The following is a 72089-nucleotide window of genomic DNA, read 5'->3' as shown; positions in this document are numbered from 1 at the left end:
CTACTATCCATGCATATCAATCACACCATACATACAAGATTAGGGTTTTATTTGAACTCACAATCAAGGACACAACAATTAACATGCAATACTATCAAACTAGTTATCAATCATCATCAATTAAATCAAGAATCACATGAATATCATAATACCAAGAAATCAGCCATAAAGGTTTACAATTAACCCAATAAAACTAACAATTAAACATAGAGGATACATAGAATAGTTGTGTATACCTTCCTAGCACCTTAATCTTCAATCAAACTTGAAAGATCTTGATTGTGTGTGTGTGTATATTAATCGATCTCAAGGAAATAAAGGGAGGGGATGGCTGCCGATTTTTGTAGGGGAATAGGTAGGAGGTTAGGGTTTAGGTTTACCATGTATTTATAAAGGAATATGTTACACTTTGGCCCCTCAACTCCTAAGTATTACTTTTTCTAGAACATTCTATCATAACTTGCACATTAAGTTAACATTAAGTATTACTTTTTCTAGAACATTCTATCATAACTTGCACATTAAATTAACATGACAATAATATTATCACATAACACATAATCCTAACACATAATTATCACATAATTAGTGTTTTAGTGTTTTTCTTTTATTCATCAATCGTTTGCGTTTCGGTGCAAATCCCGAAAGACTACTACACATGTAGTAAGTGTTAAGCGTCATTTAAACCCTAGTTTAAATGTAATGAGGTTTGCGTTTAGATTCAATAATCTAAAGTTTGAATTGACGGAGTTGCGTTAACGGAGTTAACCTGAAATTGACGATTGTCACATCATTCCCATGTTAAAGAATTTTCGTCCCGAAAATTTGAGTCAAGTCGTGATGAGTGTCTGAAAAAGTAAGAAAAATTTTCAGTTTGTCATATCATCCCCTAGTAGAAAGAAATTTCGTCCCGAAATTTAATTCATACCTCCGGTGATTTCTGACGGTTTGCCGGGTTTCGCGGTTTTCTATGTTTGGTCAGCCCTTCAAAAAGGTGAGGATACTTTTTCATCATTTGATTCTCGCGTTCCCACGTGAACTCCGGTCCACGTCTCGAGTTCCAATGAACTTTAACAATTGGAATTTTGCTGTGCTTGAGCGTTTTGGTTTCCCAATCCAAAACCTCAACTGGTTCTTCAACGAAGCGTAACTGTTCATCAACTTGTAGTTCCTCCAAAGGGACTACTTGAGTTTCATTGGATAGGCATGTGAAAAACATTGTGTACACTACTGAGTTCTGCTGGTAAGTCCAGTCGGTACGCCACTGGACCAACGCGTTCCGTTATCCGATAAGGACCAACATATCGTGGGTTGAGTTTGTTTCGCTTTCCAAAGCGAACCACACCTTTCCAAGGTGAGACTTTGAGTAACACTCGATCGTTTACTTGAAATTCGAGAGGTTTTCGGCGCTTGTCAGCGTAACTCATTTGGCGATCACGTGCTGCTGCCATGCGGTTTCGGATTTGAACAATCTTTTCCGAAGTTTCGAGTACCAGTTCTGGACCAGTGATTTGGCTGTCACCCACCTCTGCCCAGCAGAGCGGTGATCGACACTTCCGTCCGTCTAGTGCTTCAAACGGTGCTACGTTAATACTTGCGTGGTAGCTGTTATTATACGAAAACTCTACCAAAGGTAAGTGGGGTTCCCAACTTTTTCCGAAATCCAACACGCATGCACGCAACATGTCCTCCTGGGTCTGAATAGTCCGTTCACTTTGCCCATCCGTCTGAGGATGGTATGCTGTACTCATATCGAGACGGGTGCCCAGTGCGCTTTGCAGCGACTTCCAAAAGTGCGAGGTGAAACGAGAATCTCGATCGGAAATGATCGAGACAGGCACTCCGTGTCTAGTCACCACTTCTTTCATGTATACGCGAGTTAGTCTTTCCATTTTGTCCGTTTCCTTAATTGCTAGGAAGTGTGCCGATTTAGTCAACCGGTCAACGATCACCCAGATGGTATCGCATCCCGTCGGTGTCTTAGGCAAACCCGTAATAAAGTCCATTGAGATGTGCTCCCATTTCTACATTGGGAGTTCCGGTTGTTGCAGTAGACCAGATGGTTTCTGGTATTCTATCTTGACTCTGGCACAAGTCAAGCATTTGCTCACGTAGGTGGCAATGTCGGCTTTCATGTTCGGCCACCTGTAAAGTGCCTTTAAATCATGATACATTTTATCTGAGCCAGGGTGGATAGAATATCGGGACTTATGAGCTTCGTCCATCACTAGAGTTCTCAACTCTCCGTATCGTGGAACCCAAATCCGGTTCTCAAAATATCGGACCCCGTTCGATTTGGTTTCAAGTTGTTTGTCCATGCCCCGCATGAGTTCTGATGGAAGATTATCATCTTTCAATGCTTCAAGTTGTGCATCGCGAATCTGGTCGGGTAAGCTAGCATGAATTGTGAGTTGCAATGCTCGTACTCGTCTGGGTTTATCGGTTTCTTTTCTACTGAGTGCGTCGGCCACTACATTGGCCTTGCCAGGGTGGTACTTGATGGCACAATCATAATCCTTAAGCAACTCGACCCAACGACGCTGTCGCATGTTCAGCTCCCTTTGATCGAAGATATGCTGGAGACTCTTGTGGTCGGTGTATATGGTAAACTTGGTACCGTACAAGTAATGCCTCCATATCTTTAGGGCAAATACCACAGCTCCGAGTTCCAAATCATGAGTCGTGTAGTTCTTCTCGTGAATCCGTAGTTGTCGAGAGGCATAGGCTATAACCTTCTCGAGTTAGATCAGCACACAACCGAGACCTTGTATAGATGCGTCACAGTGTACCTCAAAATTTTCCGTTCCCTCGGGGAGGGCTAAAATAGGGGCGCTACAAAGCTTGGTTTTCAACAGTTGAAAAGCGGATTCTTGCGCGTCACCCCAGTTGTACTTAGTGCCTTTTGTGAGTCAAAGCAGTGAGGGGTTGAGCAATCTTTGAAAATCCCTCGATGAAACGCTGGTAGTAGCCGGCCAGTCCTAGGAATTGCCGCACCTCAGTCGGAGTCTTAGGTGCTTCCCAGTTTTTGATGGCCTCTACCTTACCGGGATCGACATGGATACCATTCTCGTTGATCACATGTCCTAAAAAGTGAACCTCGCGAAGCCAAAATTCACATTTCGAGAGTTTAGCATACAGTTGTTCCTTCTTCAGTAGTTCCAGAATTATCCTTAAGTGCTCTTCGTGGTCAGTCTCGTTCTTGGAATAGACGAGAATATCATCGATGAAAACAATCACGAACTTGTCGAGGTACGCCTTGCATACTCGATTCATGAGATCCATAAATACGGCTGGTGCGTTGGTTAGGCCAAAAGGCATAACTGAAAACTCGTAGTGACCATACCGTGTTCTGAAAGCCGTCTTTGAAATATCATCTTCGCGCACTCTCAGCTGGTGGTAACCGGATCGTAGATCGATCTTCGAGTAGTAACTCGATCCCTGAAGCTGGTCAAACAAATCATCAATTCGGGGTAAAGGATAACGGTTCTTGACCGTCACCTTGTTAAATTCCCGGTAGTCGATGCACATTCGGAAAGTCCCGTCTTTTTTTCGGACAAACAAGACAGGGGCTCCCCATGGCGATGAGCTAGGTCGGATAAAACCTTTATCCAACAAATCTTGCAACTGAGTGGACAACTCCTGAAGTTCCGCCGGTGCGAGTCGATACGGGGCTCGTGCTATGGGTGCTGCACCGGGTGTCAACTCGATCTGAAATTCGACTTGACGAATAGGAGGGAGTCCAGGTAAATCCTCCGGGAAAACTTCCGGTATGTCTTCAATTCGTTTCTCCTCCGCGGGTTTCTCAACAATCTGCGCCAAAATTGCCGGATGACCCTTTCGTAAATACTTCGGTGCCTTCATAAGGGTAATGACGCTGGTGGTCATGCCGCTTCTCTCGCCTCGGACCGAAATGATCTCGCCAGAAGGGGTGGTAATATGGACTATCTTATCATGGCATATAATCTCCGCTCGGTTCTCGGATAACCAGTCCATGCCGACAACGACATCGAAACTACTAAGCGTAAAAGGAATAAGGTCGATGTCAAAGACATGACCTGACAGTTTCAACTTACATCCCGCAAGTATATGAGTTGTTACTACAGTTTTACCGTTAGCTAATTCAACAGGAAACTTAGCGTCTCTAGACTCGGCACATAATACCTATGCACGTAACATGTTTCGTGTTTCGTTTGTGAATCGTGTGTGACTTAAACAAGTAAAATTGTGATACGATACATGAGTGAGCAATTACTTTCGTGTCACGTACTAATAATGTATATCACTAGCAATTATTCCCGTAAGGGCATTTTGGTCAACAAACAAAGACTAACTAACCATTATTCCCCATAAGGGCAATTTGGTCAATTCATGGCAATCAACTAACAACTATTCCCCGCAAGGGTATTTTGGTCAAAATACAACAATTTTATAAAAACTATCATATTTCATGCATTCCTATACAACTCAGCAGCTAGTTTCGTTATGACAGAATTTCTACTTGAAAGATTGCACTAGTTCACCGATCATAACGTCTCAATTAATTCACCAAAAATCACCACAGAAGCATACATATCTTAGGTTTCCAGAACATATTTCATCTTATTTTTATTCCACATATTTTTCTTATAATGACCAAAACATTACAGCAAACTCATATCAGTCAGATTCATGCGCAACAGAATGTTATTTACAATTCCCGTTAAACGAAAAATCCAATAAATGCAAGACCACTTGGGTTTGGTTCCTAACTCAGTGAGTCAACCTCCAGAAGTGGAACCAACCCAATTGGTCTCGTAGTTCATGAGATATAACATTTACAACATAACCTAACAGCAGGTCTAACAGCTCAGCTTTGCATCATGTTTTTGTAAAATCATAAAAGTATACTTCCACTTATCCAAAAATTACGAATTTATACTTCATAGAAACTAGACTCAACCTAGTTTACTGCAGTACCCACAATCTCAATCAATTTTCACGTTTACACTTCGTTACAGTCAGTTAAACATCGTATATACGTTCTGTCCAGAATCTGTTCACATCAAAACTCATCATAATAACAATCTATGAACTATCATGCATCCATATAACCCTCTAGACACTATAACTACTATCCATGCATATCAATCACACCATACATACAAGATTAGGGTTTTATTTGAACTCACAATCAAGGACACAACAATTAACATGCAATACTATCAAACTAGTTATCAATCATCATCAATTAAATCAAGAATCACATGAATATCATAATACCAAGAAATCAGCCATAAAGGTTTACAATTAACCCAATAAAACTAACAATTAAACATAGAGGATACATAGAATAGTTGTGTATACCTTCCTAGCACCTTAATCTTCAATCAAACTTGAAAGATCTTGATTGTGTGTGTGTGTATATTAATCGATCTCAAGGAAATAAAGGGAGGGGATGGCTGCCGATTTTTGTAGGGGAATAGGTAGGAGGTTAGGGTTTAGGTTTACCATGTATTTATAAAGGAATATGTTACACTTTGGCCCCTCAACTCCTAAGTATTACTTTTTCTAGAACATTCTATCATAACTTGCACATTAAGTTAACATTAAGTATTACTTTTTCTAGAACATTCTATCATAACTTGCACATTAAATTAACATGACAATAATATTATCACATAACACATAATCCTAACACATAATTATCACATAATTAGTGTTTTAGTGTTTTTCGTTTATTCATCAATCGTTTGCGTTTCGGTGCAAATCCCGAAAGACTACTACACATGTAGTAAGTGTTAAGCGTCATTTAAACCCTAGTTTAAATGTAATGAGGTTTGCGTTTAGATTCAATAATCTAAAGTTTGAATTGACGGAGTTGCGTTAACGGAGTTAACCTGAAATTGACGATTGTCACAGGTTCCGTGTACGACGCGCTGAACCCTAATAATAAATCAAAAAATCTAATAATAACAACAAAATATAAATCAAAAAATACTTATAACGTCTCATAATCGAAAATTAGCAAACACGAACAAAAAATAACAGCAAACACCTATAAAAATAAACCTAATAATAACAAATTGGTTTTAACTGTTTTCATGCTAAGAATAAAATGTATTTGATCATGTTTTTAAAATAGTATTTACTAATATTACTCAATATCTTAATCACAATTACATAAATATGATATGATGCTCAGAATCGAACTCGTTAAAGCTCGGCTCAATTCGAGCTTTCGGGAAGCTTATCTTAAAAGGCCACACGAATGGTTCTGCTCGTTTACACCCCCATACGATCTTTTACGGGTTCAACTCAAAGCTACAATATTTTAGCAATATATAACGCGATAAAAATATAACAATATCAAAGAACTTTAATTATGTATCTGAAAAAGTATCCAACAGCAGGATCTAAAACTTGAGCTACCGATTATTTCAAACTTAAAATACCCAAATACAAAACAGGTAAACATGAACTGGTGCTCGTTCTATTTCAACATGATCATTGTAGAGAAGTGAAAACTAGAAAAGCGACTACTTTGGTGCAGGCGGTGCAGAATGAAGCCGTGCGTTTCGAGCTCTGTCGGCCTTTTCCAAGTAGTCTTGATGTGATTGATGTTTTGTACCTTCTATTAGCACGTATCAGTTAGATCCATCAGAAAATAAACGTTTCAATCACCCATAAAAGAAAACGTCAAAACTAGTTTTCACATTTATTTACAGCTAAGGCTGTAAATAAACCAGAATGAACGAACCCAACAGGGCTTTGGTCGTGTTCGTTTTTTTAACTCAAACCACATGAATGAACAGACATGAACACCTACTTATTTGCCTATGTTGTTAATTAAGAAAATGAAGTTGTTCATGTTATGCTTTTTAATTAATACATTAAGCACAAACGAACGCACACATATAGCAGAGCACTATGTACAGGCGTTTGTGTGTTTCTCATAGATTGTTACTCTCTGGTACAAACAAACGCACATTCACAAACGTAAAAAAACATTGTGTTATCTTCATTCATTTTATTAATGAACAAAAAAAAGTCCGTTCATATATGTCTGTAAACTTCAGTAAAAACGTCAACAAACGGTTCATTGAACGTTCGTTAGTACAACACTATATACAAATTAATATTCCCAGCCACAGCATGCTATACCATGGTTATCAAAAGCGCTAGGCGCAAAAAAAGTGAGGGCCTAAGAAAAAAAAGCACACTTAAATAAAAAAAAATTAAGTATATTATGTATTAAAAAAATAATACTATTCTTCACACAAAATAAAATAAACAAAAGCTATTATATAGCATTTAATTTCATCTAATTAGTACCAAAAGTTATAAGAGTCAAGATTCAAACGCTATTCCAAAACTTGAATAACAAAATGTTCAAAGTAAAGTACCAAGAGTTCAAATACTAAAATGTTCAAAACATGAAAACCAAAAGTTAAAAAAGTAATAGTAAAGGACTGAAGGTTCAAATGAGCATTGTTCTTGATACGTCATCAATACCAATAGAGGCGTCGTCAACGTCAAGAAACGAAGGCCTAGGAACTAGAAACGCATATACTGGGCCTAGGCGCAAGAAGCAAGGGCTTTTAATAACTATGTGCTATACAACTCTTACCAGCATTTTATGAAAGCTTTGCAGTCATAATCATAAGAATATATAATCAAAAGATTCAAAATCAATTAATAACCGGAACATAAGTTAATTTTTACTAGCCCTAATAAGTGTCGTAAAAATCTCTAGTCAGGCGGTGGGGTGGAGACTAGTGATTAATCAGATCGGACTTTAATGTATAATTTTCAGTTTTACATATACACGCACATATGAAAGCTTTGCGGTCATAATCATAAGAATATATAATCAAAATCAATTAATAACTTGAGCACACAAGTTAATTTTTACTAGCCCTAATCAGTGTTGTAAAAATTGCTAGTCGGGCAGTGGGGTGGGGACTAGCGAGATTAATCGGATCGAGCTTTAATGTATAATTTTCAGTTTTACGTATACACGCATACACATTTTTATATGTAATTTTCAGTTTTACACATATAAAAAACACATTTTGGTCGGAAATTGGTTGGGATCTCGCTGGAAACCGCTGATTTTTGCTGGAATCTCGCCGAAAACCGCTGATTTTTGTCGGAATCTCATAAAAAACAAACTGATTATGTCCGATTAATCCTGATTTTGGCCGGATTTGATCATTGACCCATTAATTGGCCTGCTAGCAAGTTAACTTTTACTAGCCCTAATCAGTGTTGTAAAAATCGCTAGTCGGGACTCTGGCGGTGAGATGAGGACTAGCGATTAATCGGATTGGAATTTAATGTATAATTTTCAGTTTTACATATACCCGCACACATTTTTATATGTAACTTTCATTTTTATACATACACAAACACATTTTGACCGGAAATTGGTTGGAATATTGCCGGAAACCGCTGATTTTTGCTGGAATCTCACCGGAAACCGCCGATTTTGGTCAAAACCTCATCAGAAAAAACCGATTCCGGATTTGACCATTGAGCCGATTAATTGGCCGACTAGCCCAAAATTAATCAGTTAAGTGGGGACCCACGATTAATCAACCCTAGTCGGGATTTTTGGGCCCTAATATATAAAGTTTGATAAAAAAGTATATAAAAAAATAAATAAATAAATAAATAAGAAACCTAAATTGGATGAAATAAATAAATAAATAAATTAAAGTACCTCGGTTCATGAGGTACCATGGTACGCCGAAGATGGCGCCGATGATGACCATACCGGCCATCACATGCTTCTTCTCGCCGCTGTAAAGATAGTGCTCCATTTTTGCCCTAAATCCATTGCTTTCCATTTTATTTTCTTCACGATGCAAATAATAAACCCTTCATTGTGAGAGATGCAAATAAACCCTTTTAACGTGTTTTTTTCTAGTTAATAGATAATAATTTCATTTCAAAAAGTTAGTGATCCATCTTTTTTCATAGTGACTGTTTTCATTGGACATTTGCAGGGATGTCACTTTTAGCCGAAATCTGAAACCCAACTCGAAAAAACTCGTAATCGAACCCGAACTAACCCGATCCAAAAAACCTGAAACCGAGAAAAGACTAACCCGAACCCAAACCAAAGCAGTTCGGGTTGTTTCTCGAGTTTGATTTATAAGTTCCGGGTCAACCCGAATAAACTTTAAGTTTTGAAATTAAATATATTTTTAGGTATAATAGGCTAAGACTTAGCCACTAAAGTTATCAGAATCTAGTCATTATCGACTGGTATCATTTCAACTATTATGGATCAATTGTTTATTGTTAATTTATGTTTTCCATCTATTACTAATAGAAACCGTAATCGAACAACCAAATCACGTCAGGCTGAAGACGATTATGGTTTGAGTTAATTTTACGCTTTTGACTTGTGCTTTATCAAGTTATGTTGGTTTATTATTTGATTATTTGCGTTACAAATAAAGAAGAATATGTTGTTTTAATTTTAGCATTGTAGTTTTTATTTTTTATTTTGTTTGTTTTCTAGAATTCTCAAAACCCGATTAACCCAACCCGAAAAAACCCTAACCTGAATCACCCGAACCCGAAAAACCCGTGAGAGATTTGGGTTGGATTTTGGGTCAAGATTTAGAACTTTGAAACCCGAGCCCAACTCGAAAAACCCGAAACCCGAAAAATGAACCCGAAGAACACCCCTAGACATCTGTTTAAAAAAAGAAACGTAACTCAAACTAATGTTTTAAGGCTTTTGGTCGAAATTAGGATGTGAGTCGGTTGATATAAATGTAAAACTTACTCGAAACGGTGTTTTAAACAACTTGATTTTTGTTAGTTGAAAGTTTAAACACATGAATTGAAGACTATTTCAAGGTAAGTTTTACATCAATTGACTCGTATTCTCATTTTGATTAAAAGCCTTAAAACATCAGTTTGAAATTTGAAAAAAAAAAACTTAACGAAGTTAAGTTTTTTATTTATTTATTGAAAGTTCAGTGAAAATAGTTAGTGTGGAAGAATGAGAAAAACAAATCTCTCGCACGTAGCCAAGTATGTGTTTGCATAGGAGAGAGATTGAAAGGATGATAGAGCAACAAATCTCTCGCATGTAGCCAAGTACGCGCTCGCATAGAAGAGAGATAGAGTTTGTGAGTGGGGACGGGTATGGGTCGTGGCTGCTTTGCGTGTTGCGTAACATCAATCGAAAGAGCGTGTATGCGAATATGGCACCGGGCAGGAAGGAAGGGTACCTTGCGACAATGAAAGCCTTAGTTGTTTGTCTTTGTGATTCGTTCAACATTAAAGTAATCAGGTGGTGCTTGGGTGAACTTTTGCAACTTGCTTATTTGCTTTTAAAAAACTTCATTTTGAAGCTTTTGAAAGAGTTTTGCCAAATACATTTTGCTTTTCAAAAAGCAAATTCGCAAATTTTAAGAGTCCACCCAAACACTCATTTTATAGAATAGTAATCAAGTTTCAAAAATGTTCCAATTAGTCACTCATACAATTTTTTTTAAATCGGGTCGATAAATCGTCAAAACAAGCATTATCTGATTTTTTTTAGTGTCTACAAAGTAATGAGATGTGGTGATCGGAATTCGCAATATATTTAGTTGTATTTCAAAAAAAAATAGATATTGCGTTAAAAATAAAAAATAAAACCGACGTTACCACTCCACATCAACATCAAAAAATTGAAAAAAAGATTTTGCTCATTGAAACAAAGATAAAAAAAACATGTTAAAACTTGTAGTTTAATCTAACTAATATATTAAAGCAATACATGTTTCACATGGCTTTTAAATATACCATCCACATAGAATGCCAACTAATCAATTTCCATTTATACATATTTCACCTAATTAACTAATTTTTTATTTACCATTCATTCAATTTAATATTTTTTATGTTAAATGATATAACAATTAATGAATTTATTACTATTTAATATTTATTAATTAACTCAATTAAACCAATTAGTACTTTCTTATAATTATATTGTTAACGATTTCTAATAATATAATTATAATTGTTACTAAATTATTTGGCACTATGGATTTTTTTAAATAATTATAATTGTTTTATATGCTTGATTTTACTTTTAACTTGTATCAAATATGTAAATATTTTTTATTAACATTATATCATTTTTTAGCCCGTGTAATACACAGGTTATTAACCTAGTAAAATATGAAAGTTAAATGACTTAATTAAAAAACACTTCTTAAACTTAGGGGGTGTTTGGGATTCCTTATTTTCATCAACTTATAACTTATAAACTATTTAAAAAGTTAATAGGGTGTATAAGGTGTTTGACAAACCATAAGGCCTTATGGATTTTAACTTATGAATAAGACAAAATGAAGGGGTTTTGAAAAGCTAGGAATATGCAACTCATTAATTTAATGGATTTGATTTATCTATTAACCCTCAAAACTCAAAACCCATTACACTCCTTTTAAAAAGAATGTTATTTTTAGTCATTTTAGTTTTTCATAACACATAAGCTAATCTAAACAGTTTTTTAGAAAATCTTCTTTAAAAAATTCATAAGCTAATAAGTTTTTTAACAAAAAAATATTTTTCACTTAAGTAAACAAGGGTTAGGTTATAATAGGAAGTATAGTTTTTGTAGGAAAGATAAGAAGTAATATTGGTCATTGATTTTGAACATGGAGGGTTGAGATTAGTTCAGAGGGAAATCAAGTGTGAACATAAGGGAAAGAGTATAAAAAGAATAACACATTTGTTTACTTTCTTTCTTCACATGCAAGGGACATGTCAAATTCCCCCATCATTTTAAAATGTCCATAATTTTTTTTACTACGTTTTTATTGAAAAACAAATTCACCATAATAACGAGTGTCTTTTTATCTTTAATATGGGTACCAATTGTAATATAAAAATTAAAAAAAAATAATGGGTTTTTTACGTATTGTGTTTTACAAAATTGTGGTATACAATTGTATTTATCATTGTGTTTTTTTTTCTCATAATGTTTTTTTCCATTGTGTTTTTTACATTGTGCCATACAATTGTGTTTTTATTATTGTGTTTTTTTTTTCATTGTGTTTTTTACACTGTGCTTTTTAAATTGTTTTTTCATAGTGTTTTCCATTGTGTTTTTTCGGACTTTTCCGGCGAGGTTGTGGCGGTGGGTGACGGATGTGGTGGCGGTGGGCGGTGGAGTGGTGTTGGATGTAGGAGATGAGTGAAGATATAAGTGGGTTTTATGTAAGTGGGTTTTGAGATTAAAGTAAGTGGGTTTTGATATAAAAGTGTTAAGATAAAAATACCCTTCTTCCAAACCTTCTTAGAAAAATCAAACTTATAATTTGAACTTAACCCAAGTAAACAATCCAAACACACCGTGACCGAATTAAAACACTTTCAATGATAAAGAAAGTTACTCCTATAAAGAAACTGAATACTTGTAAATCTAAAAGGTTCAACCCAAATAATTGTAGGGTCCGAATAACTAACAATCTCCCACTTATTAGTTATTACACATCCAACATCAATTCAGGTGAGCAAATGGGGCTACTGGCATGCATCGGAGTGACGTCACCGTTCCCTATTACCTATGGACCCACCCACAGACATGGGTGGATCTCTGCGGCAAAGACCGAGATCCATCCAAAACCATGGCCATGGTTTCTCATTTCCTCAAACTGATTAAGTTCGTCTCACTGTTTTCCGTTTCAACTCTCTCGTGGCCACTAATATTATTGGGCCAGTTTCTTAATTTCAGGTCCGTACTAATTACTCAACCTTTAATCAGGTTTTGTGATGGTTTTCGAGTTTATTGGTGATGAAATTTGGTTTAGTTAAGATTTTAGGTTTTAAAAAGATATAATTTTTGTTATATATGTATATATGTCCAGGGCTTGATGCAAAACCATTATCGAGCCAGAGCTCGCTATTCCTATGGAGTAGAGGTAAGGCTCTCTACATCCTACCCTCCTCCTCAGACTCTACCATAGCCGACTACGATGATGATGATGTACATTTTTCTGAATAAAAAAGCTCGGCCTTTTCAAGCTTTATATTGATCCGATCTCAAGTAGCTTGCGAACGGTTCAGTTTGTTTGCTGCTTGCACCCCTAGATTTGACACGTAACCGCTGATTGGTGATTGTAATCCAATCTGAATATTTTGATTAATCAGAAAAATCATAACCAATTAACCACAATCAGATTATGCCAAACATATAATCTAGACATTAAGTTGTTATCATCACTTTAAACATGCTTCCAAACACATGGTGAACAACACTGTGATGTTTTTGCAACATTTTACAACTATTAGTTAAATTCTAAGATATGAAAAATGATTATTGCAGGGTACATCAGTTACTTGGTGAATCAGGCACTTACTACGGCATGCGGTTCGGAAAGAACATACCATGGGTGACAGAGTTCCCATTTGGGACAGTAAAAGACCCTCAATATGTAGGTAGTATTATAAGCCTCTTAGCTTGCGTAGCTTGGGTCCCGTTCGTGTATATCTTCCTTTGGGTACTAGGATATGTTTTCATGATACATGTTGAATCGAAATAGGATCCGGCTTCTCGAGCCAAACCACTTTCTTGAATGGTATCGGCTAGCAAGCTCACTTAAACTTTGTAGTTTGATTCTTTTTAATCAGATTAATATATTCTGTTCTTTGTTTTGTTCGAGTATTTATGATGTCGGTATGCAGTAGGGTTGTTCGAATAACTTGTAGTTTTAAGCTCGTTTGAAATCAGTTGGGTGTAAACGAGCTGGATCAGCTCGGTTTGTAAACAATCCGGGTTCAAGCTTCGCTATGGTTGGCTTGGTTCGGCTCGTGAACAGCCATAGTATGCATTAATGACTATTCTCATTTTGACTCATTCGAAAAAAATTACTCATGTTCATTTTGAGAAACTTGAAGTTTATGAATTATTTTGTAATTTTAGGAATTGATGCATTCTAACTAGAGGTGGCAAATGGGGTGGGTTGGGTCGAACGAGTCATGGGTTGAAACGAGTTTGGGTCAAAATGGGTTAGGGTCAGAATGGGTCAAATAAAAAAAGGGTTGTTTTGGTTTGGGTCGGAACAGGTTAGGGTCGAAACGGGTACATTTTAGTTTTTTTGTTTTTTTAATTTATATTTTGAATTATGATTTTTTAATTATATTTTTTGAAGTTTTTTAGGGGTTCTGTATTAAGATCAAAAACCCTCACAAAAATTTTCAAAAATAATAATAAAAAAATCGTAACAATAAACAAAAAAAGTAAAAATACTAGAATGTTTCATGACTTAGATGGGTATTAGCCTATTAGGTGTCTAAAATTGTATACCAGGAGATGATATACCTAGTTTGACATTTAACAAAAGAGTGGACTTTTTACAAACATACATGGTGTTAAAATTCCAAGACGACAACACGAGGACATGTACCAGTGGGCCATGGGCCAGACGGCGTATGGTAAACTGCTTTATGCCAAAGAATTAGTAAATGATCGACATGAGAAGGACGTGTACCAGCATACGATAGCCAGACGGGTATGGTGCATTGCTTTATGGCAAAAAATAGTAAACGTCGATGTGTAGCAGAACAAGGACGTATAGACTTTAGACCAGGTGTATGGTATGCGCATGAACGTGTTGTTCGTCAGCTACTGGTCCTTAAGTGTTTTCCTCAAATGCACCATACCTGGCTATACTTGATTAATAATGCGATTTTATGAATAATATAAAAAAATGGGTTGAAAAGACGTATTTACCCCTGACTTAACGAATAAATTTAACAGCGTTAGTGATTTGGACGTAATTGGCAAGAAGTGAGAAACGTTAATGGTCTAGATGCAAAAAACAAACTTTTTGGATGAAAATCGTATTGACCAAATATTGGGGACGAAAATGGCTGTTCACTCTAAATTCTTTCGTATATTAAGTTTCATTTGTTAACTTGTTTGTCCCAATAAGTTATTTTTGCAATCACTTAGTTCTCGATCCAAAAAATGTTATTTAAGGTAAATCTTGACGTGCAATGGTTTTTCCCCTTTTCTATTACCGCATAATTCTAACTTCATACTTCTATAAATTCTTTTTTGTTAAAAAGTATCATAAAACTCAATTATGATAATCTAAAATCCTAATTAATGTTGAACTTAAGCTTTAATATTTAGCAAATTCAATACCTTAATTACTTTTTACATCATATTTGTCACACCCCGACCAATGAAGGCGGAAACGTTGAGGCGCGACATGATTGCTCATTGCACAATGACACTATAAAGTTACAATATTTAAACAACTCATTTAAATCCATATCATCATAAATAACACAACAATTGTTCATACAAAATGCCAAATAGATAGATAAACAAATAACTTGTTCTTTTATTTTATAATATCCTAAAGCCAAGATAATAAGTTACTTCAAGTAATCCAATCAAGCTAACATCAAACCTGTAACATTGCATAAAATAGAGTTTGTTAACACGAAGGTTAGTGAGCAATTTTCATAATTTTGGACAATAAGTATATAGTATGAAATCCACAACTAGTATATGAAAACAATTAATAATAGCAACAATTTAGATAATAAAACCGTCAATAAGAATACATTGACGAACCGTCAATAAGAATACATTGACGACAATAATGAAATCATCAATAAGAATACATTGACGACACCTTTCTATATGGGGATATCATATATACTCGGAATTAACGTATGATCATACTTTGATTAGGCTACCCGCCTTAGCATTCAAGAATTTGCACATAATCATGTAAAGCATATAACACCAAATCGAGTATTTATTTAAGTAAACATATACAATACGTGTTGTGGTTTAAGACTCAAGTATAAATCATTTGAATTTGAATAAGTATGCAATGCCATCCCCAAAACGAAAGATGGAAAACGGGGGATGAAAAAGTACTCACATTAACAAGTAACTTGAAAGATAGTGTCGTGAATAATCGGAGAGATCGGTTTAACGAGCAAGACCTATATTAAGCGGGTCTTGTGTTAGTAGGTAGTCTTGGAAGGGTTTAAAATAAAATACATGACAAATAAAGTAAATAAATAAAGTTTAGGATTTAAAATGTAAATATTTGAGAAATTAAAGAAACGAGTTTTGTAAAATAAGTTTACTCGAAACCGGGTCTCGGTATTCTATTCATTAGTTTTTTTCTTTTTTTACTCAACCTATGTTAAGTAATAATGTGGGTTAAAATGCGATATTGCAAAACCCTTGGTTATAAGAATACCAAAACGAGGTTTAAATGAGTGTTCGAGTTTGTCGGTTCGAGACTTGATAATTGACCAAGCTCACAGTTAACTTCCCAAAATAATAAATGTTATGAGATAACTCAATAAAATCAAAATAGACTTAACCAAGTATGTAGTTCTATTGTGAAGAACCTTAACGTTCGTTAAGCGAGTATACGACCTTATCGGTTCGAACTTGTTATAAGATCAAGTTGGTTACCGACATGCCAAGTATGTTTAGAAATTAACTAAAATTGATTTAAAATATAATCTTGAAGAAAAATATGAGTTTTGGTGGCTAAAAACACACTTGTGTGTCTTAAGCGAGTGAACTCGGTTTAGTTCGGTTTTTGGTTCGGTCCTTGACTCGGAATAAGACCGAGGATGGTTATCACATACTCAATTACCATGGAACTTGTAAATAACTTATAAATAATAATACTCAAGTTTTACATTCAAAAAGTTAACAATAAAGCTTTTAAACAAAAGTTCGGTTTTTGGTTCGGTCCTTGACTTGGAATAAGACCGAGGATGGTTACCACATACCCAATTACCATGAACTTGTAAAATAACTTATAAATAATAATACTCGAGTTTTACATTCAAAAAGTTAACAATAAAGCTTTTAAACAAAAGTTCGGTTTTTGGTTCGGTTCTCAACTCGGGATGAAATCGAGGCTAGTCACCACATACCCAATACCATGGAACTTGACAAATATGAACAATAAACTAAAATATGTAGAAGTTAAGCAAGTATAACAAGTTATATGGTTAGATTTGTTAAATATATAAACAAGGACTACAAAGTCCTCCATGTAACTTTGCCTTACTAGCCCGACATTTCAACTGGCCGAGACCGGAGAAATGAAAGACCGAAGGTAAACAAGGAGTGTATATTATATATATGTTGTAACATCAAGCTTTAAGTATTGAGAAGTTAGTTAAAATGAAAGATTAGCTTATGAAGAACAACCTTAGAATTCAAGAATTTAAGAGAGAAATGAAGAAATGAGCAAGCACAAATGAAGAAGATGGGTGTGTATATATAGGGTAAGTTGAATGGGTCTTTCATAAAGGGTGTTTCATGAAAATGGGTTGGTTATAGACCCAAGAAAGCACAAACTACAAATGGGTCCTTCAAGTCTCTATTTTGGTAGTTTTAGTCCCTGGAGTTCGTTTTGAGTGTTTTTGGGGAATTTTAAGAACCGAAAAGGGTGTTTTTTTTCCAACAACTATAAAACAAATATTTAACATACAATTCATCATTTTGATAATATCGAAAGGTTCGGGATACAAAACGGGTCAGGTTTACATTAAGAATACAAGTATAAAATAATCCGAAATTGACAAATGTCACAGTATTAGACGACCTTAACACAATTAACCGACAACCTGCTATTATTATCGTATCTTACTCTTATCGTTTTCCTACTTTGATTGCAACATCATTCAAAGATTGTTAATGAATTTTTTAGTAAGATTATCTTTTACAACAGAACATACTTTAAATCGAACAAAGACGTGTCCAATATCAATGTTGAACACACCAAATAATATGATTTTACAATAATGTTTTCTTCCTAGTTTAGCAATGCTGTAACATCCCGAAATTTCCAAAATGATATTAATTATATTACTTAATAATAGAGGGAAAGTTTACTCGGGTTATCGGGAAATAAATAAATAGAGTAGTTTAGCAATAATGTTTTCTTCCTAGTTTAGTATGGGTCGGGCTAGCGTGGGTAGTGGATATGGGTTTTGGACTTAGATTAATGGAGATGGGTTAAATGAAAATGGGCCTTAGGTCCATGGGATTTAAGAGATATAAATATCCCCTAAAACCCCCTACCATCATTCTTTCCATCTATTTTCTAACACACTCCAAAACACACACACCACACACCACCAACACCGCCGGCCGGCCGAGGAGAGGAACGGACAGATCCGAGAGAGAGTGAGGGCTAGTTGTGATTAACAAGTTGAACAAGATCCAAACGAGCTCAAAAAGGTATGATTCTTGATCTTTGAAGTTTAAAGATCCGAGCTTTATAGCGTATATACGACCGGAAACGGTTGGGGAACGTAGGGGGTGATGTCGAACCATAGCAAGGGTGTTTAAATCGCTCGAAATGCTGGTCAGAAACTAAAACAGCGGCTGATCTGGGCAACTTTGCCTGCATCTGGGCAACTTCGCCTTCAAAGCGATAACTTCGCCTTCAAAGCGATAACTTCGCCTAAAGCCAAGTTCGCCTGATGACAACTTCGCCTAAAGCCAAGTTCGCCTGATGACAACTTCGCCTAAAGCCAAGTTCGCCTGATGACAACTTCGCCTAAAGCTAAGTTCGCCTAAGGTTTAACTTCGCCTAAAGTCAAGTTCGATTAGAAAATAAATTAAAAATCTAATGAAAAATGTGTTAAGACAGTTAATGGAAATAAAATTTTTCCAAGCTGACCTGGCAGCTCGACCCCAGCCAGGGGCTCTGCCCCTTGGACCCTGCTAAGGGCTGCCGCCCCTAGACCCCGCTGCCAGGGGCGCTGCCCCCGGACCCCCGTTCGTTGTGGGTCACATAAAGATAGAAATACATTATGAGAAGTGATAGTTAATTGATACGTATATTTGTTATACAGTCAGCCGTGCACAACTGAAGAAAGGGATTACGATTAACGGTGAACGTAACCGTGTTCAGGTGAGTTTCTAGCCCCATTCCTTGTTATGTTTTCGGGGCTGTGTGCATACTCGATGTGTTGTTAATACATTTATCCTAAGTGATAAGTGTATGCCATATGTGATATATGTGATGGATATGAATGATTACTTGTCGGTACGCGAACGATCTTCGGATATTGCGCATACTGTCAGGTTAAAAATAAAGATACGAATATTATATATCGAAGATGTATGAACATTACAAATTAATACTTGTCGGGGCGTGAACGATCTTCGGATATTGCACGTATCGACAAGGGGTATGGTTGTTAAATGAATGATGTAAAGAACGCCTAGAGTGTTCTTATGCTATAATGTAATTATTGTATATGTGAAGTATGTGTATACAGGTACACGAATGGTATGTGAGTTCTACGTTCGACATAGTAAGTTAGGATGGCAAATCCCTCTAGCTTCTGTCGGACATAGACTCGGCTGGTGATGGCGTAGTTAAGGACTGCGAGCCTTATACGTGAAGTAGATGATAGATGTAAACGTAGATAAGGACTGCGGACCTTATACGTAATGTAGATAGGCGTCAGCATAGGAAAGGACTGTGAACCTTATACGTGCTGTATTTGTAGCATAGGGGAGGACTGCGAACCTCGTACGTGCTATGAATTAGGTTGCAACATAGGGAAGGACTGCGAACCTTGTACGTGTTGTGGATGTATTTCAGCATAGGAAAGGACTGTAAACCTTATACGTGCTGATTTTGTAGCATAGGGGAGGACTGCGAACCTCGTACGTGCTATGAAATAGGTTGCAACATAGGGAATGACTGTGAACCTTGTACGTGTTGTGGATATATTATGGTATAGGGAAGGACCGCGGACCTTGTACGTACCATAAATGGTGAACATATGTAAGGACTGCGAACCTTGTATGTGTTCACGACCTTGAGTACAGGTATAGACGGCGGACTATGAACGTACTCTCGGTAGACTGAGGTTAGTGATTGTAGATATGTATGTATGTATGGTAGCAAGTATGTACGTAGAACAGAAGGGTAACTAATGATGTATGGATATGTATCTACGGATAAGTATGTATGTGTATGTATTGTATGGCGTTCGATTAACTAGAACTCACTCAGCGTAGCTGACTTTTAGTATGCACGCAGGTGAGCTGATTACAGAGCTAGCATGAGGATGACGCATGGCATGGATTGAACGGCTGGCATCTGAAGAAAGAAGTAAAGATGTTTTAAATATAAAGTTTTGTGTTATGGTATCAAAGAAAAGATTTAATGTTTTGTAACAAATGATTGATGTTTTATATTCCGCGAAAAGTTTTAATAAACTCTGATTTGAAGAACTGTGTTTATGAGTAAATCCGACGCTAAATTAGGGCCACCGGGTTCGGGGCCTTACAAATGCACATAGGAGAATCCGCAACAACAAGCTTTCGCAAACCACAACACAAATGTCACAACATATTTCAATTTTTTCTAAAAATCTCTAACTTTTTCTGCAACAACAAACATTCACAAACTCTATTAAAAATTGTTATAATTGTCTGTATTATAAAAATATATGCATGTGAGAGATAGAAGGTGGCCCCACAAATCTATTACCTTGCAAGTATGTTGCATGTTTGTATTCACAAACCGCACCCTCTCGATTAAAGGAGCCTAATGTAGATGCTCTAAGTTAAACCCGAACTCGATTAGATTGATTCGTAGTCATGAGCAAATCAAAAGGGCATTACTAGAGGTGCACAAAATGCTAGGTTCCGGACCCGTTTCGGAACCGATTCTTATCCGTACCCGACCCGTGAGTACGATTCGGTATTGGGTTTCTCCGCAGACCTGTACCCAAAATCGGACCTGACCCGGACCTTGATAAAACCCTACCCAGAACCTGAAAAAAATCCGAAAAACTTGGTCAAATACCTAGAACCGGCTACCTGACCCGATTTTGACTTTTGCTGTCCATACTTGAAACTGGTCACTACTCGGCTCCGATTCTTCACCTCTAGGCATTACTATAATCAAAATACTTCATCTTTTCCTTTCCATTAAATTCTTTCCAATTTTGAAAGAAAACAAACACATCCATTTTACTCTTCATTTTCTGTATCTTTCTTTTAATTCTTTAATAAAACTCGGGAATTGATACGATCCTATATATTAATAAAGTTTAATATATATTACTTAACCTTTTCTTTTATTTGGTTTTCATATTATACTTTAATTGTGTTTCCTCATTGTTTATCTTTTCTTATTTTTATGTCTTAGTTCTATATGTTATAATCTTTGCTTAAGAAAAAGAATAAGAAAAATAATCATAATATTGTCTCAAGTTTGGTTTCTATTATTCTTTCTTGTTTTTGGAGCCTAACTCACTCTACGAGTATATTGGGAGATTAATTATCTCGAATCGGTCTCTATTAATTTGACGCTTTCATTATTTCTTTCCATTTTCTTCCTTTGCTCTGTTCCTGAGTTCACATAATGAGAGAAAATAGAGGAAAGGAAATTTTTTGTTTCCTATTTTATCTTTCGTTTCTTTTCTTCTAATTTCTTTCCAAATTGGAAAGAAAACATTTTCTTCCAACTTGCTCTTTATTTCTCCATGTTTTCCTTCCATTTGTTTTCTTTTCATCAATTTGCTGTGTTCATGAGTATCATTTAGCTAAATAAAGAAAAGAAAAGATTGGTTGTGTTACCGAGTTTCATTTCAAGAGGAAAAGGGAAGGAAGTAAGAAAATACACAATATTTTTTTCTTTCTCTTCCGTTTCATTCTTTTTCATCCTTAATTAAACTCGAAAAGAGAGTGCTAATCACACTTTAAGAAGTAGGAACACAAGACCCCACTTCTTCCTCTTTATTTTCTTTCCTTTCTTTTGCTTGACAAACCTTTTATAGTCTGGCCTATTAATCAACTGCCACGTAGACAAACATTTTAAAATTTAAAATTTCAAATTTGTTTTCAATCAATTAAAAGTCTCTAATTTGGTCACAAAGCATCTCAACCGTCCGTCCTCCATCACCTACTCGCCGTCGCTGGCAAATTCACCGGTGACTTGCACAGGTTCTACTGTTTCCATTCCCACATTATTATTGTTATTATTATTATTATTATTATTCACACATATGAACCTCCAATTTCCGTGCCCTAATTTAAACTTTTAAATTCGAATTAGACTCATGAATTCCGTTACGGATGAATCGGAGTCTCGACCGGTGCTTGGACCGGCCGGTAACAAGGCGAGACCGGTTGAATTGCATAAACCGGCGATTAAAGTTAATAAAAGTAAAAGTAAACCGGCGGAAGTTATTAATAAGTCTCCGGTGCCGGTGACTGTGACGGTTATAACACCTGCACCTACTCCTCAGTTGAAGGTGTTGAAGGCGAACTTGTCGTGCTCGTCGGATGCTTCGTCTGAAACAGTCGAGTGTCGAGTAGTCGGCGGAGTGTGACGCCGAGGCGATGTAATGGTTTGAAAACAGTTGTAAAAGCAGGAAAAAGTGAAAGGGTTTTAAGAGGTGAGAAAATTGAGAGTGATGGTTGTTTGGAGGCTTCGGGTGATGGTTCGGTTGGACGGAAGAGGTGTGCTTGGGTCACCGCGAATACTGGTATCATTCACTCTCTAAACTTAAGTTCATAGTTATCAAATGCACCAGGCGCACTCAAGGCACATAGGCCTTCAAATAAAAAGTTTTATATGTTATGTATATAAAAAATAATACTATTCTTCAAATAAAAAAAACAAAAGCTATCATATAACATTTAACATAGTCTAATTAGTACCAAAAGTTCTAAAATAGTCGAGATTCAAATGTACTTCGAAAACTTGAATAACAAAATGTATCAATTTAATGCCTTTGGCCTCTCCTAGATCTAAGTTTTAATAGCACCTTGCGTTTTTTTTGTATGGATTTTATCTTCTCATGTACTTGGCATAGACAATGTCGAAGCGCTCGTCTAGGAACTAGAAGGGCATTTATCGAGCCTCGTCTGAAAAATGGGCCTAGGCGCAAGAAGCGAGGGCTTTTATAACTATGCTTAAGTTTGTAAAATGTTTAATGTATGTATTGCAATTTAATAGACATGAAACTGTGAATGATATTTTTCGTTATCTGTAAAACTGTAGTTTAGATATTGCTTTGAAGTGTTGTGATGGAGATGTCTAAATTTGGAAATCATTAGCATGTGAAGGCTGAAGGTGCCTTATAGTCTGGATTTGGGTATTAGGTCTTCTAGTTCCTGCGTATGCTCAATCTTTGGTGACGGATAAAATGCATAATTAATGACTAAGTCTAAAGTATATTACAGTCGTAGGCTGTTAGGCTATTTGGATCAGCTATGAGTGTTTGTATTTCTTGTTCTTTTGCATATAATGATCATGTCTTGCATTATTGAAACCGATTTGAGCCCTAAATTCTGTTGAATAGAAACAATTAAGGGCTTACGACGTGTAGTATCAGATTGTAACTCGAGTATTGGATAGGGGAGTTCTTTTAATTTTTTGAAGTCTAAAAGCTCACGTGACATAACGAAAAGTCGAAACTGGACAATGATAGCTAAAGGTGAAATTTAGTGGTTATGAATTTAGTCCTTGTAGTGAGTTAATATTATTGGCATGCATTCTTTTGGTCATTTTAGTTTTAGGTTGCCTATTACTTTCCACTCATTAGGCAAATGGATAATTTGTAGAGAATTCAAGTTGGATAAACAGTTACCAGCTTCAACTAACTATAATGAACACATTGTTTATAAGCTTCGCTTATTAATCTAAGAGTTCTTGGTAGTTGGTACACTGAAAGGCAACAATTAACATCAGAAATGTTAAAATGGTTTTCTATATATTGTGACTGGAGTTAAGCAAATGCTTGAATAAGGTGATCCACTTCTAGGGTATAAAGATTGTTTGGATAATGAAACTGTTATGTTTGCTTTGAAGTTTGAACACAATGCAGGATATTAAGGGTAAAAGGAGGCCACTCAAGATAATTTGAAGTTCAAATAAATGAAAACGTGGTCAACTTTGTTGTTATGCATAGTTATTCGAGGAGATTTTATCTCCTAAATTATTGCAACACTTTTGTATATAATATTGTAATTGTGTAAATGAAAAGATCTTCCTTTCATGGTATCATACCAGTAGGTCCAACCCTAGCCTTCACTTTCCTGTTTTCTCTTTAGCAACAATATGGCTGGCCCCTCCATCTCTGATTCTTCAACTACTCCTGTCATACACTTTTTCATCTCATCACCATTAAGCTTTCATCTACAAACTACCTATTATGGAAAAACTAGATCCACCCTCTTCTCTCCTACCTTATAACCTGCTAAATCATATTGATGATACCTCCATCGCTCCACCATCCACCGTCATCTCTGATGACAAACAGACTCTCAACCCTGCCTTCGCAACATGGCAAGAGGCTGACCAACGGGTCCTGCTACTCTTGCAATCCTCCCTCACGGAGGAAGCTATGGCTGAAACCATAGGTCACACTACAGCCCGTCAAGTTTAGCAAGCTTTAGAAAATGCCTATAGTCATCATTCCCTTGAACGAATGCATACTCTTCGAGATTCCCTTCGTCAATTGCAAAAGGGAAACTCAACAGTTTCTGAGTATGGCCGGAAGTTCCGATTATTGTGTGACCAACTTGCCGCCATAGGTCATCCGGTTACCAATGGCGACAAACAACATTGGTTCCTCTGTGGACTCGGACCGTCCTTTGAAATGTTCTCCATTGCTCAACGAACCGTGCGCCCACCCCCACCTTTTCGTGATCTACTCGCCCATGCCGAGAGCCACGAGATTTTTCTCCAAACTCTAAACAATAACCAGCCGCCTCAGGCAGCCTTCTCGGCCCACTCTCAAAAATTCACGAACAACTTCAAATCAAACCGTGATTCTGCAAACCGTAGTCGTTTTCGGGGTTCCTCCTCCGGTGGCCGTGGTCGTTCGACCACCCCCAAATGTCCACCTCATTGCCAACTTTGCAGAAACGAAGGCCACTATGCAAGTTCCAGCCCAAAACTTGCAACCTATGCATAAAGGGCTGTTCCTCTAGATGCAAATCTTGCACAGGCTTTTCAAGCACAGTGCAACATTGCCCAAAATATCCTTGATTGGACTGCAGATTCTGGAGCTACAGCCCACATGCTTCACACCCCAAACGGCCTTGAGGAACTTGTTTCCGACCCGGGTAACTCTTATGTCACCTTTCGTAATGGTCAATCGTTACCCGTCACACAAATCGGAACAACTAAAATCACTAATGATTTACCTTTACAAAACGTTCTTGTTGTTCCTAATCTTACAAAAAATCTGCTTTCTGTAAGTAGATTAACTAACGATTCACCTGTTGATGCCCTGTTTTCCAATAGTTTCTTTCATATTCAGGATCGAAAAACAGCAACGGTTCTCGCTAGAGGCACTTGAGAAAATGGTTTCTACGTGCTCTCTCAAGGTCACAAGTCTCTTGTAGCGGCTCTTACCGCTTCTCATCTCCAAGCATCGTTTGATAAATGGCATAGTCGATTAGGGCATGTCTCGTTTGATATTATTTCTTTTTTAAATAAGCTTGGATATGCCTTTGTTACTTCTTTATTACCTAAACCCGGATTATGTTCATCTTGTCAATTATCTAAAGCGCATCGTTTACCGTTTCTTGAAAATGCTAAACGATCGTTACATGTTTTAGATTTGATCCATTGTGATCTTTGGGGTCCCGCACCCATATTATCGTCCGATGGTTACTTATATTATGTTATTTTTGTGGACGATTTCTCACGCTTTACTTGGTTTTATCCATTAAAAACAAAATCTGATTTTTTCAACATACTCACCACATTCTTAAACTTTGTTCAAAATCAATTCTCTTGCAAAGTAAAAAATTTTCAAAGTGATGGTGGAACAGAATTCATAAACAATCGTGTCCAACATGTTTTTCAACAATATGGCATTCAACACAGGTTATCATGTCCATACACACCTCAACAAAATGAACGAGCCGAACGTAAACACCGTCACATAACCGAAACGGGATTAGCAATGATGTTCAACGCACATGCTCCCGCCCACTTATGGCTTGATGCCTTCACCTCCGCCACCTATATTATAAACCGTTTACCAACACCGCTTCTCAATAACAAATCCCCATTTGAAATACTTTTTCATCAAACCCCATCCTATTCCACTTTTAAAGTGTTTGGTTGTCGTGTTTTTCCATATCTTAGAGACTATACCAAACATAAACTAGAACCACGAAGTGCCCCATGCATATTTATTGGTTATAGTCCCAAATACAAGGGCTATCGATGTTTAGACCCTACCTTGTCACGAGTATAGATAACTCGCCATGCTAAGTTTGATGAGGACACGTTTCCTTTTTCTGGAAATACTTCACCAATTGATGAAACCAAATTATTATTTTCAAGTTTTGAAAACTCAATTCCTGCGTCCACAGCCGAGCAACAATCTCCCCACCAGCCTACAAACTCACATCCATCGACTAATGGGCCAACTCTACAAACTAGTCCACAAACCTCAAGCCATTCAACCACTTTGTCTATACTTTGTTCCAACAATCATTCTGCCCAAACTCAACCTACCAACCATCAAATCCAAACTCCAAATAACACTCAACCTCAACCTCATCAAATTCCTGTTCCCACCGAAAATCATCCAGACATCCCTACCCCACCCACCTCTCCACCACCACCACCACCAGCCCAACCGGTACCTTCCTCTCACTCCATGACCACATGTCCAAAATCTGGTATTTTCAAATCAAAACATTTTGCAAATCTCACTGAATTCACATCAAATCAGCTACATCATTCTCTCTTTGTCACACATGTTCCCAAAGGTATTAAAACTGCTTTCAAAAATCCCAAATGCCATGAACGACGAATTAACGGCTCTTCGGAACAATCACACATGGGATCTTGTGAAACTCAAATGTCGTAGGTTCCAAATGGATATACCGAATTAAATATAAGGCGGATGGTACTCTTGATCGCTACAAAGCTCGTTTAGTCGCTCAAGGGTTCACCCAAGTTCCCGGTCTTGATTTTTCTCATACGTTCAGTCCCGTGGTCAAAGCTTCCACCATACGTGTTGTGCTCAGTCTTGCTACAATATATAACTAGTCTTGCTACAATATATAACTGGCAACTTCGTCAACTTGACGTCAACAAAGCATTCTTAAACGGTCACCTTACCGAAACTGTTTACATGGAACAACCACCCGGATTTGTAAACCCGCAGTTCCTGACTCATGTGTGCAAGCTTAAACGAGCATTATATGGCCTAAAACAAGCACTGCATGCTTGGTTCCAGCGCCTAAGTTCCTTCCTTGTCACCCTCGGGTTCAAATGTAGTCGAGCCGATCCATCACTTTTCATTTTCAAAACCAACACGGTTCTCCTATATTTACTCGTTTATGTAGACGATATCATTATTACCGGTAATGACTCAAATGTTATAAACAACTTCACAAATTGTCTACATAATAAGTTCAAAATAAAGGATCTTGGTTCTTTAAGTTACTTTCTTGGTCTTGAGGTAACCAACACTCCATCTGGTCTTTTCTTGACTCAAGCAAAATATGCATATGACATTCTTTCTCGAGCGGGTCTTCTTGACTCAAAACTAGCAACCACTCCTCTTAACACCACCGATACATTCCTCTCTACCGGTACATCATTTCATGACCCTACACTATATCGCTCATTGGTTGGCGCTCTTCAGTACCTAACCATCACCCGACCAGATCTTTCATACGCCGTAAATCAAGATCTTTCATACGCCGTAAATCAAGCGAGCCAATTTCTTCAAAACCCGACCACTTCACATTTTCAGCTTGTAAAAAGGATTTTAAGATATGTCAAGGGCACCCTTTCCTTTGGTTTAACATTTGATAAACCCACAAAAACAACCTTAGTTGGTTACTCAGATGCAGACTGCGCTCGATGTATTGAAACTCAGCGCTCAACATATGGTTACTCTGTTTACTTAGGCGGAAACTTGGTCTCATGGAGTGCATAAAAGCAACCAACCGTGTCACGGTCAAGTTGTGAATCCGAATATAGAGCCATGGCAAATACGGCAGCTGAAAATATTTGGTTAACCCATCTCCTACGTGAACTACATGCTCTACCACCAGATCGCCCAACTCTACTGTGTGACAACAAAAGCGCTTTATTCTTAAGTCAAAACCCGGTCTCGCATAAACGAGCCAAACACATAGACATCGACTACCATTTTGTTCGTGAATTAGTCTCCGCTGGTCGTCTTCACACAAAATTTGTTCCTACCACGCTTCAGGTAGCCGACATCTTTACCAAGAGTCTTCCAAGACCTCTTTTTGAACGCTTCCGCACGATGCTTCGCGTTGGTCTGCTACCGTTTTCGCTTGACGGGGGGTAAAAGGAGGCCACTCAAGATAATTTGAAATTCAAAGAAATGAAAACGTGGTCAACTTTGTTGTTATGCACAGTTATTCGAGGAGATTTTATCTCCTAAATTATTGCAACACTTTTGTATATAATATTGTAATTGTGTAAATGAAAAGATAACTTTTACTTCCTTTCAAAGGGTAACGAAGATGGCCTGATATTATGACAATTAAGGATAGTGTCAATGCGTCGTTTATTATTATCTAGGAGTACTCGCATGTTTATATAAGATTTATTTTACATTTATGTTTTTCAGTATCAATGTTTACTCTCTTGTATTGATCACTTTGATATTGTAAGCTAGGATATGATTAAGCTTTAGAATTAGCAAATTGTTTAAATTCAAAAAACACATTAAGTTTTGTAGCTTCTTTTAGAGATACTAAGGCTTGACGTATTTTCCTAATCCCTATTACGCTGAGTCCAAATTGTAGGCATTTGTACTGCGTTCTAAAATCTAATGCCTCCTTTACTAAATTTAAATTCTTTTTCTGAAACTTTCACAAATATTATTCACCTCATAATAACTCCTTATTTATTTGTTTTCCTTTTCAAGAGCCTTGTTATGCTGTTTTCCATGATGAAGAATGGGGAGTACCGGTGCACGATGATAAGTATGCACCAGTAGACTTTTTATTTCTTTTATTTTATTTTTTAAATACTGAATTATATTTTATGACCATTTACCGTTATATTTACATGCTATTGAATGCCATTTTCAGGAAATTGTTTAAATTGCTCAGCTTATCAACTGCTTTAGCTGAACTCACATGGCCAACTATTCTCAACAAAAGAAATCTATTTAGGTATGCACGCTATTTGTTTACCAAACTATAAACTTTATCATTTCATATAAATCTTTTATGGTGTTTTATAATCTTTAATTCAAATTAAAACAGGTGCACGTGCAGGGAAGTATATCATGGATTTGACCCTATTATCGTTTCAAAAATGAACGATAAAAAAATATCCGCACCCGGAAACCCTGCAAAAACTCTTCTTTCAGAAGTGAAGTTACGAGGAATAATCGAAAATGCTCGCCAAGTTTGTAAGGTATTTATTATTTTCACATATATTGAATATTTATCATTATACCATTTTATAATCAAGCAAGTTAAACTTGGTGAAATTGTATTGTATTGATAATTGTTTTCTATATCTCCTGGATACATAAGAAGGCCCTTTATATAGAGGGCACATAACCATTCATATGACCTAACATAAACAGGAACCTTTCATATGACATAGCATAAACCTTTCATATGATATAACATTAATTGCCTAATAAAGCATGTAAACGAACCGAACGAACATGAACGGGGCATGTTTGTGTTAATAAAATTAGACGGAATTGTAATTGGTGGTATTTGAATTTCATAAAAACTATAATAAATTGTAATGGGCTTAAACATATTAATGAATATATATATGAACGAACGAATGTGAACAAACATAGCGAGGCATGTGTTCATGTTCGTTTGTTTTGTTTTCAAAATAAACGAACATAGACTTACCGCCGAACGTTTCACTGAACGATCTGACTGTTTACAGCCTATTTATAATCAAATTATATCTGCTAACTTATATAAATTTCTTTAAAAAATTGGACAAAAAGTATTCCTTATATTTCTGTGTTTGCGATGATGGTTTAGATAGCCGATGAGTTTGGGTCTTTTGACAAGTACATATGGGGTTTCATAAACCATAAGCCAATAGTCAACAAATTCCGTTACGCCCGTCAAGTACCGATCAAAACATCGAAAGCGGAGTCAATAAGCAAAGACTTGGTGAAACGCGGGTTCCGAGGAGTGGGGCCCACAGCCATTTACTCGTTTCTACAAGTGGCCGGACTGACTAACGACCATCTTGTTAGTTGCTTCAGGTTCAATGAGTGTGTAGATGTGGGGCCCACAAATGATATAGCAGATGGATCAGGTCAAAATAGTGGATCCGAGAGTGGGAACGGGTTGGGGCTAACAGGTGTTATTGCTGCACTGCGTTTATCGGGTGAGTAGACGGGGAGGGTGGGGGGTGGTGGGGGGGGGGGGGTTGTATTTGTTTGTATTAATGGTGTTTGTAGGTTGTGAGAATGATATTCATTTTGTATGTTGCAGGTTTTTGGTAGATTAATTATATGATTATTTCCAATGTATTAACAAATATAAATATAATTCGTTAGTGGTAGATATAATGGTTGCTATATGCATACTCCATTGTCACAATAGTTGCTTGTTATATCATTCAGGTTGTATATACATATTCTATAAATCATACAGGTCATAAAAGTTATATGAGTCGTATGCTATGTGAAAAGTGTTATATGGACTGTATGATATATGAAAACTGTTATATGAGTTGTGTGATTTGTCCATGGTGTTCTTATAGCCAGTACCTTTAATATAGTCTTTCCTATACCTTTAAAATACTCATTTGTATTACCTACTAGTTTCTAACAATCCGGTTTCGCTTAATGTGAAAGATTAGCAAATAAGTTTTTAATCACAAAAAATTGTGTTTCGTGCTATTATATTTATTTATTTTTCAAGTAAATTTTTTTTACATATGTAATATGTCACTAGATCCAGCACGGTTCCAAATGACATAGCTTAGTTTGGATCAACCTAATCTTTTTATAATCGAAAGTTACGTGTGTTCTGATTAGATTTTCATCAATCATGCACGGTTAATTATTTGTTACAACACGTATATTTGCATCTATTTGCTTATTTATTTATTTATTTATTGATTTTTCTTTACCGTTTTTATATAAAAGGACAGGCCATGATTACTTGCCATTCCCCTAATATTATTAAATCTTCCTTTCTCAAGATAAGACCAACATAATCAATCAACTAAGACTTTGATCATGTGTACAATTAAGATCTTCTCTCAATTATTGTACATGATCAGCTCAAGGTTCCTTTTATGGTTAATAGATAACGTAATATGTGTTAGGATTAGTGAAGGCCTTTGGGCTAGGTTCGTTGGTTGATTAGAAGACAAAAGGGGCAGCCCGTTTAATTATTGAGGATGGTCCGTTGGAGTTTTCTTGGTCCCTACTCTATTAAACCTAATTGTTCTCTATATATACTTAGTCATGTATTGTAGTCTTTTGTACTGTGCTTAATAAAAATACCCTAGTTGCAACCTGTGGACGTAGGTCGCATTGACTGAATCATGTAAAAATCTCGTGTCTCCTATTTATTGCTTTCGTTTGTGCGTGTGTGTTTGTGTTTCCGTTGCGTATCGACTCTATTTAATACCTAACAAGTGGTATCAGAGCCGAAAGTTCGTTAAATACACGGGTGCACTGAAGACGTGAGCGGCAATATTTTTCGGTTTGTAACCTCTGTTCATTACACCCTTGGAATCTTTAGTTTTGGTGTGGCACGTTTCCTGAGAAAAAGTCCCAAGTCAAAGGTTTTGTTCTTTTTGTGCTTTTGTCGTGATTTGCAAGAAAGAAAAAAAAAGTCATATAAAACAAAATAGGGTTTGTATTTTGTTTTTGGATTTGTGGCTGCATTTGACGTAAACAAAAAAAGGAAATTAGAAGCCGTCTGTTTTTTTTGTCTCTAGCGATTAGGGTCTTGACAAACCCTTGGAGTCGTTCATTCTTTGCCACCGGAACGCCGCACTGGAAAACACCATCTGCTACAGTCGTGTTTGACTGTTAATCAAAGAAGTAGTGTCGGCTACTTCTTGTTGCCGGATTAAAACTGATAGCCGCTCAACGGAAACTGTCGTCTACAACCTCTGTTTCAACCGTCGATCAGAAGAAATCAGGTTTACTCGTTTCTTATTTCTGGTTAGGGTTTGTTTTGGGTTGTTTTGACTCAGGTTGGGTGTTCAAGATTCGATTTGGTATTCGGGTTTGGTTAGATTGTGTGGTTTGGGTATTTGTTGACAGAAAGGTTTCGGGTTAGAGATCGGCTTTCTCTGTTTTCTCATTTGCGATGTCTGAAGACGGGAAGGTCCGAATTGACAAGTTTAACGGGACTGATTTTGCATGGTGGAAAATGCAAATAGAGGCGTTACTTGGGGAAGACGATTTGGATATGGTATTGGAGGAAAAGCCGGATAATATGGATAAAGCTGAAGAAGCAATTTGGAACTCAAAGGACAAGAAGACTAGAGGTAAAATTACATTGGCTTTGACGAGGATAGTTGATTTTAATATCATGAAAGAAACCACGGCTCGTGGTATGATGACAGCTCTAACAAATATGTATGAAAAACCGTCTGCGGCCAATAAAGTGTTCTTGATGAGGGAATTGTTTATGACAAGGATGCATGAGGGAAGTTCACTCACTGGTCACATTAATAATTTCAACTCGATTATGTCCAGGTTAGCTTCTATGTGCATGAAGTTGGATAATGAGACTCAAGCTATTATACTGTTATCTTCTTTGCCTGAAAGTTGGTCTGGAACTGTAACGGCCATTACTAGTTCTGCGGGGGCTGATGGTTTGACATTTGAGGGGGTCCGAGACATTGTGTTGGGTGAAGACATTCGCCGGAAAAGCACTAGTGGCGGATCATCTTCTGATATGTTTTATGCAAGCAGGGGAAGGAAAAATAACAGGAGCAGTGGGAGTCGGGGGAGGAGTTCGTCTAGAACTCGGAAGAATGTGAAATGCTGGAGGTGTAATGAAGTTGGACATGTTAAGAGTGATTGTCCAAATAGATTACAGGGAAAGGCTGCTGAGGTGAACACTGTTGAACAGGTTAATGAAGGCGTCAGTGATGACGAGGCATTATTTTGTAGTGTTGATGGCATGGTGGACTCTTGGGTCATGGATTCTGGATCTTCGTTTCACGCTACGCACAACGGGGAAACAATGGTGAATCTAAAGGTTGGTAACTTTGGGAAGGCACGTATTGCTAATGGTGATGTTCTTAATGTTACGGGCATGGGGGACGTTAATTTGGTAACTCCATTGGGAACCATTTGGAACTTGAAGAATGTTAGGGTTATTCCATCGTTGAAGAGAAGGCTTATCTCTGTTAGTCAACTGGATGAACTAGGCAAGGAAGTAAAGTTCGGTGGACGTAAATGGAAGGTAACTAAAGGTAGTCTGGTTATTGCTCGTGGAAACAGGTGTGGTTCATTATACATGGTGAAAGTGCCTATTGAGGGAAATATGACCGTCCCTCAAAACAAAGTCGTGTTCGCTGAGTCGAAGGGGCAAAATAAGGTTCAATTTGCAAGAGTGGAGCCTTGTGCCAAGGTGATTCAAGCTGAGCGGGGTCGGAGGTCTAAAACAGGTAAGGGGTTTGGTGACAGTGGGAGCGCAGGTTATGTTCCGGGAACAGTTATAAAACAACGTTGGGTTTTGAAGACCGTTATTCCGATTGATAAAATCTCTCCTGGGGAACTCTTGTTGAAAGAGGAGAGTGGTAATGGTTCTCGGGTTATCTCTGGAACTGGTGGATCGTGCGTATCAGTTGAGATAGAGGACGGATCAGTTTTGGCTGATGAGTTGGAGCTTGGTGGAGCTTCAAATGACCCTTCTGGTACTTGATGTTAAAGGGGGTTGCTGCAATTATGGGGTAAGTCTTAGCTTGTTTATGGGAACTGAAAGCTTGGAAGACTTGGTAATAAAGATTACTGATATTAATGACGACCGGGTTGCTTTGTACTTGAAGAGCGGGCTATAGTTTATTGCAAGGCCTTCAAGTGGGAGATTGTTAGGATTAGTGAAGTCCTTTGGGCCGGGTTCGTTGGTTGATGATTAGAAGACAAAAGGGGCGGCCCGTTTAATTATAGAGGATGGCCCGTTGGAGTTTTCTTGGTCCCTACTCTATTAAACCTAATTGTTCTCTATATATTCCTAGTCATGTATTGTAGTCTTTTGTACTATGTTTAATAAAAATACCCTAGTTGCAGCCCGTGGACGTAGGTCGCCTTGACCAAACCACGTAAAAATCTCGTGTCTCTTATTTATTGCTTTTGTTTGTGCGTGTGTGTTTGTGTTTCCGCTGCGTACCGACTCTGTTTAATACCTAACAATGGAGTTAACAATGGTCAATTTACTTATTTATTTACAAGTCTTGGCGAGAAAGCAAAAAAACTTTTGGGCCAAAGGCGAAACTTTTTTTGCCCTTAAGTAAAATGAGTATTTTGTTAGGTTTAAGCAATTTATTTTTTATATGGACTTACTGTAAGGCCCCGTTACCGGTAACCCTACTTTCGTGTTGGATTTACTCATAAACACAGTTCTAAATATCAGAGTTAATTAAAAACTTTACGCGGAATATAAAACTTTCATAAAACATTACATATCAATTCATAATCATGTCTTAAAACATTCCTCTTGTCTTTCAAAATCAAAACATAACTTATAAAACATATCAGCTCTTCAGATGCCAGGCTTTAGTCTTCTGCCATGTGTCCTCCACTCAAGCCAGCCGTCTCATCCTACTCACCTGCGTGCATACTAAAAGTCAGCTACGCTGAGTGAGTTCTAGTTAATCATACAATACCATACGATACCTTATTACATACATACGTACTTAACCTCATAACTTTCTTTCATACACACATAAGTACTCATACCTTCACTCTTACTTATATACTTTCTTTCTTACTTACATACTTTCTTTACATTCATAATCATACGTTTTAAAGAGCCTTTCGCCCTATAACCTCACAGATATTATAAGGGTCTGGTCCCTAACATCACAGATATTATAAGGGTCTGGTCCCTATCCTCACAGATATTGTAAGGGTCTGGTCCCTAACATCACAGATATTATAAGGGTCTGGTCCCTAACATCACAGATATTATAAGGGTCTGGTCCCTTGCTTTCGAAAATTAGTAGGGTTCAGTTCCCTCTTCGTTACCATACAACCATGCATCATACCTCGAGTATTATTAGGGCTCGGTACCCTTTTCGTAACCATACAACCATACAACCGTCATTTCCTTCTTTTATTAACTTTATTACGTTCATACACATAAACATTCATATCATACTTGCCATATTTATAACGTTACAACCTGACAGTACGTGCAATATCCGAAGATCGTTCACGAACCATCAAGCAATCATTCATACATATCACATATATCACATATGGCTTTATAACGTTACAACCTGACAGTACGTGCAATATCCGAAGATCGTTCACGAACCATCAAGCAATCATTCATACATATCACATATATCACATATGGCATACACTTATCACTTAGGATAAATGTATTAATAACACATCAAGTATGCACACAGCCCCGAAAACATAACAAGGAATGGGGCTAGAAACTCACCTGGATCCTGTTACGCTCGCCGTTGATCGTAATTCCTTTCTTTAACTGGGCCCGGCTAACTGTATAATATTTACACATATCAATTAACTACTACTACTCGTTTTGTATTTCTATCTATATATGACCCACAACGAACGGGGGTCCGGGGGCAGCGCCCCTGGCAGCGGGGTTCTAGGGGCGGCAGCCCCTAGCGGGGTCCAAGGGGCAGAGCCCCTGGCTGGGGTTAAGCTGCCAGGTCAGCTTGGAAAAATTTTATTTTCGATAACTGCCTTAACACATTTTCCATTAGGTTTTTAATTTATTATATAAACGAACTTCACTTCAGGCGAAGTTAAACCTTAGGCGAACTTGGCTTCAGGCGAAGTTAAACCTTAGGCGAACTTGGCTTCAGGCGAAGTTAAACCTTAGGCGAACTTGGCTTCAGGCGAAGTTATACCTTAGGCGAACTTGGCCGTAGGCGAAGTTACGCTTGAAGGCGAAGTTACGCTTGAAGGCGAAGTTCATCAGGCGAACTTAATCTTGCAGGCGAAGTTATCGCGCTGCAGATCTGTTTGCCCATAACTCCTTCGTTTCTTAGCCAAATAACTCGATTTTGGTACCCACGGAATCGTATGATCGGCGCCTACAAATCCCAACCATCAAATCGGCCTAAAATCGACGTTTTAGGGGTCCGATTTGGGCAGTTTGGGTTTCGGGTCCGGTTAACCCATCCAATCCTAACCATTTTCAGTAATATTAACTTTGTTGGATTTGTTCTTACCTTACCAACTCAGATCTATCAACGAAATCTCGGGTCTCGGCTTCGAATCTTGATCGGTTAGAAAGCGGTGTTTTGAGAAGTGTGTGTGGAGTTTGGTGAGAAATGAGATATTTTGGGATTTTGGGGGTATTTATATCCCTGAAATCCCATTCTCATTTATCCTATCTCAGTTAATCCAAGTCCATGACCCGCTCCTACCCGATATTAATAATTAAAAACGCGAAATCACTAACATAACTTTCTTTATTCAACATTATAAATTTTAGGATGTTACACTTACTTGATTATAATTTGGGTTGTGTAATAAACTTTTGTATAAAAAAAAATTAAACATGTCTCAAGTGCACACTAGACCAAGTAAATGGTCATGTAATTGTATTTAAACATTAAATATGCATAATGTTTTTAATAAAAATAAATATAATTCTGTTCAGAAAAAAAAAAAATTCGGGCCTAGCAAGGTGTCGGGCCTGTGGCCGTCAACCACCCTGCCATCCCCAAGGGTCGATTTTCGATTTTGTTATAACCGAAAACCGAATTTCAAATTCAATTTTCGGTTGTGTTTTTCTCTTTTAAGGGATTGGTTCGATTTATTCGGTTAATCAAATTAATCGATTAAAATATGAACTATATTAATTATTTTGGATATGACCAAATATTTTTTAAGTCCATGTCTAATATGTAGTCAAAATGTCAAATAGTTCATATCCATATTTCGATTTTTCTTTTTTGGATGTTTTAGGATGGTTATTTTATGGTTGAACCTCCTGGTATATTCGGTTCAACCGACTATACCATTTTTTAACTAAATCTGATACGATTAAAACACCAGTTTTTAAACATTGAAAATAAATCTGATACGATTAAAACACCCGTTTTTAAACATTAAAAATAGTAATTTAAACAGGCCACGTGGAACGATGCCATTGGCGTCAACTTATATAACGTAAGTGGTACTCCAATCGAAGACTCTATAGTCAAAAGTCAACACTCACAAAGACTTGTTTGTTATTTAGTTCACACATAACATAATATCATGACGTTATCAATCTACGGTCTCGGCATCTTACTCGTCCTAACTTTACACTCCGATCACACCACGTCTACCGTCTATGCTGCCACTTCTGAAGGCGTCGAGGTAATACGCTTTTCGAGTTCCGAATATCTACATTTAGTTTAGGGGCTCAAACGAGCCGAGCTGCTCCCGAGCAACTTGAGATCACACCGTTAAAAAGCTCGAAACGAACGAGCCTTATCGAGCTCAAATAAAGCTCATTTAGTTATTGAGTCCAAGTTCGAGCCTTGTATAATTTTAAACTTTAACTATTTATTTTGGACTTCTATATATTAATTTTGTTGGAATAATTGGATCAAGAACACGATATTTTGTGAGAACTCCTCACGACTCTTTCAATATTAAGAATGAAAACAAAAAATTACAATTACCCCTAGACGCTCTATTTATACTAACAAAAACTTGATAAACAAGTAACGATAGACGAAGCTTAGTGAAGGCCGGGGATCCCCCCCCCCCCCCCATTTTTTTTGCGCAGCAGTGTAAATTAACCCATTTTTCGCCCGAAAATTTGTATACACAGTGAAAATTTTACCCTTTTTTGGGCTAAAATTTGACCCCCCCCCCCCCCCCAAAGCTTCGCCATTACAAGTAACTCAAATCTAATCCTACTATGAATCAAATAAACAACTAAACTTTTCACTTAACACCCCCCCCCCCCCTCGCGCGTGATTTTAAGCTTGTTTTAGGATCAACTTCCAGTAAATTTAACTCAATGCACTGTCGCGTTTGAGCTAAGCTGAGGTTCGTTTAAGGCTTTTCTCAATATATAAAGAAAAGAGTAAATTACTATTTTAACCCTTACGTGTAGTTCCTATAATCCAGTCAACCCACAATAGAATTTTTGGAGAGTGAAACTGTGACGCTTAATTTTGTTACCGGGTTTGGCCTGTGAGGCTATACTTGTACACGATTAATAAATAAACTTATTCTAACATTTGAAAAGAATAAAAAGTATAAAAAATTATATATTTATATAATAAACAAGCTGGTTAATTAATTAATAAAATATTTGTCAGATCTATAAAATAAAACAAATAAAAAGAATAAAAGAAAAAAAAATAGGAAATAGAGGCCAAAACCGCTAACAAAATTAAGCGTCAGGTTCATTTGTCCTAAAATTCCAATTTTGGCTAAAGGGGCTGTAGGAGCTAAACCACAGGGGCCAAAAATGTATAATAAACGAGCCAAGCTCGAACTTGAAAAAAAGATTCACAAGCCGAGCTCGAGCTCTTGTGAGGCCCTATCCCCAACATTAATTTCAGTTTCAAAATTTGATCCATTTCAGTTTTCATAGTACTCAATTGCTTGAATATCTTTCAATGACATAAGCCCTGAATTTTCATGCATATTAGAACTTAATATATTGCATTTAGACTCATATCCTTTAACTTAATTTGTGACAGATTACTTATGGATCAGTGATCAAGTTAATGCACGAAAAGACAAAATACCGACTGCACTCGCACAATGTGCCATACGGATCTGGCAGCGGGCAGCAATCGGTTACTAGTTTTCCAAATGTAAATGATGCCAATAGCTACTGGGTATGTTTATATTCATGTTTTCATTTTTTTTTTATTTTTTTTATATGTTTAGTCATTAAATTTTCTGATCCTTTGCTTCAAAATGGTGCCTGCAAGCCAGATCGTTAGACCGGATACTGAGACATCCGTTAAACGTGGTGATAATATAAAGAGCGGGTCCATTATTCGGCTGCAACACATGAGAACTAGGAAGTGGCTGCGTAGTCATTTGCATGCTTCACCAATATCAGGAAACATTGAGGTGAGTGAGTTGTTGTGTTTTGATTAGTCGGGTCAAAACGGGTCCGGTTGACTCACAAACACTTGGTAATACCTTTTTCTAGAAAAAAATATAAATATTATATTTATTCACGTTAGTTATGATTACAAAAACAATATTATGACGGTAATAATCGTAAGTTTTTTAATAAAACGATTTAGGAGGTTGTACCTACATGCATTAAAAATGGATTTTGTACGATGTAGACCTGTTTGACCCGCTCGCTTTATAGCTAGATTTTTCTATTTGACCCGTTCGAGATAAAAATTATACTATTTATCCTTAGGGTGTAAATGAGCCAAGCTACATGTGACGTGAGCTACTCGAGATCAGCTTGGTAAAAGCTTGAATCGAGCCGAGCTTAAACGAACTTGAGCCTGAGCGTGAGCCTAAAATAAGCCTGTTCAATAAACGAGCTCGAGTTTGCTCGCAAGACTAGACAAGCCTTTTATTTAATTTATTAAATGAAATATTTATTTATATATAGTTAGTTTTATATGTAAATTATGTTATAAATAACCAAATAATATGTTATGTTTTATATAAAAAATAAAAATAGAATATTTAAAAATGTATATAAATTTATTTAAAAACAATAAACGAGCTGAGCCCGAGTTGATCTCGAGCTCTAGCTTTAAAAGTAGCCCTTGAAATGAGCCGAGTTCGAGCTAGTTAAACGAGCCAAGTTTGACCACAAACAGTATCAAAGTCTGCAATATAACCAATTGAGGTTTTATGCAGGTGAGTGGCTTTGGAGATGATGGTAATTCAGATACAGGAGATTTTTGGAGGTTATAAAATCTTTGTTATTTTATTTATTGCATCAGTTTATGTTATAAAACATTATGAAAGCATCTGAAATTTAATTTTTGATGTTAAGACTTGAAATTTTGGGAAGTGGGAAAACATGGAGACAAGATCAACGAATAAGGCTTCGCCATGTGGACACAGGCGGATATCTGCACAGCCATGATAAGAAATACAGTCGCATTGCCATCGGCCAACAAGAGGTCAGAAACATTTGATAAATGCGTTTATTTGACTCGTTTGATAAAACCAGCCCAAATGTGATGATCTAATATTATAAAACCATTCTCGCGCGTTTTTTTTTGCAGGTTTGCGGTATTAGGGAGAAACGGGCTGATAATATTTGGTTGGCAGCAGAAGGCGTGTACCTTCCCACAAACGAAAGCAACGAGGCAATGTAGCTTTCGGGTCATTTATGTTTTTAGTTTTGTTTCGGATTATAGAATTGTATGTACTTATAAATGTTTCTCTGTTATAATTATATCAATCTTTCCTTTTTCTGCTCTTTAATACATAAATTTTGGTCACAAAATAATGACCAAGATTGAACACCATCGTTAAGTTGTCTTTTACCTGATCCCGTTTATTAATAGGGTATTGGTGGTCTATGTCTTGTTTACTCGTAAGCAAACATTTTTTACATAATAAAAAATCTAATCTTACATTTTAATAAAGTATATATTTTTTACAAAACATTTAAATAACTTAAAATTTAATGAACATGGGTAAATTATTATCATACTCTACATATAAGAAAAAACTAAATTCAGATAATTCAACATGTAATTATCACATAGTTAAGCATAGTATGCAAAACACACCAAATATTATTAGAAAAGTATAATCAAGTATATTTAAATCAATTTCATAATACTATATATAATAATTACTTTAAAAACATTTCTTTCAATTTTAAAACTTCAGATAAATAACAAATTACATAACTAAAAACTATTATTACATGTTAACAGTTTGCATCAAATAAAAGACAAAACACCATAATCTTAAAGAAAATAAAGCCAAATGATTCAAATAAGCACAATCACATAAACCCGAAAGTAAAACCCGAAACTCCATATTCATAATCTTAAACCATTCAAAATTTCCTAACACAAAGGTTCCCAAACAGATGAAACAAGTAAAAATGTAAAATGATCAAAAACATGATCGAACTCCAGACAATTATTTTTTAACTTAATTGTCCTTAGTGAGATTTCACATACTCCTGAACAATGTGAAGACCTACTGATTCCTCTCCATAATCCTGAAAAAAAAATTAAACGATGCATAATTTACGAACCGTTGAAATAATTCGATCTATATAATATATCACGAAAAAAACGAACCGAAACAAAAGCCCACGGTTTGGTTTTATGTTTCTGAAAAATTTGCATGCAACAAAAACTGAAATAACAGAACCGAACCGAATTCTTAAATTTTTATTTTTTTATTTTAAGTGATTTACAAGAATTTAATAAATACGTAACTCAAATATTTTTGGTCAATGTATAATGTCTATTAGTTAGCAAGTAACAAAATTATACATACCTAAATTCATTATTTTCGGCCAATTTTTTTTTTCGGCCTAAATTTTTTAGCTTAGATGGCAAAAACTGAAAAAAATCCGAAACCGAACCGAAGCCAAAACAAAAATCGAAACCAAAAAAACCGAAATCAAACGGTTTCAAAAAATTCAAAAACCGAAGTTATGGTTTTCGGACTGGTTTTAGCCCAAAATCGCACTGAACCGCACCACACACGCCCCTACACGAAACCATGAATGTACGTACCTTCACAACGAGGCAGGAACATCCCACAACCTTTCTCGCCTTCCCTTCAGAATCAATCTTGCACAACTGAATTCAACAATAAAAATATAAAACACAAATTTTAATACAAAAAGTTATATAAGAAACGAATAATTAAAGACTTACACCAGCCCATTCGCCAAGGGTCTTTGCAGCCGGGACAGTGACCAAGCTAACATCATGGTCAGCACAAAGTGCTTTGACCAACTTTTGGTAATCGGGCTGGTTGCAATCCTCAGCCAACACACAAAGCAAAGCAGCGTGCTTTTCAATCACTTTTGCAGCCTCGTGCAAGCCCCTAACGAGACCTCCGTGAGCAAGTGACTTTCTTAGCACAAGCTGCAAAGCGGTCATGATATCCATCGGCTCCCCGAGTGCGGGGGCGGGTGTCTCAACTGGAACAGCAGCTTCTTCACTGCACATACAACAAAACAAACAATTTGAGAAACAAAATTATATACAGGTAACCGACTTCTTTGAGCAGATAATGAGTTTAAATTTACAAAATAAAAGAGTGAAATATTTTGGTTAACTTACCCTGCCATGTTTTCGGTAGATAAGATCTTCTCACAAACTGTATTGAGAAGAAAATCAATTAGTTGAAAAAGTTTGAGTAACTTTGGTGATACAGTGAAAAAAAAAACTCGATAACTATTAGACGACAAAATATGATAATTTACATTTTGTAGAAGAATATGATCAATGACATATGAATAACAAACAAAAAATAGAATATAAATGATATAACTTCAAACTATCAAATGGAATTTACCATAGAAAATAGAAAATATTTCACGGCTTTCTGTTTACATCAGATCATAACTGATTTAACATGCCACACATTTGAATTAAAAAAGCTTTAAACTTGACAAATTTAACTAAAATAAACACATATAACATCATGTATTTTAACTTAACAATAGCTTAATAACTATAAAAAAAACATTAGCACAACCCTGTTTACCAAATTAATCCCACTAATAAATTTAACTACTTCAGAAAAACAACACCAAAAAAACTGTAATCAAATAAAAAAGTTGCAAGCTTATCACAATTAATATCAAAACCAAGATTCAAACAATTATAAAAAACCCTACATTTGAAACTAAAGAGCTTTAAACATATAAATTCAACTAAAATAAACATATAACATCATGTATTTAGCATAACAATAGCTTAATAACTATAAAAAAAACATTAACACAGCCCTGTTTACCAAACTAATCCCACTAACAAATTTGAATATTCCAAAAAAAAAAAAACTGTAATCACATAAAAAAGTTGCAACCTTTCACAATTAATATCAAAACCAAGATTCAAACAACTATAAAAACCCTACATTTGAAATTAAAAAGCTTTAAACTTGACAAATTAAACTAAAATAAACATATAACATCATGTATTTAACATAACAATATCTTAATAAATATAAAAAAACATTAACACAACCCTGTTTACCAAACTAATAAATTTAACTATTCCAAAAAAAACAAAAAAAAAACCTGTAATCACATAAAAAAATTGAAACTTTTTCACAATTACTATCAAAACCAAGATTCAAACAATTACAAAAACCCTAAATTTACACGCCTTTTCATTAAAAAAAATAAATAACTTTTATAATTTTGTAATCAAGATTGACAAAGCATTGGTACATAAAATTAACACAGGATCTGTATAAATTGATGGATAATAAGACACATATACTAAAGAATAATACATTAATCGATGGCTAATTGGATAGATATGAAGTAAGTACCTGCTGCAGCTGCTGCTATGAAGGTATTGGATAACTTGTAGGCTGTGGGATGATGAAACCCTAGCTCTATATAAACTTCATTTTGTTTCATTTAGTCCTTTATGTTTCTAATATTAACATTTTTTGTATCCGTTTTAACAAAAGGTAAATTGAGCCACTTAAAACTTTTTTTCCCCCTTATTTAACATGATATCATCTTATTCTTGTGGGATGTATAGAGGGGTGGAGCTGCGGGTGGAAACTAGGGGTGTCAACTCCTGACATGACCCGAAACCCGATACGAAAAATATAGGTTTTGGGCCGGCTAATACGACCCGTTTTCTTAAACAGGTCAACCTGAACACAACCCACTAAAAAACGGGTTGACCTGTTAACCCATTTAACAATTTTAGAGTTAATATTTTAATTTTAGATATAAGAAGTTTTAAATGTTAAAGTTAAATACATGCATTTTTTATTTTTATTTTTATATATCAACTAACTTTTAAAAGTAAAACTAATTTCTTTTTACACTATTTTTATCTACTTTTTACTTATAACATTTTCATTTTATTAGTTTTAACTATCAATTCTTTAGTTATTTCATTAGTTTGTTTTTTATCTTGAGTTAAATATGTCACCTAAGTTTGTTAATTGGGAATGAGATATAAATACACAATAATAATTAGATTTATCACTAAATATTAACAAGTTTTTATCAATAAGAATAATTGATTGTTTAATTTATTACCAAGTCAATAGGTATACTCATACTTGTATATGAATGTAAACTGAGTTCACCCGAAACACAACCCGAACACGACACGAATTTAAATGGGTTGACACGACACAACACGAATAAAAATATGGGTTGGGTTAGGGTTGAAGAATCTCAACACGCTAACTTGCCAACTCGAAACCTATCACGTGGTCAACTCGTCAACTCGACACGATTGACACCCCTAGTGGAAACTGTTTGACACGACATGAACCCAACAAGAAAAAATAAAAGGGTTTTGGATTGATTAATGTGATCTGTTTTATAAACGGGTTGGGTTCGAGTTGACCCGTTATCTCGTTTAAGTTTTAAAAAAAACTTTATAGTTGTATTTTACTTGTTTATTCTGTGTTCTGTTTTGTAGAATATACTCTTGTAATTTCCAATCTAGTTTCAAGGTTTTTAATATTTCTACAAAATACACCGACTTTAAATTATACCCGTTTCGTTTATATACTTTTTTTAAAATTATATTGATAAATGGGTTAAACGAGTCGACACGAATTTGCATGTGTTTTGCTTAGGCTTGAAACCTTTGACACGAATAATAATTTGGGTTGGGTTAGGGTTACACATTTAAACCCGCCAACCTAATACGATGGATACCCCTAGGTGGAGCTGGTGTGTCTTGAACGAGACAAATGAAACATTGGGAAGTTTTATGTAGAGCGTATATATGACTGAAATTCGAGTGACACTAGTTTTTTAACGGTACTAATACCATAAAGTTAGTTTACGGGATATAAGACACCACTTATGTATCATAGTGGCAATATGGCTTCGTTGTTTGTCTTCAAGCGAAAGTTATAGGTTTGATTCTCGTTACTTCCTTTTTGTGTTATTCCTCTTTGGACATTGTAGTGGTTGTAGGGCCTAAAGTCGGGTTGTTGCTTTAGCTCCTTTAATTAAGGGCTTGATTCGGACAAGAGTACATTGATCATCTTGTTTCATTTAGTGTTTTGAGGCAAATATAACATTTCCGATGATGAAGAATGAGAGGGATGTATTTGAAAGATGGTCAACCCCCTCTATCGCTTACAATTTTCATTTGGCTTAATCATGGACCTTTTTTTTTACCATAATCGTTTCTAGTGCTCGTAAATCGCTTGTTTTTTAACCAAAATATCGAGTTTTTTTGTGGGGGTGTTAAATTAGGTGAACACAAGATACTGTGATTTTGGAACATTTGATGTAAAATGGAGAATTGTAAATAAGTTGTTGTGTTCATATGTATCTGTCAAAAAGAAAATCTTATATATATGCATGTGTACATAACAATAATATTTTGAGGTTAAAAGTGAAATTTCAGCTATAGATATATTAACTATTTCAGAAAATTATTCTTATAGCACCATGGAATTGTTTTTCTTAATAGTTTTATCCTTCGTACTAGGGGTGTTTACGGTCCGGTTTTGAAGGTTTTCGGGTCAAACCGTAAGCCAAACCGTTAGTACGGTTTTTGCTAATCAAAAACCGAAGCCAAACTGTTGAAAATAAAAACCGAACCGAACCGTTACTAACGGTTTGGCTCCGGCCGGTTTCGCGGTTTAGGCTTTAATATGCTACTGTCAAAAACTTAAACTCTAATTCACAAGTTCAGATTTCAAGCTGTCCAAAAATAAAATAACCAAAATGCAAGTTTCTCATAATTAATCATATTGTCCAGAATTTAGGTCTAGAATATGACGGGATATTTGACTTTTAGTAAAGTTGGGCTAAATTACACACTAGCATCTTATAGTGGACTAAGACAAGAAGCCCAATTTTTAAAACATATGATATATCATAAATAGTTATATAAATCTAATATAAAAAAATAAAATTTATAAATAAATAAATCCTACGGTCCGGTCCGGTTTTTTACGGCCGACTTTCAATAAAAACCGTAACCCAAACCGTTCATTACGGTTTGAAAATTTTGAAGCCGACCGACCGAACGTAAAAAAAACCCGACCGCAAAGCCAAACCGATGACCGGCTTTGACGATTTTACGGTTTTAAACCGATCGCTGAACACCCCTACTTCATACCCATTTATCCCCAAACATATGTAAATCTAAAGTATGATATTTTAGTGTTAATGTAGTGTGAATGTGACTAAAATCTTGACTTTGTCAAAGCTAACGAACCTATTAGATTTATGTGAAATGCTCTTTTACGTTAACACAAATTGAAGAAACACTAATTGACCCCGGGCAGATTACGGATAATCTGGGGGTTAAATAGATGTTTCCCACGAGGGGTTAGATCCGGCAAAGATGGTTCTTCAGATGACCTGCAAAACAGACACCGTGAGCTCGTCACTGAGAAGGGGGGGTACCTCCTTGTGACTACCCTCCGGCGTGAGAATCAGACTAGATTGCTCTTGAATATAAGTGTATATTAAGAGAAATGACTAGAGCAGATATGATGGTATGAGATGAGATGATAATACCGTTCCAAGGTGTTGGAGTATTTATAGCCGAAGGTAGGTTTCCAAGAAGGTACAGCCGGCTGAATAGTATTCCTGTTCTGCCAACTGTGGGCTACGCACATGCCATGCTGGTGGTTGGTGGGTAGGCAGCGGCTGATAGTGACCAGGGCGGCTGTGTACTATTCCTGTTCCACCAACTGCAGGCTATGCACGTCCTCCAACAGGTTGGTGAGTAGGCAGCGGCTGATAGTGACATACAGTACAAGAGCGTGCTGCTCGTCATACAGTTGTCAGTGAGCTGTCGTATCTTTGGTCAGATCTTTTGTCCATACCTCGTCAGGTACAGTACAAAAGATCCTCCAGTATCGTACGGACTGGCTCATTTGGGCGGGAGTTTTCCCGGCTTTGTGCGGGAGTGTTCCCGGCTTTGTGCGGGAGTGTTCCCGGCTTGCTCACTCCTTCTTCAGGTGACATTACTGAATTATTTAAGAGTTAAGTGCCTTGTGCGTGTAGCCTTGCTGCGCGGGTAGCCATCCCTGATGGCTAGTATCCGTTGCTGCGGGAACAGGCGGAGTACGTCGACCATTGGGAGGCTTTTCCTGCGGGAACAGCTTGCGTACTGCGCGTAAGGACGTCACGTCTCTGAGCATGGTGGGTCCTGCGGATCCAGTTGGTTTCTGCACAGACGTCTCTCTTCAAGGTGAGTCTTTGCGAGTTTAGCCTTTGCGCAGACGTCCCTGTTGCAGGTGAGTCTTGCGGGTTCAACTGCGCAGACGTCTCTCTTTGAGGTGAGTCTTGCGGGTCCAACTGGGCTCTGCTGGGACCTACCTCTTCAAGTCCCCCCAGTCCAATGTTCTTCTCATGAATTGTTAATAAGTGAGGTGAACTTTTGGACTTAAGCAAAGGGTTTTGAAAAGGGTTTAGTTTTAAGGTTTTCCATGGGGATTCTTCCCGCGGAAGTCCTAATGTCACGTGCAGAAATTCCTGACTTTTCTGCCTGATCTTTGGGTATGATGCGGGTAGGTCTGTAACCTCCTCGCAAGTCAGGAGCGTTGAGTTCCACTTGTGTAGATTCTCCATGAGGTTTTGGTAGTTTTGAACATAGTGATCAATTATGTTAAACAAGCAATTCCATCTTGGAGCTTCAAACAATCTAGTTCTCGACGTTCCCACTATGCGGGGATGTTATTCCCGTTTCCGCAAGCATGGCCCAGAAGATCCTTCTTGGTTTCAATTCCTTGCGGAGTGCTAGGTATGTGAAGGGTTTCGCCTTGACACTGTACCCGCACTCGTCTTATAGTTACTTTACTTCCAAGGTATTCCTGGCTTCAATTCCCTGCGGGTGCTAAGTATGTGATGGGTTTTGCCTTGACACTGTACCCGCACCCGTCTTATAGTTACTTGGTTGTCGAGGTATTCTTGGCTTCAATTCCCTGCAGGTGCTAAGTATGTGAAGGGTTTTGCCTTAACACTGTACTCGCACCTGTCTTATAGTTACTTGGTTGCCAAGGTAAGGGGTATAGTCCCGCTTACTTTTGAATCTTTTTGACTTGCGTTGTAAACGTTGTATAACTTGCTCACGCATACTTTAACTTAGCAATTTTCCAAGTGTTTTGAACAAGTTAACCGTTCGACGCGCGGTTGTCAATAGGTTAGTTCGATTTCCTCTATCATGATTTGTGCTGTTAGGACCGGCACTTTCATTTAGTGGGATGACTAAACTTCACCTATAACTGACCTGCGTGAAGGTTGTCATCTGTTTTTTGTGCTTACGCGGGTTTTACCGCCGTCCACACGCAACGATTTCTTCACACTTATTTATGCGGTGAAAACCGGCATCAGTGTTTTGAATAAATTAACCGTTCGACGCGCGGTTGTCAATAGGTTAGTTCGGTTTCCTCTATCATGATTTGTGCGGGTAGGACCGGCACTTTCATTTAGTGGGATGACTGAACTTCACCTATAACTGACCTGCGTGAAGGTTGTCATCTGTTTTTTGTGCTTACGCGGGTTTTGCCGCCGTCCACACACAACGATTTCTTCACACTTATTTATGCGGTGAAAACCGGCATCAGTGTTTTGAATAAATTAACCGTTCGACGCGCGGTTGTCAATAGGTTAGTTCGGTTTCCTCTATCATGATTTGTGCGGGTAGGACCGGCACTTTCATTTAGTGGGATGACCAAACTTTACCTATGACTGACCTGCGTGAAGGTTGTCATCTGTTTTTTTTGCTTACGCGGGTTTTGCCGCCGTCCACACGCAACGATTTCTTTACACTTATTTATGCGGTGAAGACCGGCATATCAGTGTTTTGAATAAGTTAACCGTTCGACGCGCGGTTGTCAATAGGTTCGGTTTCCTCTATCATGATTTGTGCGGGTAGGACCGGCACTTTCATTTAGTGGGATGACCCAACTTTACCTATAACTGACCTGCGTGAAGGTTTGCCGTTTTTTGTGTTTATGCGGGTTTTGCCGCCTTTCACACGCAACGACTTACTTCCCCACTTATGTATGCGGTGAAGACCGGCATATCAGTGTGGAAAGTTCATAAGTATAAATGTAAGATCATCAGCGTCAATATGATAAGGAAAATCATTTCCATTAGAAGTGGCTCTGGGCCTTTTCTTTACAAGTTTGGAATTGATCTACATGCAGACTGTGTAATTGAGCTCCCTTCCATGTTCTTGGGATGGGAGTGTCATCGAGCCTTTCGAGCCGATATGCACTTGGTTCGGAATCTCGTTGTTTACGCAGTATGTAGTCTCCAACATTGAAGCTGCAGTTTCGTGTTTTTCCCAACTGGGATTCAACACGCATTAGCCTGCTCAGCGTTCATTACGCCACGAGGTGCGTGAGCGTCCCATCTCTGACATGCTTCGACGACGTCTCTACAACTGGGCATCGGGGAATCCCAGTGATAGATTGTTTACTGCACTTGCCCCTGCTTGGGTAACCGGGGTAGTGTTCGTAAAATTTGTGTAACCGGCTTGTCCCGGATTGTTTACTGCACTTGCCCTGGCTTGGGTAACGGGGTAGTGTTCCTAAAAATTGTATACTCGCCGGTGTTCCCCCCAGTAGCTGGGGTTGTGGTTACCGGGGTTTCTTGGTCACTCACTGGCCTTGGGACCGGAGTAACTTTAACCATCTTTCTAGAAGTTTGAAAAAACTTAAAAAGGATTAGTTCTAGCTTTTATGCACGGATGACGCCAATGAAGAAACACTAATTGACCCCGGGCAGATTACGGATAATCTGGGGGTTAAATAGATGTTTCCCACGAGGGGTTAGATCCGGCAAAGATGGTTCTTCAGATGACCTGCAAAACAGACACCGTGAGCTCGTCACTAAGAAGGGGGGGTACCTCCTTGTGACCACCCTCCGGCGTGAGAATCAGACTAGATTGCTCTTGAATATAAGTGTATATTAAGAGAAATGACTAGAGCAGATATGATGGTATGAGATGAGATGATAATACCGTTCCAAGGTGTTGGAGTATTTATAGCCGAAGGTAGGTTTCCAAGAAGGTACAGCCGGCTGAATAGTATTCCTGTTCTGCCAACTGTGGGCTACGCACATGCTATGCTGGTGGTTGGTGGGTAGGCAGCGGCTGATAGTGACCAGGGCGGCTGTGTACTATTCCGGTTCCACCAACTGGAGGCTATGCACGTCCTCCGACAGGTTGGTGAGTAGGCAGCGGCTGATAGTGACATACAGTACAAGAGCGTGCTGCTCGTCATACTGTTGTCAGTGAGCTGTCGTATCTTTGGTCAGATCTTTTGTCCATACCTCGTCAGGTACAGTACAAAAGATCCTCCAGTATCGTACGGACTGGCTCATTTGGGAGGGAGTTTTCCCGGCTTTGTGCGGGAGTGTTCCCGGCTTGCTCACTCCTTCTTCAGGTGACATTACTGAATTATTTAAGAGTTAAGTGCCTTGTGCGTGTAGCCTTGCTGCGCGGGTAGCCTTCCCTGATGGCTAGTATCCGTTGCTGCGGGAACAGGCGGAGTACGTCGACCATTGGGAGGCTTTTCCTGCGGGAACAGCTTGCGTACTGCGCGTAAGGACGTCACGTCTCTGAGCATGGTGGGTCCTGCGGATCCAGTTGGTTTCTGCACAGACGTCTCTCTTCAAGGTGAGTCTTTGCGAGTTTAGCCTTTGCGCAGACGTCCCTGTTGCAGGTGAGTCTTGCGGGTTCAACTGCGCAGACGTCTCTCTTTGAGGTGAGTCTTGCGGGTCCAACTGGGCTCTGCTGGGACCTACCTCTTCAAGTCCCCCCAGTCCAATGTTCTTCTCATGAATTGTTAATAAGTGAGGTGAACTTTTGGACTTAAGCAAAGGGTTTTGAAAAGGGTTTAGTTTTAAGGTTTTCCATGGGGATTCTTCCCGCGGAAGTCCTAATGTCACGTGCAGAAATTCCTGACTTTTCTGCCTGATCTTTGGGTATGATGCGGGTAGGTCTGTAACCTCCTCGCAAGTCAGGAGCGTTGAGTTCCACTTGTGTAGATTCTCCATGAGGTTTTGGTAGTTTTGAACATAGTGATCAATTATGTTAAACAAGCAATTCCATCTTGGAGCTTCAAACAATCTAGTTCTCGACGTTCCCACTATGCGGGGATGTTATTCCCGTTTCCGCAAGCATGGCCCAGAAGATCCTTCTTGGTTTCAATTCCCTGCGGAGTGCTAGGTATGTGAAGGGTTTCGCCTTGACACTGTACCCGCACTCGTCTTATAGTTACTTTACTTCCAAGGTATTCCTGGCTTCAATTCCCTGCGGGTGCTAAGTATGTGATGGGTTTTGCCTTGACACTGTACCCGCACCCGTCTTATAGTTACTTGGTTGTCGAGGTATTCTTGGCTTCAATTCCCTGCAGGTGCTAAGTATGTGAAGGGTTTTGCCTTAACACTGTACTCGCACCTGTCTTATAGTTACTTGGTTGCCAAGGTAAGGGGTATAGTCCCGCTTACTTTTGAATCTTTTTGACTTGCGTTGTAAACGTTGTATAACTTGCTCACGCATACTTTAACTTAGCAATTTTCCAAGTGTTTTGAACAAGTTAACCGTTCGACGCGCGGTTGTCAATAGGTTAGTTCGATTTCCTCTATCATGATTTGTGCTGTTAGGACCGGCACTTTCATTTAGTGGGATGACTAAACTTCACCTATAACTGACCTGCGTGAAGGTTGTCATCTGTTTTTTGTGCTTACGCGGGTTTTACCGCCGTCCACACGCAACGATTTCTTCACACTTATTTATGCGGTGAAAACCGGCATCAGTGTTTTGAATAAATTAACCGTTCGACGCGCGGTTGTCAATAGGTTAGTTCGGTTTCCTCTATCATGATTTGTGCGGGTAGGACCGGCACTTTCATTTAGTGGGATGACTGAACTTCACCTATAACTGACCTGCGTGAAGGTTGTCATCTGTTTTTTGTGCTTACGCGGGTTTTGCCGCCTTCCACACACAACGATTTCTTCACACTTATTTATGCGGTGAAAACCGGCATCAGTGTTTTGAATAAATTAACCGTTCGACGCGCGGTTGTCAATAGGTTAGTTCGGTTTCCTCTATCATGATTTGTGCGGGTAGGACCGGCACTTTCATTTAGTGGGATGACCAAACTTTACCTATGACTGACCTGCGTGAAGGTTGTCATCTGTTTTTTTTGCTTACGCGGGTTTTGCCGCCGTCCACACGCAACGATTTCTTTACACTTATTTATGCGGTGAAGACCGGCATATCAGTGTTTTGAATAAGTTAACCGTTCGACGCGCGGTTGTCAATAGGTTCGGTTTCCTCTATCATGATTTGTGCGGGTAGGACCGGCACTTTCATTTAGTGGGATGACCCAACTTTACCTATAACTGACCTGCGTGAAGGTTTGCCGTTTTTTGTGTTTATGCGGGTTTTGCCGCCTTTCACACGCAACGACTTACTTCCCCACTTATGTATGCGGTGAAGACCGGCATATCAGTGTGGAAAGTTCATAAGTATAAATGTAAGATCATCAGCGTCAATATGATAAGGAAAATCATTTCCATTAGAAGTGGCTCTGGGCCTTTTCTTTACAAGTTTGGAATTGATCTACATGCAGACTGTGTAATTGAGCTCCCTTCCATGTTCTTGGGATGGGAGTGTCATCGAGCCTTTCGAGCCGATATGCACTTGGTTCGGAATCTCGTTGTTTACGCAGTATGTAGTCTCCAACATTGAAGCTGCAGTTTCGTGTTTTTCCCAACTGGGATTCAACACGCATTAGCCTGCTCAGCGTTCATTACGCCACGAGGTGCGTGAGCGTCCCATCTCTGACATGCTTCGACGACGTCTCTCCAACTGGGCATCGGGGAATCCCAGTGATAGATTGTTTACTGCACTTGCCCCTGCTTGGGTAACCGGGGTAGTGTTCGTAAAATTTGTGTAACCGGCTTGTCCCGGATTGTTTACTGCACTTGCCCCGGCTTGGGTAACGGGGTAGTGTTCGTAAAAATTGTATACTCGCCGGTGTTCCCCCCAGTAGCTGGGGTTGTGGTTACCGGGGTTTCTTGGTCACTCACTGGCCTTGGGACCGGAGTAACTTTAACCATCTTTCTAGAAGTTTGAAAAAACTTAAAAAGGATTAGTTCTAGCTTTTATGCACGGATGACGCCAATGAAGAAACACTAATTGACCCCGGGCAGATTACGGATAATCTGGGGGTTAAATAGATGTTTCCCACGAGGGGTTAGATCCGGCAAAGATGGTTCTTCAGATGACCTGCAAAACAGACACCGTGAGCTCGTCACTAAGAAGGGGGGGGGGGTACCTCCTTGTGACCACCCTCCGGCGTGAGAATCAGACTAGATTGCTCTTGAATATAAGTGTATATTAAGAGAAATGACTAGAGCAGATATGATGGTATGAGATGAGATGATAATACCGTTCCAAGGTGTTGGAGTATTTATAGCCGAAGGTAGGTTTCCAAGAAGGTACAGCCGGTTGAATAGTATTCCTGTTCTGCCAACTGTGGGCTACGCACATGCCATGCTGGTGGTTGGTGGGTAGGCAGCGGCTGATAGTGACCAGGCCGGCTGTGTACTATTCCGGTTCCACCAACTGCAGGCTATGCACGTCCTCCGACATGTTGGTGAGTAGGCAGCGGCTGATAGTGACATACAGTACAAGAGCGTGCTGCTCGTCATACTGTTGTCAGTGAGCTGTCGTATCTTTGGTCAGATCTTTTGTCCATACCTCGTCAGGTACAGTACAAAAGATCCTCCAGTATCGTACGGACTGGCTCATTTGGGCGGGAGTTTTCCCGGCTTTGTGCGGGAGTGTTCCCGGCTTTGTGCGGGAGTGTTCCCGGCTTGCTCATTCCTTCTTCAGGTGACATTACTGAATTATTTAAGAGTTAAGTGCTTTGTGCGTGTAGCCTTGCTGCGCGGGTAGCCTTCCCTGATGGCTAGTATCCGTTGCTGCGGGAACAGGCGGAGTACGTCGACCATTGGGAGGCTTTTCCTGCGGGAACAGCTTGCGTACTGCGCGTAAGGACGTCACGTCTCTGAGCATGGTGGGTCCTGCGGATCCTGTTGGTTTCTGCGCAGACGTCTCTCTTCAAGTTGAGTCTTTGCGAGTTTAGCCTTTGCGCAGACGTCCCTGTTGCAGGTGAGTCTTGCGGGTTCAACTGCGCAGACGTCTCTCTTTGAGGTGAGTCTTGCGGGTCCAACTGGGCTCTGCTGGGACCTACCTCTTCACAAATAAATCTCTTTCTAAACATTATGCATATGTGAAGACTTACACCAGCCCACCATAATCAGTATAATAGGCGTTAAAAGCCATTAACTTGGCTTTCATAGCTCAATTGGTTAGAGCACCCGTTTAGTAAGCGGGAGGTCTTGAGTTCGACTCTCAATGAAAGCATTTTTATATGAAGGTCGGTTTTTTCATAGTTGCTGTTAATACTTAATAGGCTTGTATATAATGGGCCATTGCTATGTTGGCCCATGATGAACCAATCCTCCAATTCTTTTGTTTTATTTTATTTTTAAATGAAAATTTAATTAATAAAAATGAAATAAACTTATGAAATAAATTTGTTTTTTATTTTTTGATTATTTATTTGGTAATTATATTTTATAATATTTTTATATGGTTTTCTTTTATATTTGATTTACAGTTCAAGAACTTAGTATTATCTGATACTGACCGAATTTGCGTCGACTCGTAGCCGTATCGAGCGGGTCCAATGACACGTCATGGAGACTCTACGGCCTTTAACCAATCGTCCAATTCTTTTTATTTTATTTTTAAATGAAAATTTATGTTATAATATGAAATAAATTTGGTTTTTATTTTTTTATTATTTATTTGGAAATTATATTTTCTAATATTTTTATATGGTTTTCTTTTATATTTGATTTACAGTTCACGAATCTAGCTGATGCTAACCGAATTTACATTAACTCGTAGCCGTAGCGAGCGGGTCCAATGACACGCCATTGAGACTCTACATTTTAATATGTTAAATCTTGCTATTCGAACGTGGACGAATTTAATTTTTGATATTAGAAAATAAAAACTGTAACTTATTATTAACTGGATTCTAGCTTGGGAGTTCACAAATCCAACTAAGTAAATCATTTGCACCAAAGTCGAATGCTAATTAACTTTGATTTTTTCTATCACTCTTATTACACATTATATTTCATTTCCTATTTTCAACGTCAACATAAATACTAGTATTAAATGAAGATTTCTAGCAACTAGCTAGAAATAGAAAGAGTAAAGAATAGATACGTTAGACTAAAGAAACACAAAGATTACACTAGTTGTATCACTCAATTCAATTTAAAGAAAACGACTAATCTATGGATTCAAGCCAAAGGAATGAGGGCGCTTTAATGCCTTCAACCATCAAAGAAAAAGAAATATTACACCATTTATACCCGTCGTCCCAGTTTAAAGAAAACGATTGTACTATGGATTTAAGCCAGAAAAACAAAGACTCCACGATGCCTTCAACCACAAGAGAAACATAAAGATTACATCATTTATACCACTCGTCCCAATTTAAGAAAACGATTGTACTATGCTATAAGCCAAATGAATGAGGACGTCTTAAATTTCATTTGAATATTTTAATTATGAAGTTTATAATTGTTCTTGACAGAAAAACACGTATTTTCAACAAATTTAACAAAACTAACTTCCACCATAAAGTCCAAACTTTACTAATCATATATATGAAATTTCTATCATATTAGAATTATATCTTATTTTAAAATTGGCTATGTATTAATATCTTATATTGAAACACTAGCTCTATTTAGGGTTGCTGGAGTTGGTTGCTAGGAAAACAATTTTCTTCACTCATGTGGTGCGGCAATGGAGGTTTAGGAAGGATGGGATGCGGCAATGGAAGATAGAGATGAGCAAATGGTATACGTATCCGTACCGGTATTTTACCAATCTTTTGCTGCATACGATATTGAATCATACCGAGTATTTTCGACACTGATAAATATATTATTAAAATTGTTCATTTACATTTAAGAAAAAAAAAAGATCAACATTATACATAAAAGCTTATTTGAAAATATTTGATTTAACCAAATAATTAAAACATATGCCTTTTTAACGACTAAATTTTTACATTTAATGGGATTTGAATCCATAACCTCCAATTCCATACCTTAACTATCTTACACAATGTGAATAATTAAACATATATTAATTACCAAATTACAAATCATCACTCTTTTTTATCTTTTCTTTATTCGCGAACCAATAAAAAATCCTTAATAAGAAAGTTGTTAAGAAGGGGTTTCTTATTCCAAAATATGATTTATGGTAATATTATTAGGATGGTGGGACTAGCAAAGAATAAATACATGTCACACATACAATAAAAACACAATTCATAGTCCCATATGATATAAGGGATAGAACATTGGAATAAATCAATGAATACATTGTTGGTTATTAGACTATTTATATAAAAAAATAAATTTGTTATTCTTATATTTTTTTTTCCAGTTGTTTTTGTACTGCATAATAGTAGTATAACATTTTATGTTATGTTATAAATTATAATCTTACTATACAAATATGACATGATTACATGAAAGAGGCGATGATATGTGACAACCACATAAGAAAAGCACACAACTTATTGAATTAAAAATTATTTTTATGATATTTTTTCTTTAAAACTAATTTACAAGATGATACTTTTCTATTTCACTTTGGACCACCACCACCCAAAGTGCATAACATATTATTCGGGTATTTGCTATCATTATCGATGTGGTGCTTTGTTAATACACAATAAGAAACATTGAAGCGTTGGAAATATTATTTAAATTTATTTTTAACAGTGAAACATAAATTTTAGAACATGTCATATATGTTGGTTTAAACTTGCGTCATATAATATTTATCCATCTGAAAATCATAACGTCATGTGTACTGGGAAAGGCTAAAACGCTCCATTTTCCCTTTCCATTGGATGGTTTCACACTTTGGGCCCATCATCTTCTTCATCAAACGATTTGTAGAAAACGTTGGGACATTTTTTACCCCAAAAACGCACGGTGGGGTGGGGAGAGGGGGTGTTCCTCGGCGTTTAGGACCAAAGCGTTCACAACGTTGAGATGAGAAAGCTCACTTGAATGTCCAAATACTCATATACACTTTTAACAAGTTTATAATTTTAGTAATTTCAATTCTTTAAAAGCTTCAAAACTACCTATTATACCTTTTTATTGTATGATATACTAATGTATTTCGATTCAATGCGAGCAAATGGGTTTAAGTAATCGGGCATAATTCATTAAACACTATAATCATTCCAAGCCCATGAAACTATTACAATAGCCTATGCAATTAGATAACCAAATACATGTCCCATAACCAATCTTAAACGGTTTAGTTTTCCCGTCACCATGGTGAAGACGTCAAACACCATTACACACAGACAAAATGGGGGCACCACTCCCTTCGAGCGCCTCTTGCCCCCCTCTTTACTTTAACTTTTAATTTTCTAAACCAACAAAAAATATTATACATCACACCTTTTTGTTTTATTTCAGTTTTTTTATAATTTAAGCATTTTTCTTAATAAAGCAGATAGTTAAACATTAAACACTTTCAAGGGGTTAGTAAGTGAATGCCTTTCTGCCCATGTGTTAATAACGTGACAACATTTTTGATTAACTAACCCTCTTTATAACACTCAGTCTAAGAGTGTTTTATTATCATCCATAATCGTTGCTTTACCTAGGTTGGTACTATTATACAAGTGGTGATTTAACATAAAATTATACATGATTTAATCATGATGATTAGTTTCAAGAAATTCATATGAAAATACGTTGATTTAAGTTTCTAACATACAAACCTACAAATAGCAAGTTAACTTTACAAAATAGATAAAGGAAATAGATATAAATAAACATGTCGTAAGGTGTCTAAGTTAGCTCTTATGTTAATAATCTACTATGCTAATCTCTTTTATGGGAAAATTCAGAAAATTATCGACCTGTTAGAGGAGATAGATTCTCATATTAACCTGCCATTTTGCTTAATTCAAGAAATAGCACATCCCAATCCAATCCTGGCGATGAAATTCACCGTCAAGTGAGAACCTGACACGTGGCCTCAAATCTCATCGCCACGATTAGGAGAGAGATTAGGAGGGGCCTTTCTTAGAAATTGACAAAGGGATGGGTTATTTTGAAATCTCTGACGAGTCATTTTCGGAATTTTCTCTTATTTTTTTTATTCATATTCATATATCAACCGATTACAAACCTGAAGTGTCAAATCAAGCCGCTACGTATATAAAAAATTTCCATTTTAATTCAAATTTGAATCAACCCATTATTTATTTAATCAAACTTAGCAATGCATTTTATCACCCTTACATGAATTACAAAAATGGGATGTAATTTGGACCATGCAAAATCAAAACACTCATCAAGGACACGATGGTTTGGAACCATCCTTTTGTTTTGGTTCCTTAGGTTATCATGTGACATAAGTTAGGCCTACACATTCCAACCCTACTAGAAAGTGCCGAATTGACTACTTATGCATCTTTCTTCCTTGCCATCCATCCTAATAAAATTGAAAATTAATTGCATAACTCGTACCTGAATTACAGTCGCAAAAGGGCATTTGGTTCAATAATATTAGAAGTGTAATAGATACTTTATTTGAAGATCAAGGTTTTTAATCCTGCAAACACAACCAAGTTGATAGTTTAATTGGTTAAACTATTATGTTTAGAACTCCAATAACTTAAGTGGACTTTAATTATACTCTTATCAAATGGTTACACAATATCAAAATCGAAAAACATATTATAAGAGAAACTCTTATACTACTCGTTAACATCGTAAAAAACCTATGCGGTTGACTGGGAGAGTTGGGTGTACTTGGAGTACTCGAAGAGTACTCACAGAGTACTCATACATGGTAAATATAAAGAAAAATAATTTTTGGATATTGTATATATGCCAAATATCATTAGTTTACTAATATTTATAACAAAATATATGAATATAGTATAAATAAAATTAATACATTTTTAAATAATAATTTATTCTAAAAATTGTTAATCATTAATTTAAAAAATAATATTGTTATTTAATATTGTAGAAATAAGAATTATGTTTTATTTTTTAAGTCAAAATCGGCTCAAGTCTACCGATTAGATGTGATTTTGGCTGAGTTTGACTATATTTGATCGATTCTTAGTAACTAGACGGGGTTAAAGAAACTCTTCTCGACGACATACCTTGTAGCAAACACTCAACTTTGTAAACTAACTTTTACAATATCGCTACTCGCTAATCAGGTTACATGCCCGACCACCAGGTTCAAAAGTGAAAGGTTCCAAACCACCAACACTGGCGGAGGGTTCGGCTCCTCATCAAAACATTGGTTTTAGCGCGCATCAACCCGACAAGCTAGGGTTTGGTAAAACAAGAAACGTGTTAGTTGTTCTCACTAGTAGACAAATGCACAATTCCGTACAAAGAAAAATAAAGAAAAATAAAGAAAAATAATTTTTGGATATTGTATATATGCCAAATATCATTAGTTTACTAATATTTATAACAAAATATATGAATATAGTATAAATAAAATTAATACATTTTTAAATAATAATTTATTCTAAAAATTGTTAATCATTAATTTAGTTTAATAAAGAACTAAGTATAATTGCATATGCACAACGTTAATCTAACCAAAATTATATATGTGTCTGACTACAATCTTTAAGTCGATTTAATGACGTTTCACTGTGCAAGCATTCTCAGTAGCTCCTCTATAATTATGTGAAAGGAATCTCTAAATTTTTTTAGAGGGTTGTAAGTGGTTGTGAACACTATTCATCCTCTATTTGTTTTTTAATATATTTGAAAATGGTTGTGAGTGAAGGAGAGATAAAAGATAATGATAAAGATGTAAAAAATAATTATTTAATTGTATATGAGAGAGAAAATGTAATGTTTTTTAGTGTAATTATAGAGAGGGATGAAAATCCCAGTTAGACATTAATATGAGTAGAAAAAACTAGATTTTTTGAACTTTGAACATGATCTTTTTAAAGAAACTTATTTTCGTAGCAAAGGTATTATGTGTTGTAAATGTGAAACAAACTATAAATAAATAAATACAGAAATATACACTATGTCACACATGCGTTATAAAAACAAATATAACTTTTGTTGTAAATGTGTGACAATATAAGTAACTTTCGTAATAAATGTGTGAAAAGTAACTATCATAGCAAATGCATGATAAAATAACTTTCGTGGTAGATGCATGACAAAATAAATAAATAAATAAATAAATAAATAATTGCTTTCGTAGAAAATATGCGACAAAATGCCATTCGTAGCAAGTGTGCGATAAAATAATTTCGTAGCAAATGTGTTACAGATTAATATGTGATAAAAACTAATTCAAATAATGTTAATTAAGAAAATGGCGTAGGAAACATGTAGGGACTTGCGACACCAAAAATGCATCGAAAATGCTTAAGAAGCAAAGTTAAGGCTTTTTTTTTTTTTTTCTTTTTTAAGTTTATGAAGCATGCGTAGCAAACTGCAGTTTCCTGAGCATTTGTGACGAAACAGTGCATCGCAAACTGCAGTAGTTTCTAGTAGAGAGTTAGGAGGTGTGAAGTGAATGCTCGTTTGAAAATAAAATGAAAGTCTCTACAACTTGCTCTTCATCTGACTGACTTGTGTTGCTATATGATGTAGATTTCTGATATCAGTATGAACTAACCACGAGTAGGAACTATGTGATATGGAGAAACTATGCTATCAGCTGAACTCAACGAGCAACAAAAACCGGACTATTCGTTGTAAGTTACCGCTAAGAAAAACCAATGATCTACAAGTGAATGATCAACACCCAACTAGGCTAACAACACTAAGTGGTCGTGCAACAATAAGTTACCTATTCACAAAGATCCTATTGACTGATTTTATGCTGATGATAACTAATTTAACTACCTTTGTTTTAACCCTCAACTGACACATTTTTACGGAGCAGCGTGTTGTTTAAACTAACCATTGTGATGTTTCGAAACCTATAAAGCAACATATTTCAGGTACACGTTCAAAACAGAAAACAATTTCGCTCTTGTTTGCTTTGTAGATTATTTGATTAACATTTTGGGAGTATCATCAAAATGTTTTATCTAGAAGTAGGCATACATAATTAAAATAAATTACTCCAAAGAGTAAACTACGGTTTTTGTCCATGTGGTTTGTCCAAATATGCGGTTTAGTCAAATAGTTTCAAATTTTTGATTTTCGTCCATGTAATTTCATTTCACTTGCAATTAAACCGAATTCGCTAATCATGTTAAGTCTGGTCGTTAAATCCATCAGCATGTCCTTCACGTGAGGGGCAGTTTTGTCATTTTTCTCCCCAAATAAACCCCATTTCTAATTCGCAAGCCCCCTCACGTAAGGGACTGAGGTGCGTTTTGGGAAAGAAAAGGACAAAGCGGTCCCTCACGTGGAGGACACGCTGATGGGTTTAATGGCCAGACCTAACGGGTTTAGTGAATTCGTGTTTAATTGCAAGTGAAATGAAACCACATGAACGAAAATCACAAATTTGAAACTATTGGACTAAAACCGCATATTTGGATAAACCACAAGACGAAAACCGCAGTTCACTCTACTCGAAACTACAAACCTTACAAGTTGGGCAACATTAGTATTGTGTACAAACTACAAAATATGGGTGACTTACACACCATGAATGCAATATGAGTGGTCCAATATGGAGTGGGAAACATGCATCTATCCACCCTAGACCCAAAACCTTTTTCTAGATATATCCCCACAAAGAATATGGAACAAGCAAATATTGGAGGCAAATGGGCACAACTATGTGAATGCATCAAATGAAAAAGGTTAAAGGATTTGCAAGATCTGTGGTTTTAAACCTCCCATAGCAACATTGACTTTCTTTTTGCTGGGGTCAAACTCTAATGATAACATTCCTACAAAGTGTGGTTACTTTCTTTGAGGAATCAGTTCATGAAAGTAGTTGACCCTACTGTTACCACAACGACTTTACTACGGTCGATTGATCTCATATTGATCTTCTGGTCAGAACCCGTCACTGGAAAACTCAATGTTTCATCAATACCCTTCTAATCAGTATGTTTGGAGTTTGGACACATAAGTAGACCATGAAAATGTTTCTTTTGATAAAGCTAGAGGTGTCGTGACGCCAAGATGAATAACGAAATAAAACCAACGAAACTAATGAAGCATACGATAGCTATTTATATGTTTATACTTCTAATTCAATGTTGTAAAAGTAGGTTTATAAGGCCGAATATTCGCTACAAGGTATGTCGTCGAGGCGAGTTTCTTTAACTTCGCCTAGTTACTAAGAATCAATCAAAGATGGTCAACCTTAACCAAAAGTCCAGAACCACATCTTATCAATGAACTTGGGCCAATTTTGACTCAAAAAAATAAAACATAATTTATATTTCTGTAATATTAAAAAACAAATGCCATTTTTTTAATTAATGATTATTAAATTTTAGAATATTTTGTTAATTTAAAAATGTATTTTTCATATTTATATTGATATTCACCTATTTTGTTATAAATAATTAAATATTGGTAAGCTTATGATATTTGACACATATATAATATCCAAAAATTAATTTTCTTTATATTTACCATGTCTGAGTACTCTTCAAGTACTTTCCGAGTACACCCAACTCCACAGCCAACCGCCTAGCAACTTTTGCAACTTACTTTCTATTGATGAAAATGGTAACATTTGTGACAATAAGTTTACAATCATTTTATTAGCCATGAGGGTGTCTTTCAAAATGCTTTGTGGATAATAAAAACTGAACCACCACATGTTTGGACAACCTAATACAAAGGCACACTGTATAATTGAGTTAACATGAATACATTTTTTGTTCTTTTTGTGTGGGTGTGGGTGGGGGGGGGGGGGGGGGGCTAGGGGACAAGAAAACCAAGAACCATGTCAATGCATAGATGGAAGAAGATAATTGACATCCACAGAGGCCACTATGAAGGGAGGAAAGCCATTTCACTTTTACCCTATGTATCATTTTCTTCCATTTATTATTACTTCATTTATTTATTTATTTATTTATTTATTTATTATTATTATTATTATTATTCGTTGGGATTCTCAAGTCAACTATCACCAAAGATGCTTGTTTCTAGTCTATATAAGTCTCTCAACTAGTAGCAATCATCATCATTATCATTATCATTATCATCACTAGTGTAACAAAAAAGATTGCATTTCATTTGGCTCTAAATAGTGTGGCTATAGTGAGAGATGGATAGCGAAGATAATGGCTCAGCACCGTCCACGCCGGTCACACCAGGGACACCTGGTGCACCCCTGTTCAGCGGGTTTAGATCGGATAGGAACCATGGTTCCAATACCTTTAGAAAATCACTTCTAAGTAGCTTCAAATGTTTTAGTGTTGAAACTTTGGCTAAAGAAGAAGGCACACTACCTAGTGTTACTTGTTACCTACCCCCTCCCCCTATCTCCCTAGCAAGAAAGGTTAGTGCGATTTAACTGATCCCATTAATTAACAGGGTATTGGTGGGTCCTATGAGTTTTTCTTAATAGTTTTCTTAGTAATAATAATAATAATAATAAAGTAAATGTGTAGGTTGGAGCGGAATTCATAGGCACCATGATCTTGATCTTCGCAGGGACGGCAACAGCCATCGTAAACCAAAAGACACCAGGGTCAGAGACCCTGATCGGGCTAGCAGGCTCGTCTGGGCTTGCAGTCATGATCGTTATATTATCTACCGGTCATATCTCGGGTGCCCATTTGAACCCATCAATCACCATTGCTTTTGCAGCCCTCAAACACTTCCCATGGAAACATGTAACCATTGACCTACCCTTTATATAACTTAATCAAATCAGCTTTTGCCATGTGGCTACTAACTTGTATTTGAATAGGTACCATTGTACATAGGAGCACAAGTGTTGGCGTCAATATGTGCTGCTTTTACATTAAAAGTGGTGTTTGATCCAATGATGGGAGGTGGTGTGACTGTTCCTTCAGTAAGTTATGGACAAGCTTATGCTTTGGAGTTCATCATTAGCTTTAACCTCATGTTTGTTGTCACTGCTGTTGCTACCGACACAAGAGCGGTAAGAACTAAGAACCTTTATTTCTTTCGATTTTAATATTATTCCCACCTTCACTTTTGTTACAAAGAGCAATCACTCACGCGGAAGTATTATCAACTTCGCATATTTTTCACTTATGATTGCTCACGAGAGAAATGAGGAAACATGTCGAATGTAAATATATGATAATTATGCGAGTTAAACTGCACTTGGCAACGTACGTGAAAGCTGTGACACTGATTAAATTGTCAGTATGGCTTATATTATCGGCTAATAAATCACAGTTTAAATAATTAAAATTTAAATTCAGTGGAAAAATCACACAAACAAACAAATATCTATATAGTATCATTTAAGGTTATGTGTAGTGGAGACGCTACAAAATGGGACGATTTTTGACATGTGACGCATAGTTAGCAAATAAGAAAGTTTTGTTTTAGGGGGGTGTGTGTATTACATAAACAATATATTAAAAAGTATTATTTCCAAACACTCAAACCAGACGACAAATAGACGTGCCCCCCCCCCTCAAAATCGCCCGAATATCACCTGGGGGCGGTGTTCAAGCCAAAATTCACTCAAAATTCATCCACTTTGTCGTCCACTACACACACCCTAATAAAGAATGGTTTGATGCCATCATTGAGCGTCAAACTAGCAATGGACGGTTGTAACTCTATCTAAGGTATGATGGATATATACCTCCGCTACGAAGAAACACGCCATTGAGCCCGAATATGCCGCCGTTCAAAAAGATATATGTTTTAAGATATTGATTTTATTATGTAAACGGTACAAAACTACAAATTTGCATTAAATTCATGCTCACATGCAGTATAGTATACATGAATTATTGTAATATAATTCATGCTAGATCCAAGACAAAGGGACTCATGAGTCAATGATAAGTTAAAAACTTAAAGTCCATGTTCCCCTGAAACTTCAATTATATATATTCTAATAATTAACTCATGTTGAGACAGACACATGTCAATTTATATTTATATTAATTCAATTTTGGACTGTTCTTGATCATGTAGATTTGCCCTCATGAATTATTATTAGTTTATTACTGGTCACATGTTGTTCTTAATAACTAATAATCAACTGGAATTTGAAAAATATTAAGTTGTGATATTTTGGTGGGTTGGAAACAAAATATTGTTTTATTATATTTTTGCGGTATAAACTGGTAGTATGCTTTAGTTTATAAATTTCTAGACCCGTCATTGTTGTGTCCAAATGAAATGAATATAATCAAATTCTCGTTTTGCCACAGGTTGGCGAGCTAGCAGGAATCGCTGTAGGGGCAACCGTCATGCTTAATATTCTCATAGCCGGGTACAAAGCTCAGCTTTTTTCCTACACCACTTGTGTTATTTTCAATCTATAAAGTCAAGAGATAATAAGAATTTGTACTCTTCATGAGAACATGAAAATAAGTGGCATAATCGAGCGGTAAAAATGTAAAATACATGTGTAGACGGGTCAAACAGGCATGGTCTACTTATAGATGCGTATATGTAGAATAAGTTGTGCTGACCCGTTGATTAAATTGATATAAGCAACTAACTACGATGATATTTTTGACCCGTCTACTCATATATAGATGTGTCAGTTCAGGTTAGTGTTTTTTTTAAACTTAATATTTAATTTAATGTGCCAAACTAGATAAAATAAAAGGAAAATGAAAGTTAAGAATGCGATTAGTCACATTTTCAGTATAGATTATTATTAGTCATTAGACATACAACTGGTTATTAAAATCCAATTTTTGTTTTAAACTAATAATACTTTTATAACTAAAATCATGATTTTAATTTCTTCAACCCAGTTTTCACTACATCTACTTTTTTCATTTTGCTCATTTCACATATAATATATTGGTCTTAATATAGGCCACTCACCGGAGGATCAATGAATCCAGTAAGAACTCTGGGACCTGCAATAGCTGCAAATAACTTCAAAGGCCTATGGATCTACCTCACGGCTCCCATCCTTGGCGCACTAGCCGGTGCAGGCATTTATACTGCGGTTAAGCTGCCCGAGGAAGATGGCAACGATCCTAACAAACCTCAAACACATAGCTTCAGAAGATAACCAAGAAACTCATTTTAAATGATCGCCTTTGTGTTGCCATCGGCACGCTACTCATAAGAGCTGATGCGCGTCCATTAAGAAGCCTTCGAATGAAGCGCCAGGTACAACGAGTTAATGGAGACTTTATGGGTACATATATAGTTACGGTTATATAGTGGTAATACATGCACTTGTTGTATCTTGGAAGTGTGATATTTGAAAAGTGTAGGATCTTTCCTATTAAATCATATCGAATAAATATGACTTCTAGGACAAATTTGTAACACTTTAACCTCCATAGTGACTAGAACTTAAATGTTCAACAATACATTGCAGTTTGCACTAGTAAAGAAGATAAATTTAATTAGTATCAAATATAGATATATAGTATCTTTTAGCCCGCGTGTCACGCGAGCTATTTAGTTTTTTTTATCTAACTATACTAATAAAATAAAATAATGAAGATAATGTGGTAGTCTCACATTTATTTTTGGTTTGATCTCTTTTCATTCTTCATGTCTATTCATGGGTTATCAGGCAAAACCATTTTGGCAAATGAGTTATAATTTTCTTTCTAATTCTCTAATATGTCCCATCTCATTTATCCTATCTATCCATGTGAAGAAACACTAATTGACCCCGGGCAGATTACGGATAATCTGGGGGTTAAATAGATGTTTCCCACGAGGGGTTATGTCCGGCAAAGATGGTTCTTCTGGTGACCTGCAAAACAGACACCGTGAGCTCGTCACTTAGAAGGGGGGGTACCTCCTTGTGACCACCCTCCGGCGTGAGAATCAGACTAGATTGCTCTTGAATATAAGTGTATATTAGGAGATTGCTAGAAAAGATAAGATGTGATAAGGTAATGTAATGTGTCCATACCATTCCAAGGTGTTGGAGTATTTATAGCCGAATGTAGGTTTCCAAGCAGGTACAGCCGGCTGAATAGTATTCCTGTTCTGCCAACTGTGGGCTACGCACGTGCCATGCTGGTGGTTGGTGGGTAGGCAGCGGCTGATAGTGACCAGGCCGGCTGTGTACTATTCCTGTTCCACCAACTGCAGGCTATGCACGTCCTCCGACAGGTTGGTGAGTAGGCAGCGGCTGATAGTGACATACAGTACAAGAGCGTGCTGCTCGTCATACTGTTGTCAGTGAGCTGTCGTATCTTTGGTCAGATCTTTTGTCCATACCTCGTCAGGTACAGTACAAAAGATCCTCCAGTATCGTACGGACTGGCTCATTTGTGCGGGAGTGTTCCCGGCTTGCTCACTCCTTCTTCAGGTGACATTACTGAATTATTTAAGAGTTAAGTGCCTTGTGCGTGTAGCCTTGCTGCGCGGGTAGCCTTCCCTGATGGCTAGTATCCATTGCTGCGGGAACAGGCGGAGTACGTCGACCATTGGGAGGCTTTTCCTGCGGGAACAGCTTGCGTACTGCGCGTAAGGACGTCACGTCTCTGAGCATGGTGGGTCCTGCGGATCGAGTTGGTTTCTGCGCAGACGTCTCTTCAAGGTGAGTCTTGCGAGTTTAGCCTTTGCGCAGACGTCCCTTTTGAAGGTGAGTCTTGCGGGTTCAACTGCGCAGACGTCCCTCTTTGAGGTGAGTCTTGCGGGTCCAACTGGGCTCTGCTGGAACTTACCTCTTCAAGTCCCCCCAGTCCAATGTTCTCATGAATTGTTAATAAGTGAGGTGAACTTTTGGACTTAAGCAAAGGGTTTTGAAAAGGGTTTAGTTTTAAGGTTTTCCATGGGGATTCTTCCCGCGGAAGTCCTAATGTCACGTGCAGAAATTCCCGACTTTTCTGCTTGATCTTTGGGTATGATGCGGGTAGGTCTGTAACCTCATCGCAAGTCAGGAGCGTTGAGTTCCACTTGTATAGATTCTCCATGAGGTTTTGGTAGTTTTGAACATAGTGATCAATTATGTTAAAACAACCAATTCCATCTTGGAGCTTCAAACAATCTAGTTCTCGACGTTCCCGCTATGCGGGGATGTTATTCCCGTTTCCGCAAGCATGGCCCAGAAGATCCTTCTTGGTTTCAATTCCCTGCGGAGTGCTAGATATGTGAAGGGTTTCGCCTTGACACTGTACCCGCACTCGTCTTATAGTTACTTTACTTCCAAGGTATTTTTGGCTTCAATTCCCTGCGGGTGCTAAGTATGTGAAGGGTTTTGCCTTGACACTGTACCCGCACCCGTCTTATAGTTACTTGGTCGCCGAGGTATTCTTGGCTTCAATTCCCTGCAGGTGCTAAGTATGTGAAGGGCTTTGCCTTAACATTGTACTCGCACCTGTCTTATACTTACTTGGTTGCCAAGGTAAGGGGTATAGTCCCGCTTACTTTTGAATCTTTTTGAATCTTTTTGAAATTTGAAGAGTTGGTGAAAGGATAAGAATAGTCCAAACTGTTGAAACGTCGTCCGACGGTTTCTTCTGACAGTGTCAGGACGTGCAGGAAGTTATGACGACGTGACAGTATATGGTCATTCCAGACGCTTTTTCAGGCGCGTGGGCGCGAGTTTTCGGGCGCGTGGCCGCGAAGTTTACGACACGCGTCCTGTCAACCGCTGTTGCCAGCTTGCTTTTTCCACGTGTCATAGTTTCATTGCACCAGCGTTTTCCTCTCTCTTCCGCATTAAATTTATCGCATTCATTGCGATGAGTATATAAAGGGAGGAGAAGTTGCATCTCAACTCACAGTTTCACCTCTCTTCTTCTTCAAAACGATTTCCGGCGAATACTCTAACTTTTCTGTCGAGCATTCTCCTGAAATCGTTCTTCTTTACATCCAAAACATGTCTTCTGTTCATGATCTTGAGGCTACCGCCGAGGAGTCTGACGTGTATGCCGAGAATCCGTCGTCCACGTTGGACAAGGATGACAAGAGTACTGCTGGCGAGTGCCAGTGTGCTCTTCCGGTCGACCTCTATCAGTACGTCGTCAGGAAGTTTATGCTCGAGCCTTTCGAGCCTGAGTTTCCTGCATCTCATCAGACGGTGTACGATGCCCCCAAGGGCAAGATAGGGGTGTACGCTGCATTCTTCGTCTATGGGAATCTCAGGTTCCCATTGACGAAGTTTGTATACCGTGTTCTGGAGAGACACGGTGTGCATCTGACTGAGGTACACCCAATGGCGATCGCCAAGATCCGCCATTTCGAGTGGGTGTGTCTCATTCTGGGTGTGGAGCCCCATGTTGACCGCCTGATGACCTTCTATTCCTGGAGGTGCATCCAGGGGTGGTATACCTTGGTCAATCGGATCAAGGGTTTGAAGATCTGCGCTACCGAGCGCAGTCTTCGATCTTGGAAGCGGGAGTTCTTCTATATCTCCGCTCGCGTCGTCCCCATAGCGATGACGTTCAAGAACGGGAGAGCTCTCCCGAACCTTCACGCCTCCAACTACCAGGAGGCGGAATGGTTCTCCAAGGTTTCCCGGATCCAGTCTCCGGTTTACCGCTTTGCGGAGTCCGGGATGGTGATGCTCGGGATGAGCCGGTGTGGAAGGAGGCGTCACAGATTCCCATCGTCCTCGAATACGGTTTGAACTCTGTCCCTTACGGTATGCTTCATATTATCCGTTAATTTAGGGTTTTTGTTCTAACCGTTTTTTCTTTTTGTTTTCAGATGGAAACGACTTGCAGTCTCTCCTGCAGCCGCGGGAGAGTGATGGTCCCGCTCAGATGGGTACTCGTGCTCTAGATGAGAACGAGTTGCTCATCCTTGAGCAAACGGCGGATCGGTTCGTGGAGGTCTACCCGCCGGGCCACCCGATTCTAAGCGCCACGCGGCCAGGTAAGGAGTTGTTTAACCCTAGACCTGTCAATGCTCAAACCTCTGCTGGAATTCCTCTAATCTTGTCATCTTCTGATGAGGAATCCGCAGATGGTCCATTCTTCGTGAGGAAGAAGAAGGCTGCTGGCGGGAAGGGGAAGGCGAAGGTTGCCTCCACTGCCGATCCGGTGAATCGGTCTGACTCAGAGACCGAAAGCGAGGAGGTGGCGGGGAACCCTGGTGGTGTTGAGATCACTGCTCCGGAGGTTGAGACGGCTGTCACCTCCGGGCAACCCAGTACAGCGACGGTGACCGGCGTAAAGAGGCCGGTTCCATCGGGTTCGTCCCCGCCTGTTCGTACCTTCAAGCTCAAGAGGACTCGTAAGTACAAACTTCCTTTAATTTTAACTTCATATCTTTCCGCCATTATGCTTATATATCTTGTCTTCGTGTAGGCGTGGATGCTACCGCATTCCAGGGTGGAGCGGGGAGGAGCACCTCCGGACCCATGATGGTAGGTTTGGTCAACCTACCTGAGGCGATGACCCAGGCGGCTGCGCCTGCTTCAGTTGGTTCAGTTGCTCACTCGGTTGAGGCAACTGCTCCAACTGTGACGACGTCTCCGCCGGTTGTCAGTGCCATATTCACTGATTCTTTCACTGAGCCGGCGGTGAGTTTTTCTGTGGTCTCTTCCGCAGCGACGACCGCGGTTGTGAGTTCACCTCCGGTGAGTTCACCTCCGTTGGTCTCTACCACGGCGGCCTCCGCCATGCCTCCTCCGGCGCCGGCGACTACGGCCGGTCCTTCAGGTATGTCCGGGGTTGCGGCGTCTAGCCAATCTCTGCCTCCTTCCCATCTGCCTGACCTCTTGGATGGATATCCGTTAGGTTCGGGTGATGGGTTTGGCGGCTACAGGCCTGTCGTCGACTTTACAGGTGCGTAGGGTTATTTTGGCCTGTTATGTTTTTTTTTTTTTTTTTTATCATCTTTTCCTAACTGCTTTTTGTTTTTGCAGTGTCGGATTCGAATGAGGTGTTTGTTCCGCGGTGGAACATCCGCCGGGGAACCACCCTTCGGACGGCTGTGGACTGCGTCGAGTGGGCGCGCCACGCCGCCCCCAGTGGTGCACTGGGAGAAGCTATGTCAAGCTACCAGGAGGGTAGGCTGACAAACGAGCTTCGAATTCTCCTTGCCCGAATGCAGCCGCGCGTCGAGCTGCTTTGTCGTGAAAACGACAAGTTAAAAGCAGCTCGTATCCAAGAAGTAGCTCAAGCGCGGGCTGTCCGGGAGGAGAACAGGAGGCTCTCCGTCGTTGCTGCGGAGAAGGAGAAGGCCTTCAAGGCCCTTGAGGTTGAAGTTCAGGCCCCTCTCGAGGCCTGTTCCAATGCTGCCCAAGCTGTTAACGAACAGCTTCGGCTGGCTAAGGAAACTGCACGGAACGCAACTGAGAGGGCCACCAAGGCTGAAGCTGTTGCTGAGCCTCTACGCCTCGAGAATGAGGAACTTAAAGCCAAACTAGAGAGGCTCCAACAGGCTCATGATGCCTTGGCCATGGAAGACGCCAAGAAGCTCCAAGAAATCTTGGACCAGAGGGGCGTGCTTGACCATACTGAGCGTAAGCTAAAGGGCGTCGAAGAGGCTGCGGCTAAAGAAGTGTTGCTTGCCAACCTTAACAAAAGTGAAGCCGGACGCGCCCGTAACCAAGCTCAAGCTGCCCTCCAGGAGGCTCTGGTTACCAAGGAAT

At 37.9% G+C, this 72089-nt stretch overlaps 5 protein-coding genes and 1 non-coding gene across 7 annotated transcripts; 4 read left to right on the top strand and 2 right to left on the bottom strand.

The window, feature by feature from the left end:
- Positions 1-6372: 6372 nt before the first annotated feature.
- LOC143562335 (uncharacterized) lies at positions 6373-8828 on the bottom strand. Its single transcript, XM_077050165.1, has 2 exons — positions 8702-8828; positions 6373-6607 (listed from the first exon to the last, which is right to left on the bottom strand). The coding sequence occupies exons 1-2, from the start codon at positions 8826-8828 to the stop codon at positions 6516-6518; spliced, it is 219 nt and encodes a 72-aa protein (XP_076906280.1). The 3' UTR covers positions 6373-6515.
- Positions 8829-22086: 13258 nt separating this feature from the next.
- Positions 22087-30373, top strand: LOC143562344 (uncharacterized). Its single transcript, XM_077050171.1, has 6 exons — positions 22087-22283; positions 22331-22515; positions 28915-28972; positions 29081-29164; positions 29270-29411; positions 30011-30373. Exons 1-6 carry the CDS (start codon positions 22087-22089, stop codon positions 30371-30373), a joined length of 1029 nt encoding a protein of 342 aa, XP_076906286.1.
- A 7049-nt stretch (positions 30374-37422) lies between these two features.
- Positions 37423-40513, top strand: LOC143562334 (stromal cell-derived factor 2-like protein). Its single transcript, XM_077050164.1, has 6 exons — positions 37423-37527; positions 38871-39011; positions 39112-39252; positions 40012-40061; positions 40151-40280; positions 40386-40513. Exons 1-6 carry the CDS (start codon positions 37426-37428, stop codon positions 40476-40478), a joined length of 657 nt encoding a protein of 218 aa, XP_076906279.1. The 5' UTR covers positions 37423-37425; the 3' UTR covers positions 40479-40513.
- Positions 40514-41130: 617 nt separating this feature from the next.
- LOC143562333 (small ribosomal subunit protein eS12-like) lies at positions 41131-43751 on the bottom strand. Of its 2 annotated transcripts, none has more exons than XM_077050161.1 (5): positions 43651-43751; positions 42423-42462; positions 42012-42300; positions 41868-41933; positions 41131-41341 (listed from the first exon to the last, which is right to left on the bottom strand). In XM_077050161.1, exons 1-5 carry the CDS (start codon positions 43733-43735, stop codon positions 41282-41284), a joined length of 540 nt encoding a protein of 179 aa, XP_076906276.1. In that variant the 5' UTR covers positions 43736-43751; the 3' UTR covers positions 41131-41281. The 2 variants fall into 2 exon arrangements, with proteins under 2 accessions (XP_076906276.1, XP_076906278.1); XM_077050163.1 differs by having other exon boundaries at positions 41134-41341; positions 42423-42459; positions 43606-43675.
- A 10885-nt stretch (positions 43752-54636) lies between these two features.
- TRNAT-AGU (transfer RNA threonine (anticodon AGU)) lies at positions 54637-54710 on the top strand. The gene has a single exon. It is a non-coding gene; the product is annotated as a tRNA-Thr (tRNA).
- Positions 54711-63629: 8919 nt separating this feature from the next.
- LOC143562332 (aquaporin NIP6-1-like) lies at positions 63630-66770 on the top strand. Its single transcript, XM_077050160.1, has 5 exons — positions 63630-63899; positions 64012-64236; positions 64314-64508; positions 65767-65828; positions 66386-66770. The coding sequence occupies exons 1-5, from the start codon at positions 63666-63668 to the stop codon at positions 66585-66587; spliced, it is 918 nt and encodes a 305-aa protein (XP_076906275.1). The 5' UTR covers positions 63630-63665; the 3' UTR covers positions 66588-66770.
- The last annotated feature ends 5319 nt before the right edge of the window (positions 66771-72089 follow it).

This window comes from Bidens hawaiensis, unplaced genomic scaffold, assembly GCF_021521415.1.
Source record: "Bidens hawaiensis isolate Kalapana, Puna unplaced genomic scaffold, B.hawaiensis_p1.1 tig00020931_1, whole genome shotgun sequence".
Taxonomy (NCBI): Eukaryota; Viridiplantae; Streptophyta; class Magnoliopsida; order Asterales; family Asteraceae; genus Bidens; species Bidens hawaiensis.
This window is presented reverse-complemented; position numbering and strand designations above follow the sequence as displayed.

Bases quoted from the DNA above. Each gene is read 5' to 3' on its own strand.
- LOC143562335 (XM_077050165.1), bottom strand. From the start codon at position 8,828: ATGGAAAGCAATGGATTTAGGGCAAAAATGGAGCACTATCTTTACAGC. The intron at 6,608-8,701 runs GTACTTTAATTT...TGCTAATAGAAG, and splicing joins ATGGTACCTCATGAACCGAG to GTACAAAACATCAATCACAT.
- LOC143562344 (XM_077050171.1), top strand. From the start codon at position 22,087: ATGAATTCCGTTACGGATGAATCGGAGTCTCGACCGGTGCTTGGACCG. The intron at 22,516-28,914 runs GTATCATTCACT...TTCCTTTTCAAG, and splicing joins TTGGGTCACCGCGAATACTG to AGCCTTGTTATGCTGTTTTC. The intron at 28,973-29,080 runs GTATGCACCAGT...TGCCATTTTCAG, and splicing joins GTACCGGTGCACGATGATAA to GAAATTGTTTAAATTGCTCA.
- LOC143562334 (XM_077050164.1), top strand. From the start codon at position 37,426: ATGACGTTATCAATCTACGGTCTCGGCATCTTACTCGTCCTAACTTTA. The intron at 37,528-38,870 runs GTAATACGCTTT...AATTTGTGACAG, and splicing joins CCACTTCTGAAGGCGTCGAG to ATTACTTATGGATCAGTGAT. The intron at 39,253-40,011 runs GTGAGTGAGTTG...GGTTTTATGCAG, and splicing joins CAATATCAGGAAACATTGAG to GTGAGTGGCTTTGGAGATGA.
- LOC143562333 (XM_077050161.1), bottom strand. From the start codon at position 43,735: ATGAAACAAAATGAAGTTTATATAGAGCTAGGGTTTCATCATCCCACA. The intron at 42,463-43,650 runs CAGCAGGTACTT...TTCTTCTCAATA, and splicing joins TACCTTCATAGCAGCAGCTG to CAGTTTGTGAGAAGATCTTA. The intron at 42,301-42,422 runs GTAAGTTAACCA...TTGTATGTGCAG, and splicing joins TCTACCGAAAACATGGCAGG to TGAAGAAGCTGCTGTTCCAG.
- LOC143562332 (XM_077050160.1), top strand. From the start codon at position 63,666: ATGGATAGCGAAGATAATGGCTCAGCACCGTCCACGCCGGTCACACCA. The intron at 64,237-64,313 runs GTAACCATTGAC...GTATTTGAATAG, and splicing joins AACACTTCCCATGGAAACAT to GTACCATTGTACATAGGAGC. The intron at 64,509-65,766 runs GTAAGAACTAAG...GTTTTGCCACAG, and splicing joins TTGCTACCGACACAAGAGCG to GTTGGCGAGCTAGCAGGAAT.